Here is a 72089-nt window from a genome sequence, read left to right as displayed (position 1 = left end):
CTCTTCATGTATGTCCAAATATGTGCTTCTTCTGTGTCCAGTGGCGAGAGCTTGGCTATTTATAGATCTTGTCCTCAGCCACACTTTTATGGAACTAGTGACACACATGACTCTCTACAGCTGATCAGCATTTGTTAAACAAATAGTTCACACACAAATAAACTTTTACTGATAATGTGCTCACACATAGGCTCTTTCCAAAATGTAGATGAGTTTGTTTCTTCTTCAGGTTTGGAGAAATGTAACATTGCACCACTTGCTCACCAACAGATTATCTGCAGTGAATGGGTGCCGTCAGAATGAGAGTCCAAACAGCTGATAAAAACATCCCAACTAATCCACATCACTCCAGTCCAACATCTTGTGAAGACAAAAGTTGCATTTGTAAGAAACAAATCCATTAATAAGACTTTTAACTAAAACAAGTCCATAATCCATAATAGTGCTTTCTCCAGTGAAAGTGTTGTCATCCATTTACAAGCCAAAACAGCTCTGAACAAATATGTGGCTGGAGTTTGATGTGAGAGGAACGTCTTGATGGATTTGTTTCTTCCAAAAACAATTCATTTGTCTTCTCCAGATGTTAACTGATGGACTGGAGTGATGTGGATTATTGTGATGTTTTTATCATCTGTTTGGACTCTCACTCTGACGGCACCCATTCACTGCAGAGCATCCATTGTTGAGACACTGATGCAATGCTATATAAATGATGAGAGGATTTTAATTCTGGGTGAACTTTTCATTTAGTCAAGCCAAAAATATTGACTTGTTAATACAACGATACTGTAGCATCGAGATATATCCATCTGCAGACCCGCAGCACAGCCGTTTCAGAACCGCCGTTTCAGAACCGCTGTTTCAGAACCGGAAGCGAGGAGCGGAGCTTACGTACTTACCAGAGCAGCGCCACCCACGGTTTTGAAGTATAATTGGCTTTTATTCATAAGAAACGTTATACTTTATGTGCGCATGTTACAACGACACATTAAAAAAAATTGTTTAATATAATTGTATATACTTATTAAATATACTTTAATCACAACATAAAAAAATATACTTCAAAGCAAAGAACATGTGTATCATGCATTTCACTACAAAAAAATTAAAACATTGCTGTAAAAATCTTCAAACACACAAAATTTTAAAAGAAACAAATCAAAAACTAGATAATTAAAGTTTATGGAATAAACTTGCTAAACAATTTGCCATGACAATTTTGTATAAAATGAAAATGACAATTTACAAAACAAACAATTCACACATTGTCATGACTATATGGCATTAATTTAAATTAAAATGTATCAAATGAACAGTTCAGTTTTAGGCCCATTTTGTCATGACATTCTTGTATAACTAATTCCATGTCATCCCTGAACTGAAAAAGAAACGTAAAGGGCTCCCTCGAAGAGTCTGTGCTTTCACTGAGATCATTGAGGGCCTTTTCCTTTTCCTCCTCAGTCATGGTGAGGAAAAGAGGCTCTTCCACCGGCCCTCTGAGCAGATGGTTATTGGAATCAATCCATTTCACAGCTTCTGCCATGTCTCGGATTACTGGTAGCTCCTTGATTACAGAATATTAAAGAAAAAATTAATTTTTACATTTCTTACAGATGTTTATATATGTATGCATTTATGTATTTACATATGTATTTGTGTGTGATTAGTCAATATTTGAAGTGGATCAAAAGAGTTAATCAGTAAGTTGTCCTAAGACAAGAATGGTTATTGTTTTGATTTTAATACAACTTTGATGAAAGGTTTTGATCCACTTCAACTGTACATATGTGTGTATATATGGGCTTTATATCTGAGACATACCTCACTGCTGCTAAGCTCAGCTGGTTCTCTGTGTGGAAGAGCCTCTTGAAGGGTATCTGCACTGTAATATACATATTTTGGTTCATTTAAAAATGATCAGAAGGGGATGCAAATGTAATGGTGGGCTGGAGGAAATGTCCAGTATTTACCTTTCAGAGAAAACCCCAAAGTTCTCTAAAAGAATTAGAGTCCACCATCTCCGAATCTTTGGCATGTCACACTGGAAGAAAAAGGAAAAAAAATAACTGAAATATTAAAATATTAACAGCTACAACAACATCAGTTAAACACATTTACCTTTATAATTACTTACAGATGTAAAATCAAAGGGTGCTCCCAAGGCAAGATGTAGAGCATACTGGAATAAAAAAAAAGAAAACAAATTATACACACACACACACACACACACACACACACTCTCTCTGTAAATGCAAAACAATAATAAAAAAACCTGCCTTGTTCCTCATAAATAAACCAATTATGGTGTAATTATTTAGTTATAAATAAAACAATACCATCAACATGAAGACTCCACAGTCCACACCACCAATCTGTTGGGGGATATCCTAAAAAAAAATAATAATAAAATATAAAAAAAAAAAACCTTTTACAATGTTTGACACTTCCCACTATCCCAACTTTAGCATACTTCCTATAACCAACCTTGTTTTTTATTAGCATCCATGTTCCAGGTGCAATTTTGGCTGTCATCTTGCTGCAACAAAAATACACATAATAAACATATTTGCTAATATGCAAAATTACATACAGTTTGATGCTCTGAAACCATAGCAGTCAACAGTATTTGGGTCTTTGATGGTGTCCCTCTCACAGCTGGTGTGGTCAATGCTGCAATTGTGGCTGAAGTTGGAGGTGGGGTTTTTTTGCAAACCTGTACATGTTTTTCAAAATCACCTCTCTTTAAAATTGTTGTTTCACAGTATGGACAGTGGTGATGTAGAGCTGGTCTACATCCTAGTCCACATCTGTGTATAGTATAGCCTAAAATAAATTAATAAGTAAATTGGTAACCTATTACACAATAATATATTGTAAGTACATATTAAACAAATCAAGATACCTCCACAGACTACTGCCTTGTTAAAGTGGCTTTGAAGATGGGTTTTTAATTTGACCAGTTTGGCTGGCTTAAACACGCTGGCCGCGCAAAAAGGGCAGTGATAATTGCTGCAACACTTGTTGCACTGCTGCAGCTCAGGTAATGCGTCACCATTCTGAATAGTTATATGTCTCTATAAGAGATGAAAGCACGACAAATGGGATTAAAATAGCTAAACTATACGGTAACATTATTTCACAAACAATGCATACAACAGGTGAAACGAGAACAAAGTATTCATATGCAAGGCCCATTTACAACACGAGATTAATCAAAACATCCGCAGAAAACTTCTACACCTTAAAAACGACAACAAATTGAAGATTCAATAAGACAATGAAGCCAATCACAAATTAAATATAAACACCTAATAAAAACTTGTGAAAACTAATGAAAATTATTCACCATATGACAGCAAAAGTACTCACCGTGCTCTCCGCCATTTCTAGGTGTTAATAGCTCCGCCCCTCACTTCCGGTTCTGAAACAGCGGTTCTGAAACGGCGGTTCTAAAACGGCTGTGCTGCGGGTCTGCAGATGGATACTATTGGTAGCATCTGTCACAGTGTTACAGGAAGTAATGAAGGATCATTTCTTGTTAGCTCACATGCAAAGGTTTTATTTGAGTTTTTTCTTGGTTTTCAGAAGATGGGTCTCCCATCGGTTATGGTGCTGCCGCTGCTGATCGTGGTCTTCGCTGGAGTTTACTATGTTTACAATGAGGTCATGCGCTTCATGTCCAAGTCCATGGTGCGGAACAAAGTTGTGGTGATCACAGATGCTGTGTCCGGAATGGGAAGTGGTAATGCTGAATTAATGGTCTATTACTTACTACTTCACCACAAAATTTAAGAAAGCCAGTATAAATTGCCGTCAACTCATTTTTTAGTTCCAATACGACACTCTCAAAAATAAAAGTTCCAAAGGGAAAGTTTTTGCATGATGCCATTGCCATAGAAGAACCAGTTTTGGTTCCCAGAAGAACCTTTCTGTGGTCCATTTTTTTCTTAGTCGAAGAACATTTTAATAATCTTTAAGAACCTTTTGTTCCATGGGTACTGGAGGTTCTTCATGGAACCACATAAATTATTTTATGAGAATATTTTATAATCTGCCAAATCTTTTTTTTTTATTTTTTATTTTATTTTATTTTTTACAATAGTTTATTGTCATAATCATGCTGCCATGAGTAATTATTACCAAAAATGTAAATTATGGCTGTAATTCAAAAGACTTTAATAATTAAAAGCACTCGATACTAATATCAAAGATCAGATTTTCTCCATATTTGAATACCTTAAAAATTAAAACTGCTTAAAATATTATTGTTTTAAACACAAATCTATACAAATATTGTATTTTAAATACTTAAAATGATGATTATTATTATTATTATTATTATGAACAATTACAAATCTTAAGAAGTGAGATGTGATCTGTTAAACATTATATATAATGTAATAGTTTTTAATGGAAGCAGTACGTAGGCTTGTTATCAGAGCAGATTGTTTGGAGTGAGTATGTGTACAGTTCATGTGTGACAGGTCTGGGTTTGGTGAAAGGATCTGATCAATGCATCTGTACAGAGGACAAAGAGCAGTCAGTGTGAGTCTGAAAGAAAGCAGAGAGCAGAAAGACTGATAAAACGTGAGCTGTGTGCTTTCAGACTGATGGGATTGTGGGGGTTTCTGTGTTGTGATTGGGTCAGCAGACACTTTTGTCGCCTTTACAGATATTTGTCTCTGAAAGGAGCGAGCAGATAATACCTTTATCATGTTTTGGATTTCATCACACTGTTTGCAGATCCTATTGTACAACGCTAAAATGATTTTTTTTACTCAGTATTTTTGTCTTAAATTCTTTCTTAAATCAAGACACATTTACTAAATAATTCAAATATCATAAGATATTAAGCATTGCTTTCTGAAAAATGTATTAAAATAAAGTTAATTCAAGGTTAAAAAAATGAAAGTATTATCTTTCAATAAGGTCTTTTTTTGACTGGAACCCCATTTCCAGCACAGGTAAAAAAAAAAAATAAAAAAAAAAAAATATATATATGCAACTTTTTATCTCACAGCTTAGACTTTTTTTTTTTTGCAAGTATACATCTCTCACATCTACGTTTATATCTTGCAATTCTGAGTTTAATTATCTCAATTCTAATAACATCATGAAAAAATGTCCGTTTTGAAATAAAAAACGTCACAATACTTTTCAGTTTTTATCCTATGGCAGAAGCAACCTTTAATTTAAGTTTATTTTTCTGACCTCAGTGGCAGATATTTTTTGTGCTTTCTGTAAAAACTGAACAACGTAATTACTGTTTTCATTACACTGTATTAGTGTGTAATTTTGGCCAGACTTGATGTGCATCGCATGAATCCTCCACTGAGAAGGCATTATTTCTCCAGTGTTGTCATCCTCTGATCCCGTCTCTGTCTGTTTGTCAGAATGTGCCAGACTGTTTCATGAAGGCGGTGCGAGGCTGGTTTTGTGCGGGCCGAGCTGGGATAAGCTTGAATCTCTGTATGACTCTCTGTGCAGTGGATCAGACCCCAGTAAAGTGAGTGTTGAAGCACATTATTAGGACAGACACCATCAGTTCACTGTGATCACTCGCTCTCTTCACATTTGCAGTGTTCAGGTCGAGTCTGTGTGTCTCTGTCAGCGTTTCTTCCTCTGTCATGAACAAAGGCAGGATTTCCTCCTGAATGTCCATGGGTCTCTAGTCCTGTTTCAAACAACATGTTGACTTCATTTATTTTGTCTTTATCATACTGCCATGAGAAATGTTGCATTTTTAAATGCGATTAAAAAGCAAAAACCTATTAAATTATGGCTGCAGTGTATAAAGGTAAGTATTTAAAGCACTCGGTACTAATATGATCAAAGAACAATTTATTTTGCAACATAACATCATTTCCCCCCAATAAAAATATAGTTGAAACAAAATAAAGTTACTTTAGAGGCAAAACTGCATACAATATATGTTTTAAACTATTTTAGTCTCAACTTTACTTTTAAAGACTTGTATTAATTAGACTAATCTTAAAAAATGTAACTAATCTAAAGAAAGAATGGTATGGTACTGTATAAAAAATATATACTACAACACTCTTTGATGCTTAAAAAAATAGTGCACCAAAACTATGAAGATCATTTTTCTCTAGTAAACATATCTAAACACAATGAACTCTTCTGCTCAGCAGTGATATTGTATATTTTTTGTATATTGTATAGCCTAGTATATTGTATAGTTTACCATCTGAATATATTTTAAAATGCAATTTATAATACACACACACACGCATGCACGCACACACACACACACATTACTGACCTCCACAATAATTCCACAAGTATTTTCAAGCATTGATATGGCATCTGGTTTCCCACTGTCTGCACTTCCTGTTTCAGACTTTCACACCCAAGCTAGTGCTGCTGGACTTCAGCGATATGGAGAACATTTCGGATGTGGTCACAGAGATCGGAGAGTGTTACGGCTGTGTGGATGTGCTGATATGCAACAGCAGCATGAAGGTCAAAGCACCGGTGCAGAATCTCTCTCTGGAGATGGACAAAACCGTCATGGACGTCAACTACTTCGGGCCCATAACACTGGCCAAAGGTAGACGGCTGCAGAGACACAGCGAGGAACGTGCCGACGGTTTACTGTCAGACAGAATGTTAAAGCGCTGCTTGTTTTTGTTGCAGGCGTTCTTCCGTTAATGATCACGAGACGGATGGGTCAGTTTGTGCTGGTCAACAGCATCCAAGGGAAACTGGCTCTACCATTCCGTACATGCTGTAAGAGTCACTTCATCACTTGCTCACAAGCAGTGAATGGGTGCCGTCAGAATGAGAGTCCAAACAGCTGATTAAAACATCACAATAATCCACAAGTAATCCAGACTGCTCCAGTCCATCAGTTTATGTTGTGTAAAGCAAAAAAACTCTGTGTTTGTAAGAAATAGACATTTTTAACTAAAATATAAGTCTATAATAACCTTTCATCCAGTGGAAAGGTCATCTGGTCTGAATCTGCACAGATCAAGCACTGTTTACAGCAAAAACTGAACAAATATGTGGCTGTATTTTGATGTGAGAGACAAGAGGAGATACACTTTTTTCACTGGAGGAAACATTGTTATAGATTATGGGTTATATGAATACATCGTATTTAGAAGCAACAGTTTGAAGTGTGTTGTGTGTTTCTTACAAACACACAGCTTTTGTCTTCTCCAGATGTTAACTGATGGACTGGAGTGCTGTGGATTACTGTGATGTTTTTATCAGCTGTGTGGACTCTCATTCTGACGGCACCCATTCAAATTTAACAAAATATGCAAATAAGATTTTCATTAATTAAATATGCACTACTTTGCATCTGTTGTGTTTTCAGATGCCGCGTCCAAGCATGCAGTCCAGGCGTTCTTTGACTGTCTGAGAGCAGAGGTGGAGGAGTACGGGATCTCCGTCAGCACCATCAGCCACACCTTCATTAACGCTGTAGCAGAGAACGGCGCTCCCTCCCAAACGCCGCCCACCAACCCCCTCTGGGCCTGTGAGTAACCCGACTGCCCCTGAGTCACAGAGGCGCTCAATTATCCACAGTATCAGTGTAGCTGCTTGTTCATTTTGTACAGTAAAAGTGCTGACATACACCCTTAGATACATCTGGTTCCTGAAGTCTGTGCTTCACTAATTGCATCACACACCTTCTGTTTGCTCGACTCTGTCAGTGTCACACCTTTGCTCTGATCCAGAAACCTAGTGAGAAACCTGCCTGTGTAGACAGGACCATAAGACATCATAGGTGCACTATAGTGTTGCCAGATCGGGTAGGGCTTGGTTTTCACACAAGTATGAGTCATACATTTTTATTGAAATAAGCTAATATATTAGATTACATTATATATATATATATATATATATATATATATATATATATATATATATATATATATATATATATTTAAATGAAGAATTTAGCAATTAAAGTAGCACAGAAATTATGTTCAGATGACTATTCATGTTCAGATATATACATACAGACAATATAAACATACAAAAAAAAAAAAAATCTTTTTTTTTAATCATTCATAAAAAAAATTTCCCAGATGTTTAGGGTTTTGCCCTCTTTTCTACCTTTCTATTTTTTTTATTTTTTATTTTTTTTAATTTTTTTTAGCACATTTTGACCAATCAACAGCCAGGAAAACATTTGAATTAAACTTATCTATCAAAAGGATTTTGAGGATTTTTAATAATACATATATTGGATTCATTTCTCATTAAAACACAGTTCAGTAATTAAAAAGGAGCTGAACTAGGCTTATTATAGTATCATAGATTAGAATAGACTCTGTTCTATTAGTATGAAGCACAGACTGGGTGTCTATGTACATCGTTCCAAATCTGTCTCTAATAAGGTCCCTTAGAAGGCAGTTGACTATGTAGGCAATAAATAGCAATGGCTGCTCTTCAGGTTTTGAGTCTTTGAGTCTTGTTCCAGACATCTCTAGTAAGCTGAACACTCACGGCGTGACTCCCAGCAGTCTGGCCCATGAGATCGTGAGGACGGTGAACCGGCAGAATCGAGAGGTTCTCCTCGCCCATCCCGTGCCGTGGGTCGCCCTCTACATCCGCTCGCTGCTGCCCAGCTTCTTCTTCGCTGTGGTGGCCGCCGGCGTGAAGGACGGAGCCATGGACGAGCAGCTGAAATAAAGACAGACGCCAGGCTTTCAACAGCTTTGAACTGCTATAGGATCCAGTGTATTAAACAATATATATCACACTTCCCATGTTTTCTGGAATGGTATGTTTAAATATGCAAATGAGGCATTGTCTAATGAAATATGCACTCATTTGCATTCATTTCCAGAACAGAAATTAGAAATTTGTTGATGCATTATTATTGGTTTTCTCTTTTTATCACTCCATACATACTGTCAACAGACATTTTCACCAATGTTGTATAAATCAGTGTGAATAATAAATGAACAAGCCCCTCAGTAAAAGCCTACTTTCAATCTATAGGAATAAAGCTGTAAAGTTTGCTGAATGTAAAAGAAAAGAAAAACAACTCTTTGAAGAATTGAAATATACAGATGCAAATAGATGAAGTGCAATACAATAAACTCTTAAATGTGCATTTATGATGTTTTATTTCCACTAGTCTGAAAGAAGATATTGTATGGAAGCAAAAAAAGTCTAAAAACTTGAAAAGGATTATTCTTCATCCAGTTAACTTAAGTAAAAGATAAATTAAATAGCAGAATTTAAATCTTTTTGTTTTCTGTGTTTTTTTTCTTCAATGCATCAAGTAGAGATGACATATAAAGTGATGTGACTCACTATTAGTGGCATCTAGTGATGAAGAGCTGCACCTGAAGAGGGCAGTAAACACAAGCCAAACACACACTGATGACTCACACACAACAGGAAACAATAGAGACACAGAACAAACATGTGCTTGATGAAGCTTACTGATATTCACAGAGTCAGCCTTTCATAAAGCATATGAATAATACATTTAACACATGTCTGTTATAGAATTAAACTACTGTAGTGTTCATATGTTATAGTCACACACCAGAGATATCGTAAACACAAAAACATGTTATTTGTACTTGATGAACGTTTTATTTTGACGTACAGAAAAAAACTGTCATAGAATATAAAATATAAAGAACATTACATTTTTGGTGAAAAAGTCTGGCCAAAAAAGTTTTAGGATTCTTTAAATAATTCTCTAATGAAAACAAGAAAACTGGACATTTAGATGTTTTTGGAATATTACAAATAAACATTTAAATAACATTTTGTTTCGGGGGGGAAATAAAATGATTAAAACATTGCAAAAACATTTTTGTCACTTTTTTTTTCATGTTGACTTCTTGATATTAACAAACCATTTAACTATGAGTTTTGCCTCAATACACTCCTAATTTGCTAGAATATGGTCAGAATATGTACTTTACTGTAATAAACAGCCAACATATTACAGGCTTTTTCTTTGCTTACACACAAAATCTTTACTTGCCACACAAACATTAGACACAAAATCCTACACTAATTCTAAGCCCTTGACTCGGTTTTCAATTTCATACAACACTTTTTGCAAAACACAACACACAGTTCTCTGTGTAACACAAAAATCTAACAGGAAGTATCTTGAAATTATTCTTTCAAACTAAACCAGTAAAAATGCTAAACTAATTCATTATTGAATGCAGTGCTTCATTTTGCAAGAAATGTGAGCCATTTTGCATTTTGTGTGTGCAATTCTTGGATTTGTGTGTTAAGTTTTGAAAAAAAGAAAAAGAAAAAAGGTTTTGAGAAGATGTGTAAGCATTTAAAACACTCTGTAATAATTGACATGCTAATAAACATCTAGTTAATAGTGAGAACTGTTTCTCCTATACTAAAGTGTTACCGAAAGTTTTATAACTTATATATGTATGTGTAACTAAATAACACATTTATTTGATTATTCAAATTGCAAGTGAATTTTTTTTTCAATATTTATTTCAATTTAACAATTTTTTGTAATGCAAATTTTACTTTGTTCCCTAGATGTTCTGAAACAAGTAATAACATTGAAACAAATTTCACAAACATCTAGTTAGAAGAACCTCCAATAAAAATATTAATGAACAATGTTAATAATGTTTTTGTGCTAATGTGTGTGTTTAAATGTTTATTCTAATTTAGAGTCAGAGTCAGAGAGGCTTTATTATCATCTCAGCTTGTACACAGTGAAACGCAACAGAGTTTCTCCTGGACCATGGTGTTACACAAGACAACATTAACTACAAAACTCACATTGTACTGTGCAAAAGACTGGAAAACTGGAAAGAAGAAAGTAAAAAGTTGAACATAGAACAAAGTACAGACTACATAAAGTGTGTATGTGCATGCCTGAATGAAACAGTGCAACAGCCTGGGACATTACAATCTACACTCACCTAAAGGATTATTAGGATTAACACCTGTTCAATTTGTCATTAATGCAATTATCTCAACCAATCACAGGGCAGTTGCTTCAATGCATTTTTAGAGTGTGGTCCTGATCAAGACAATCTCCTGAACTCCAAACTGAATGTCAGAACGGGAAAGAAAGGTGTTTTAAGCAATTTTGAGCATGGCATGGTTGTAGGTGCCAGACGGTCTGTTGTCTGGTCTGATGAGTCTCGATTTCTGTTGAGACATTCAGATGGTAGTCAGAATTTGGTGTAAACAGAATGAGAACATGGATCCATCGTGCCTTGTTACCACTGTGCAGGCTGCTGCTGGTGGTGTAATGGTGTGGGGGATGTTTTCTTGGCACACTTTAGGGCCCTTAGTGCCAATTGGGCATCGTTTAAATGCCACGACCTACCTGAGCATTGTTTCTGACCATGTCCATCCCTTTATGACCACTATGTACCCATCCTCTGATGGCTACTTCCACCAGGATAATGCACCATGTCACAAAGCTTGAATCATTTCAGATTGGTTTCTTGAACATGACAATGAGTTCACTGTACTAAAATGCCCCCCACAGTAACCAGATCTCAACCCAATCTTTGGTATGTGGTGGAACGGGAGCTTCGTGCCCTGGATGTGCATCCCACAAATCTCCATCAACTGCAAGATGCTATCCTATCAATATGGGCCAACATCTCTAAAGCATGCTTTCAGCACCTTGTTGAATCAATGCCACGTAGAATTAAGGCAGGGGTCAAACACAGTATTAGTACGGTGTTCCTAATAATACTTTAGGTGAGTGTATATATATATATCCATACATAGAACAGGTGACAATATCAATGGACAAGCCACAATACTGAGGTAGATTTTATGCAAATGTACGGACGTGCAAAGTATGCGGTTGGGTTCCAAGTGTTTGTGATTCAGGTGTTTATAGTAGTGCTGTAAATGTGTGAGTGTAGCTGTCAGGTCAGTTCACATGGAGAAAAAAACTGTCCTGCAATCTGACCGTGATGGTCCCAATGCTTCTGCACCTTCTTCTGGATGGCAGAAGGGTGAAGAGCTGGTGTGAGGGGTGTGTGGGGTCGCCAGTAATCGTGATGGCTTTCCGAATGCAGCGAGTGGTGTAAACGTCTGTGACAGAGGGGAGAGAGACTCCAATGATCTGTTCAGCTGTCCTTACGATGATTATACTTTTTTGTGCACGTATTCAGCAATTCTTCTCTTCTCTGGAACGACATGAGGGTGAGCTATTAATGACAGAATTTCATTTCTGGGTGAACTATCCCTTTAGGAGAACCTTGCCTCTTATCTGGAGAAATATTCACTGGAGAAAGAGGCGTGACAACATGCCCCTATAGGCTTTATCCAGCTCCTGCAGTGAGAGAGTGGTTACAAATAATCATGTGTGTGTGTGTGTGTGTGTGTGTGTGTGTTTCTATGCACCAGTGCTGTGAGCAGACATTGTTAAAGATGAGTAATCTACAGCTGGGCTCATTCTGAACGGCCCAGGCTGTAATCCTGCAGGAACGCTGAAGGCAAGGATCTGTAGGAGAGGTGAGGAGACGCCTGACAGCACACACGTCACTCACACACACACGGATCCTAATGAATACAGTCTGTTATGTTGTTATGTTAATGCCAGCATGAGAAGGGTCCTTGACTCCGAGTTAAAGTCCAGCTGGCCTCCGCGAGGCTTTATCCGACGGGTCACTCGCCCCACGGGGATCTGACCCTGCTTTCTTCCTGACAGCTGAATGAATCATGCTAATTTAACAACACCGCAAATCTGAGCAACATTCGCCTCAGAAAGTGGCTGAAAAGTGACAAAAATCTATTTGTGGCACTTATCTTGAGCTGCAGTAGTCTGTAAAGCAGTGGTAGTTGTATGAAATTGATGAAAATGATGAAATTATCAAACATCTCTGATGTGTTCAAAGGCCTAGGATTCATAAGCATAATCCATGCATTTGAAGCATAATGTTGAATACCAACCGAATGCATTTGTCTCCCCTGTTAAAAAAAACAAAAAACAAAAAACTATTCATTAAATTAATGTAGTTTAAAATGAAACCTTATTATAATAGTGGGTTTTATTCAATATTTTATTCAAAAGCATTTTATTGAAAAACATTTTGGAAGCTGTAGCACTTTGCATTTTGTAAAAACATAAAAAAATATTATTTTTGGTCTATTATTGTTTAATTAAATTAAACAAATTAAGACTTTATAAAAAAATGTAATGCATTTGCTTTAAAATGAGTCATAGGATAAAACACCTGGTAAAAACCTTTTAAAAGCCTTTTAAAACAGAAGTAAAATTAAATACAAATACATTGTATGGTATATAATATCTTTAGCTTTATATATATTATACATTTTATTATATTAATATTTTTTATTAGCTTATATATATATATATATATATATATATATATATATATATATCATTTCATATAATTTTATAATACAATTTTAGCTATGCATTAAAAAAAATTATTATATATAATTTTTATTAGCATATATATAATTAAAAAAAATTATTAGCACATATATATATTTATATAAAATCTAAAATTTGAAATTCAAAAAAAGTGTTGCTTTTTTGTTGTTGTTGTTGTGGAAATCAACACTATCGAACAGATGCTGATAACTGAGCTTAATTTCTTTACTGAACCCAATATATATATATTTTTCAGTTGAAATTTCTGTTCTGTTCTTGGGAAGCCCCGCAGTGGCTTTACATTTTTTTTATTAAAGAGCCCCACACTGAAAAACATTTTGAGAGCATCATTTTGCATTTTGTTGCAACACATACCATCAATATTTTTGAGCGATACACGATATAAAGCATTTGACGCACACAACTCAATATAAACAGACAATGGTTTTTCATATTGCGTGTCATTCTGTCCTGGTGATTTGGTAAATGGCCTACTATAAAAACGCTGAGTGGATGGTCGTGAGGTTGAGATGACACGAGGAGGGGGATGCGTTCAGTGTGAAGAAAGGAGCCTCGCTTATTAATATTTAAAGGCTACATTTATTGACAGCGTGTTGATTTACGGGTGACGTGGCAGCGCTCTAATGAATCAAGCGTAGCCTCTGATTGCACACCTGCCCTGATTCTCTCACGAGTGCGCTGCGGCTGGATGGATGGATGGATGGATGGATGTCCTGGGGTTTTTCATTAATGTGCACACAGGACTGGAGTTCCTCGGCATCGTTCGTCTCTTGCTCGTCTGACTGATGGAAACAAACACATCCCACTGCAGGATGCTTTATCCCAGATTAGACTTTAATCTTGAGGATGGAGTTTGAATTAATCTTTTATTAAACTTTTACTTTAAAGGATACTTGGCTGGATTTACCACGTTTCATTTTTCATTTCCGAGGAAAGTCGCTGCAGTTAGATACTGAGAGACCTTAAGTCAGTCTTTGATTTTATTTAACACAAATGAAAGGCTTTACATGAATCCCTCCATCTGTAAGAAACATTGTTTAAGGTTTCATCTGTAGGCTACATGGTTTGGATTTCGAAGGATTCGTGTGACAGCAGATGCCATAAATGAAGTCTTTGTTGCTCATGCGGTTGTCATTAGACTTGTATTAATGATGGTCCGCTAATTAGTGGCATTAATTACACTAATGGGCAGACATTATGACACACATGGCATCCAAATGAAGGGAATCTGCTGCCTAGATTCAGTCTTTCATTTCAGCAATAAATACATTTTCAAAATGTCAATTTCATTTCAAAATAAAATTGAAATAAACTTTACGAATCTTACTGCCTTCGGACTGAAATCACAGATTGTTGAGACGTGGGACAAAACACATTTACCAAAATAGAAGAATGAAAGAAAGAAAGAAGTTTAACATAAATATATGTTAGATAAATAAAAAAATAAAAAAATATAAATTAAATACATATTAAAAATTTAATTATTTAAATTAAACACTTTAAAATAAATACATAAATAGTTTAAGATAAATTAAAGGCAAATAAATAAGTTTAAAAATATATAAATAAAAAATATAAATGAACAAATAAATATTAAAAATATAAATAAATAAATTCAATTAAATAGTTTAAGATAAATAAATGTTAAATTAATGAAAATATTAATTCAAATTAATAATTTAAATGAAAAAAATTAAATAAACTAACAAATGAAAAATGAATTAATCATTAAAGATATTTAAAAAATGTAAAGAAAATAAATTATTAAAAATATAAATTAACAAACAAATATTACAAATAAATAAATGTTACATAAAAATTATACTATATAACTATTTAACTATAAAAAAATCTAAAAATAAATAAATATGATTGAATGAATGAATGAATATTTATTTTAGGTATTGCTGAAAGCAGTCAGATCTCATGTTGTTTAACAGTGTTGCTAACAATTCAATAGAGCTGACGATCACATTTTAAAGCATCCTATCAGTTCATTTTTAAAAGGAAGCTACATTTATCTGTATTTACAAGCAATATCTGACATGACAGTCCTCATTGATTTAGTCTCTGATCGGTGTCGACACATATTGAGTGACAGCAAGAAAAACAAGCACACAATTTGTGACCAAATGAATGAAGCATGAGGCTCCAGCAAACTCAGGCAATAAATAACTCGGGAAATGCATCTGAAATGTTTCCTTGGCACAGCCCAGTTTTAGATGCATGTTCATGAGGCACGTGCACAAACAGGTCTGTAACAACCGAGTTCAAATGTTTGAGACGTCGACCTCAGGATTTCCTTTGTTAATCCCATGATAGTATGTTAAAAGAGATTTGCTTTTGTGTTTCGCTCCATTAATCCAACACGGCACTGAATCCGATTGTGATTATGACAGGTCAAGAGAGGATGCTGCAGAAATGGAGGGATTGTTGTTTCATGCTGTTTGTCAGCGGCTGCCAAGAGAATGATACCAGATTAAACACATACACCGTACACACAGCCTTCTCTATATAGAGCCAGGGTTTGACGTTTGACACATTCTGCTTTTTAAAGGGACGATTCGCCAAAAACGAGCATTCTGGCATCACTGACTCTCCCTCATGTTGTTCTAAACCTTTTGTTTCTTCTGAGGAACAGAAAAGATGATATTTGGAAAAAAACATCTGGGTTTTTTGTCCATACGATGCAAGCCAATGGTCAAGTGTTGATTTGGACCCAATTACTTTAATATAGAAAAACACTGGGGAAAAAAGGAATACATTTCATACAGAAATTGCTAGTAAATTAGAAAAATAAATACAATGAAACATAATAATAGGAATAGTATAATAAATAGTAATTTACTATGGAAAAAATAAAAAGTTAATTGCAACTTTTTATCTCAAAATTCTATGTGCAACTTTTTCTTGCAACTTTTTTTCAGAGTTGCATTAAATAACCTCATAATTCTGATGTTTTTCTCAGAGTTGCATGAAATAAACTCATAATTCTGATGTTTTTCTCAGAGTTGCATGAAATAAACTCAATTCTGATGTTTTTCTCAGAGTTGCAAGAAATAAACTCATAATTCTGATGTTTTTCTCAGAGTTGCATGAAATAAACTCATAATTCTAATGTTTTTCTCAGAGTTGCATGAAATAAACTCAATTCTGATGTTTTTCTCAGAGTCGCATGAAATAAACTCATAATTCTGATGTTTTTCTCAGAGTTGCATGAAATAAACTCATAATTCTGATGTTTTTCTCAGAGTTGCATGAAATAAACTCATAATTCTAATGTTTTTCTCAGAGTTGCATGAAATAAACTCAATTCTGATGTTTTTCTCAGAGTCGCATGAAATAAACTCAATTCTGGTGTTTTTCTCAGAGTTGCATGAAATAAACTTATAATTCTGATGTTTTTCTCAGAGTTGCATTTTTGTGGTTTACAGAAAAAAAATGGTTAACAATGACGTGATGGTGAGTAAATGATATCAGAATTTTCATTGCCATATCGCCATTTCCAGTTCCTCACGGATTTCCCTTAAACACCGTGATTTCTAATGAAGAAATCCCAAAAGACACGTTCAGCCATGGTTGTGTTAGATTCTGTCACATTCAGGCGACCGTCTGCCATTGTTTGTCAGATGATCCCGTTCATCGGCAGGATGTCACCGCAGATATTGATCTCATGTCTAATTGGAGACGTTAATAAAGTCACCGTCTCCTTCTATCGACTGCTTCACACATTATCAATCAGGCTGCTGTTCTCAAATGTCATTTTATGTTTGACTTTGGGATTAAATGCACCATTTTTATTATCCTCATATCATAACGCCATTTACTTAGATTCCAACAAACTTAAAAAGACGAAGCTTTGTAGAAATGGAAAGCCATTTGGTCCTGACATAACAAATAGACATTGGCTCGTTGATTATAGACATGAATTGTGGGCTGTGAGCGATTGCTCAGCTTCTTGTGATTGGAATAAGATTAGAATGCAACAATATTGACTCTCTGTAATTAGAAGGGGGTCATTAGTTCCACTGCTGTTTAGGGCCATAAAAACGGATTTGGCTCCTGAGATGTTGCGGCGCTGGCAGATCATTCCACCTGAGCTGAAATTAAATTGGTGTGGTAATGTGTAAAGAAGGGGAGCAGCTAATAAAAGAGAGCTGCTGCGGACATGTGCTGGAAAAGGGAGAGATATAGACGTTTATGGAATAATATTGGGCAAAGCAACAGTTATAATTCATATAATCCCATGCGCACACTTCTTGCTTTTACTGTGCTCTAGGCTTGCTTTTTTATTTGTGATTATTGCCACCAGGAGCGATGACAACCGGCGCCTTTCATCACGGCAGACTCGCTATTGCTTGGCAGAAATCGAATTTCCTTGATAGTTGTGTCACGGAATTCCTTATGTGATTTAAGGAATGATAGAGGTACTCATTTGAGTGCTTTATTTTGGAGCCCACCGGGACACACGGTATGTGTTGGAGGGTGTGATGGACTTCATAAAGAATGATTGTCTGAGTGACCTCAGCGTGACCCCTCTGCTACAGTCGCCCCTTCAAACCTGTGCTCTTATCGACCAGTGCTGAAGACTGGAAAACAGCTTTATGATGCACAGTTCAAAGGGCAGCGGGCTGCTCATCTTATGTCTTCTTTAGTGAGAAGAAATGAGTTGCTGCTTCTTGAAGTGATTATTAGACCTACACCTTTGAGTGAGGGTCACTAATTTGATTGTTTTCTAGATCCCAAATGAAAAATCATGGAGCGGTGTTGACCTAATACATAAAGATTTCACTCCAATATATGAATCTTCTATCAGAAATTGTATTTTGTTGCTTCCTCGCCTTGCTGAACATTAAAAAACCAAATATAAGACACGTCATCGAAAACCAGACCTGACCTGCAGCTGCAACAACATCATTGCAAGCACAAGAAGTGTTTCTTTTAATAAACAGTGAGTTACAATGTTGCCAATTACTTTGTAAATTTAGCTTAGGCCAAGAAGATAGCGGCTAAATGAATCCAGTAGAAAAAAAATCAACCAAGCAATATACAGAAGGGGAAATTACATATTTGAATACATTTGTGTTTTAAAACAAATCGGTTGAGTGAATAATTCAAAGACTCACTCATGAAGCTTTTTGGTTTCTAAACGAACGACTGTTGGTTCAGTGACTCGCTCACAATGTCCCAACAATTATGTTTCTCACTCCTGAATTGATAATAATTGGTTTAAGTGAATCGGTTGAGTGAATGGTTCAGTGACTAACTCATAGAGTCAGTTGCTTTTTTACTTCTGAATGAATGACTCTTTTAAATGATTCATTTAAATGAATGGTTCATTGACTCACACAAAGTCAGTCACTTTTTTACTTCTGAATGAATTACTGCTTTAAATGATTCAGCTCGGTGAATGGTTCAATGACTCACCTCATAATGTCAGAAACTTTTATTTTTTAGCTCCTTAACAAATAATCGGCTAAAAAGAATCGGTTGAGTGAATGGTTCAATGATTCACTCATAAAGTCAGTTACTTTTTTACTTCTGAATGAATGACTCTTTTAAATGATTTGGTTCGGTGAATGATTCAATGACTCACCTCATAATGTCAGACACTTTTTCATTCCTGAACGAATAATTAGTTTAAGCAAATCACTTGAGTATATGGTTTAATGAGTCACTCATTAAGTCAGTACATTTTTCGCTCCTGAATGAATAATTGGTTTAGTGAATCAGTTGAATAAATGGTTCAATGAATCTCTCATAGAGTCAGTTGCTCTTTCACTTCCAATTGAATGATTGTTTTAAACAAATTTGTTCAGTGAACGATTCAATGGCCCATTCATAAGGTCAGTCACTTACATATTGTTTTTTTAATCAATCGGTTGGTTCAATGACTCACTTATAAAGTCTTTCGTTGCAACCCACTGATGTAACTGTGTAACATGGGGAAAGAGTCACTGAAAAATAGCCTTCACTAATGGACAGACTGATGGACTGTGTATTAATGAGAAAAATCAGACAAGCGCTGTCATACAAACAGTGAAAATCCCAGTGCTAAATATCTACAATCACACTTAGCAAATCAAATTCAAGGACTGGAACCAATATACAATCATAAATATTTAAAGCCCCTTTTTTATTAACCCAAATAGGCCTTTTCTTTTTCTTTTTCTTATTCATAAACATCTGCTCAAGTTGTTTTACTCTCAATTACTTAACCTTGATATTTGATATTGCAGTCCTTCTAATACTTTTGATTCTAGATTGATAATTGTTTTTATTTATATGAGGTTTTACATGCTTTGGACAAAAGTGTCTGCTAATGACTGAATTTGAGTATAAAAGGTAAACTGCAATCATCACCATATACTGTACGTATGCCTTTCCCCTGAAGATTCATGCCCCATATGGAGAGAGTCGTTACACACAGAGTGAAATGATTCCCTTGGTAAAGATAAAAAGAGCCATTAACCGATGGACCAAAGCAGTCACACACCCGGTAATGAAGTCATCACATGTTTTCAAGCCCAAAAACATTACACTGTAGAAGTAGAACTAGACATAAATCCTTACAATGGTTCCCTCATGATGAGATTTGGGACAGTTTTCTTATCACCTGCTATATTGTTCCAGCAGTATAGACTATAGGGTGCATATATGACACCATAGGGATTTTAAATAAGAGCTAACCTTCATATGATGTCTAGGATAAAATAAGAACAGAAGTGTTTTAGCACATGATACAGACAGATTATGAGGACATTATATTTTCGAGAATCGCCCGTACAGAGCACATTCAGGGCTTTTCAGAGATATCATTGGATGTTTCACCATGACCTCTCCCTTGGTCTTCAAAAGTGTCTGAAATTAATTTAGTGACACTCTTATGGAAATATGCTATTTTGTAATTATCATTGACATCTGTCTAATTTAAATTAAATTGTGTGACATAAATCAACATCTCAGAAAAATATTATGGGGTTTAAAATTAAAATATGACTTTCTGTTATGAGGACACCAGGACTAAAATCATGTTTATTGTTAGTTTTGGAGACATAACAAATGAACAGGGAAATAAATTATATTTCAATATTCTCTAAAATATTATATATTATTATGAAAATCTTGTAAATTCTTACTCCCATTATTACACTGTTTTTCATGATGTATTGGTGATTTGAAAAAATCAATTGTTTTTGCTTATGGATGTTCATTCATTTCTTTTTATTATTTTTTTAAGAAATTGAGTCCGATGTCCTCTACCAAAGACATAGCATAACTTATAAATGAAATATCTTTTTATTTATTTTTATTATTTTTAATGGTCTAAACCATGTAAAGATATGGAAAAAAACGCACATTTTTTCCTAAAACTTTTTTCTCGGGTCTTTAGAGGTTAAAATATAAACATGTTTAGACAGATCTACTTGTTATTCATCACATTTCCCACATTTTTGGACGACGGTAAAGTCATCAAAATGACGTAATATTTTGAACAAAATATGTTGAACAGAAATTAAACAAAATATGTTGAACAAATCTTCAGTGAATTCAGTAATGTTTATAATGTTCTCAAAATGTTAACACAAAAACATCATTTACACATCATGGACTGTTTTTCTGAAATGCTTTTTAAATGGTTGGGTGAAGGCTTGTGTATTAGAAATCATACCAAAATAAAGTCTAAAAACTTGAACTCCAAGGCACTCGAATTGTATAGTCTATTTCTGTCGTGGGTTCACATCACATCGACTGGAAGAACATTTTTAATTCAGAATTCACACCGGCAACAGCTCCCATTGAGACTGGAGAACAAAACCGTCATTCAGATGTTAAAAATAAACTGTATAAGACAGCGTATCAAACAGCGCTCGCTCACAGTGCAAACATGGCAGTTGCTCCTGTCTTCTTTTCAGGATCACTGATCCGAGACCTGTTAGTGGTTCCTGCATACAGAGGGAGATTTGGGCATCAGGAGAGAGAACAAAAACCCCTGTTGAACCCTGGACCACCTCTTTCCCCAAGTCTTGAATACACAAGCTGTCATCGCTCAGTAACACTGGTGAAATGTATTCACACAGAAACCCAGACTGGTGTTGTGTTAAAGGTGTCGAAGGGGTCATATGATGTTGTTAAACATATTTTTTTTTTCTGTATTTGATGTAATGCAATGTGTTAATGCAAAAAAAAAAACATTATTTACTACATAATGTACATAATTGTGTTCTTCTCTAAGCCACGCCTTCTGAAACGTGAGGTGTGCTCTGATTGGCCAGCTATCAGTGCATTGTGATTGGAGGAATACCTCAAGCGTGGGACGGAAATGTTACCTTACCGTGAAGCCATGTCCCGAAGCGACAAAACAAAAACAATAAAACCCATTAGAGACAAGGCTTGTGCTGCATTCAGTGACATAAGTACTAATTATAATGATTATACTGTCTTTTTATACATTGTGTTGTGTATCTTGCTGCGTAAACATAAAACCATGTATGGAGAAACGACGAACAACAAGCCTACTCTACACTGCTCAAAACTCACGTCTGAATCATCATTGAAAAACTCTTTAAATATGAAAACGTTCTCACAAGCTGTGAGTTAGAAGCAACAGTCTGTCTTCGCAAAGTTGGAATTGTCCCACTTTATAGAAACAGATTATAGGCTACTTTCACAGGAAACAGTCCTTGTCCTTCGCAAAATGCGCTGCACACATCTGAATATTTGTGTTGAACTGTTCTGGAACAGTGTTTTAAATACAATGTAACCACTGAATTCTAGTCTTGTCCTCTTTTGGAAGGTCAAACAAAGTATTTTCACTTTCACAATGAAACACACAGCATCTCCACAATATAACGATGACGACAACAGCAAGAATAAAAGTTATACTTTCTTTCTTTGTGTGAACATTTGGGCGGCAGTATGAATTTCTTCCCACACAGTGATGTAGAGATGTGGGGACGTGTAAGAACGAGGCGTTTTAGGAGGGTGTGGACGAGTCTTAAATTTGTTAAAGAATATCTCGGTAACACTTTATAATAACTGCACACTATTAATCATTAATTAAGCATTAGTAAACAGATAATTCATAATTTATAAAGCATTAATAGACAGTAATAAGCAGTTTATAAATACAGATATAAATGCTTTATTCTTATTTAAAAGCTTATCTATAATGTGTTTAATAATTGTATTTTCATACTTTATTCATGATCAATTTATCATTTCTCAATGAAGTATAGCATTATTTACAAACCAGTTCTTTAGGAGTTGCCAGTGATTCATAAGATCACAAGAAATGTAGTAAATTCAGGTAGTTATAAAGCATTTAGTAGTGGTCAGTTAACTATTTATGTGAGCTCATCTAAAGTGAGTCTAGTTATGCCTTGTAAAGCATTTATAAAGGATATTTAAAGGCTCAGTTATCTTCTAAACAAAAAAACGGAAACAAACACCACACAGTGATACAGAACATAGAAATATTAACAGCCTTTAAATCTCATTTGTAAAAGCTTTACAAGGCATAAATAGTCCTCACTTTAGATGAGCTCACAAAAATAGCTAACTAACAACTACATATGTTTTATAACTACCTGAATTACAGTAGAAATACATGTTAATAAACCATTTATTAACACTATAAGTAACTATTACTATATGTCTGAATAAAAAGATGTATGAATGCACATGTAAATAGTTTATTAATCATTTACTTACAATTTCTAACTGATCTTATGAACCACTGACAACTCCTTAATAACTGGTGTGTAAATAATGCTATACTTAATTTAGAAATGATAAATTGATCATTAATAAAGTATGAAAAAACAATTATTAAATACATTATAGATATGCTTTTAAATCAGGTATAAAGCATTTATATCTGTATTTATAAACTGCTTATAAATGTATATTAATGCTTTATAAATTATGAATTAACTGTTTCCTAATGCTTAACTAATGATTAATAGCATGCAGTTATTATAAAGTGTTACCAATATCTCTCTGGATTTGAGACTTTAGTCTTTGCAACTTCACAGATCTTCTTCATGCACCAAGAGTTTGTTACCCTCCAAAGAGAAAGATAAAATTGAAATTGCTATGACTGAATAGTGTTCCTGTGGCACAGTGGTAGAGCAATAAGTCTAAATTGTGAGATAAAAAAGTCTTTTTTCTTATTCTGTAGTGGAAATGAGCTTTCTTAGTAATATAACGAGACTGCGAATGGTTTTAAATACTACCTGTGAACACAAACGCCACTAAAAAACTGGCTCTCTAAAATGACAAGTAACTTGCAGACTTGTTTTTTTTCCACATTAGCTGTTAAGACACAGCCCTTCTGCAAGGATCAGTCTGATTGTTTGAGGTGGAAAAATGCCACGAGTAAGTGCATGTGGAAAATTACATAACGTGTCATTTCCTGCCGAATCGATCGACCGCTCAAAATAAATAATTATAGTAGGTCAACAATGAACTGATTGCAACTGAATAATGACTGTTTACTATTGTATTTTTAGAGCTGCTTTATATAGCAGAGTTGAATTTTGTTTGCATCATTGCATTAAAAAGAAATATATTTAAAATACATTTATTTCATACTAAGTATAGTTTAAATCTTTTTTCAGATTTTCTGACATATCGCTCAAGACTTACTTTATTTGGAGTACTATTTGTGCACAACACACATTTCTTAATATTATACCTAAACTGTTTTAATGTCAATAATTGTAAATGTAGTAGCCTGAAATAAATGTATTTCAAATGCATTTTATAATATTTGCTTGTTTATCAGCTGCTTTGAAACAATCTGTTTTGTATAAAGCACTATAGAAATACAGGTATACCATAATAAATCAGGGTAAAGCAAAAACACAAATTCATCCTCTACTTGCCCAAAGTGCAGCTTTAAGTCTGTTCAAACATTCAAAAGCTTCATACAATATTTGAATGTTCCTCTCAGACGCTGAAACTAAACACATCATCCGAGCATTTCTGTGGCTGTACAGAGCTCATGAATATTTAATGAGGTAAGTCCTGAGGCACTTTATGATTGGTTCTGCTACCAAAGTTAGCACCCCTTGATCCGTGTTACTCAGAGGTTAATAGTGCATTGTGAAAACACTTTTTAACCCAGGGTTTAAGTGCCATAATTCTAGGATTCTGGGAAGGTTAACACTGAAGATACGCTTAAAATCTATTTTATGTGTTAAAATCTTTGCTTCCTGGCTGATCAAAACCGAACACACAGTGGGGGGATCAGATGAGCGCTCTGCGGTTTATCAATAGTGTTTGGCTAATGGGCAGTAATCTAATGTCCATTAGGGTCGTGGAGCATATGCCGGGCTGTGATCTCACATCTGCTCTCCGCAGGGACACACGAGCATGTGGAGGCACACCGAGAACAATTACCTTCTCGGATGCGTGTTGAAAAATGTTTTTAAAGAGGCTGAGGATTAAAGCCTTTCACATTCAGAAAACGCCAAAGGAGTAGGATTTGGGTGAAACCACACTTGCTGAGATTTGCAAAAGTTACGTATAATCTAAAAAGAGAGTAATGTTTTAAAATAACTGATTTAATTTAGTTAGAATTTCTTAAAAATTTTGCCTTGTGTCGTAAAGCTTTACACTGTTAACATCACTGCCAACAACAACAAAGAAGGAAACACAAGACTATTTTAAATAGTACATATGAAAAGTTACAGTACACTGTAAAAAATGACTGTGATTTTAATGGTAAAAAACGGTGAAAACGCTAAAGTACAAACCTGCTAAATCACTAACTGTAAAATTTACAGGAAAAATGTAAACTGACGTTGCCAGAATTCTCTGCGTTGCTTTTGGTGGTTATCAGTGTATTACAAATGTACAAAACAGATTTCAGTACTTCAGTAGGTTGGTATATTAACATTATATCAGTTAATGAAATTACAGTATTTAGCTGTAAATTTAATGTAAAACCGTAAAACCTAAAATGTTGTTACCGTATTTTTTACAGTAGAATTTGGCAATCACAGCTGCAGTTTTTTATCATAAATATTACATAATTTTTTTAACAGTGTAAATAAGCTTGTGTTTTCTCTAGCCTACACAGTTTGATGTGGACAGACGATGTGAGTGAGCTGTTGTCATGTGGTGCGAGTTTGAGTCTTTCTGACATACGGCACAATAGCGCTTCAGGCAACCTGTGCTTCAATGCTTGCTCAAGGCCCTTTCCTGATCTTGTTCCCTTCTCCCACTCCTTCCTTTCGGTTCTAGCAAAAAGGCCAAAAATATAACTTCAGAAATGGTGTGAGTTTAGGGCTGGACTATCTTGTTCTCATAAGTGAGGGTATGGTTAAGTGTTTGGAAAACTTGTTCGATTTTATTTATTTATTTATTTTTGTTTTGTGTCTCTAGTGATGCAGAAACAACACACTTCAAATTTTACAGATAAATAAAATAATTACAGTGAATGAAACTGAAAAAAAAGAAAAGAAAAAAAATACTTTTTAGATTTTTAAATGAAAAGTAGGTGAAGTTTTGATAATAAAGTTCACTTTTAAATGAAATACCTATAAACATATTGCCAAAAGTGGGATTTTTTTCAGAAACACTAGATGATAGTGACATTGATTTATTAATTTTTAAAATTTAAATTTTTATTCAATTTTTTTATTAATTTTGAAAGAAATACATATAGACATAATATTAAAAACACAACATATTATTTTTTTAAGAAACACTGGATGATATTGACAATCAATGTTTAAAATATAAATTTTCATTGAATTATTATTATTTTTATTAATTTTGAGTGAAAAATCTAAACACATATAATATTAAAACCAATCAACATATTCTTTATATTGTTATGTTTTCGAAGTCTCGTCTGCTAATGAAGGCTGAATTTATTGAATCAAAAATACAGTAAAACAGTAATATTGTGAAATATTATTATAATTTAACATTTCTCATTCTTTTAAGTGGATATATGTAAACATTTATTTATTTCTGTAATCAAAGATTCATTTTTAGCATCATTACTCTTATCTTCCGTGACATGATTTTTATAACTAAGTTATATGATTGAAAAAATAAAATAAAATAATAATAAAAAATAAAATTTCTGAATTTCTGAAATGCAAATCTGTAAATTCCCTTCCTCTCATTTCAGTTTGACTTCCTGTAGTGCTATTTCAAATTCACAAAGCTAAAGTTATGAATTATGCTGTATGTACTCACTTTGTAATTTAGTATGTAACACAATGCATGTTTGTACAGTCATAGAGCTGGAGGTGAGTGAGCTGGGTGTTGATCAGATCCTATCAAGAACAATGAGCGGGACGTCCCATGGGACGGGCCAAATGAAGAGGGTCATCAGTCCTCAGATAGTTACCGCTGTCAGGGGTCAGTGGGGGGGGGGGGGGCAGCAATTAAACAGCAGCTTTATGAGTGATGACCTACTTGTGCGAGAGGCGTGAGTTCTGCCAAACCTGTGTTTCTGAGACACTGACAGACCGATTCCTGGAACAAAACAACACAAAGCAGTGTGCAATAAAAGTACAAAAGAAACATCCAGAAAGAGGTTTCTCAACATGCACGAAAAATCTTCTATGAGTTCTACCATTGTTTCTATTAGGCGCACTCATTAAATGTAATAAAAGTAAATCAACTTTGACATTATTCATGGATCATTAAGCCACAATTACAACAGCATTAAAAATTAGTTGGCAATATTAATCTATACAGTCCTTAATGATAATTCATCTCAACATTAATGATGTCCATTGTGGTGTATAATGGCATAGAAATGTTTTGATGCCAGTGACACCCCACTGTGATGATCCCAAAGGAAACGCTTTCTTAAATATAAAGACATCTATATATTTTCATCAGTGAAAACCCATTTAAACTGTAAGGAAATGTTAAAGGGCTAGTTGACTAAAAAATGAAAATTCATAAATTTGAATGTATTATGTAACCTAAATAAATAAAATGCTCATAATGGCACGTCATTAACAACACCAAGATCATAGTTTAAATTCTCAAGAGAATGCATAGATATATCAATGTAAAAAGAAATGTATTATTAATACATACCCACAAAAATAAACATTTAATTTTTACTTGTTCTATAAAGATAAAAGTAAGATTCTAAGAGAACTGAATGTGCAGTCTTTGTCATTGAGATTATAATTGTTTTGTTGGTTATTTTATTTGAATCTTTTTACAATCAAAACCTAAACTTTCCTTTTTTTTTAAAAAAAAGTTGTTCTACTAGACTCCAGGAAGTTCCAGGGCTGACATTACTTTTAATAACCATAATAAAACCAACGTGACTGAATTTAGTCAGAACAGACATTTCTAATCTAACAAAGAAAGTGACACACTTAAACATTCATAATCCAGCGTAACGCCCACGATGTCCACAAATGGGACGGACAGGAAGCAGGAAAGGTGACGCCAACAACGGAGCGATTACTGGCTCACATCTCCATATTACTCATTAATCCGGAGGACTTTTCAGAACAAATACAGGCAGATTTATGAGGATAACAGCTCTGTTGTCATGATGTTTTCCCCCCACTCTAAAGTGATCTGTAATCCTCACTATTTACAACAGTCTTATTAAACAACCATACCAGATGTGTTCTGGCTCACAGGGAATCAGGTCAGACATTCAGCAGGTAGTAATCCCTCGCTCTCTCGCTCGCTCGCTCTCTGCGTTAAATGAGCTTGTTTTGAGTCGAGACCCATCTCAGAAACCCTTGTGTCCTAAAACACTGTCCTTACAAAGCAAAACACCTTTCCACCTATTTAAGACGTCACATAAATAATAATACGTCACATACTAATGGGCTCTTATTATATTCCGTTGTACGTCTAATGATGACTTGCCACTGAAATGCACTATTAGGAGAGCTAATGTGCTTAAATGTTTTATTTTAACATTATCTGTTAAATGCATGTTAAATAATCTATGTCTATGTCAGGGATTGTCAAATTGGAGGATTCAGTTTTAGGGAATCCTCAAAATATTTGAGAGTTGTTATTATGCAGTTTTTAGGGCTGTCAAAAAATTGTGTGGGATGACATTTATTGTGAAAAACAAAATGTATTGCTTTAGAAAAATAAAGTGCATGTAATAGTGTATAGAAAAAGCTCAAGTTAATATTTTGCAGATAATATTTTAATAATTTATTTTGGTTTAAGTGCAGTAATAAAATAAAAGACAAATATTTAATTTCACTTGCATGTTGTGCTTGCCAATTTCAGCATTAAAGTTGTTTCAATATAAATCTTAATAAAAAAAAAAAATATATATATATATTTTTTAGTGTATTTCCAAAAAAAAAGGGATGTCCACAATTAATCAATAAAATAAAAGTTTGTTTAGAGGAAAACACACAGAATTATTCAGTGCAAATGGCACTCTCAATATCACATTGACTAGATTTTTAGATCCATATAAAAACAACTTTTAAAGTTACATTTGTTTCAACACCAAATGTTTTTCAGAGAATGAACTTTTATGAGAAATTAGGTTTTATTAGCATTAGTGATGTATAATGCAATGTTCTTTTTAATAAAATGTCAGCGGACATGTATGGAGAATACAGTATTTATGCTTCAAGAGTCGTGACTCTGATAAAACACATACAACTGAATAGCAGAACTGCTCCAGTTAGGTTTGCAGGTCAATATAGTTATTTATCCAGCCTTAAATCGTCTGACAGCACAAACTAAGCATCTTCAGCGCTGAATTAAAATGCCTGTCTCCACTGCTAATCTGGCTTTCAACTTAAGAGGGTTTTGTGCTTCACAGGATGAGTAAAGTGATTAACTCAACTAGGAATACAGGTGCTGCACAGAAGAGCTTGTCTATCACCGGCATTGGGACGATTAACTGGGGTTAAACCATTAGCACACAGTCTGTCCCAAAACCTGCAGAGAGGACTTCAGATGAGCCCAGAAAAAACCATGCAGACTTATGCAACCTTTTTAGTGATAAATTAGACACACTGTGTTATTTTACAACCAGAATGCATGTAATACAGAAGCTTCTTGATTTCAGCACCAGCCAAAGCAGAAGCAGGAACAGAGACAGCAGTCTGCTCTAAAACTGAAACACAAAAGCACTTGATCCAATAATCTGCCTCACACCTCTCACTCCAGCTTACAGCAAACACATTCACAGTCTGTTGGTGCTCACACGCAGACTATATATATATACTCTATATAATATATACTCTATATATATATACTCTACTCTATGTATTGATATAGATAATATTTTTACACAGAAATTGCTAGTAAATATTAGAAATACAGGTGCTTCTCAATAAATTAGAATGTCGTAGAAAAGTTAATTTATTTCAGTAATTCAACTCAAATTGTGAAACTCGTGTATAAAATAAATTCAATGCACACAGACTGAAGTAGTTTAAGTGTTTGGTTCTTTTAATTGTGATGATTTTGGCTCACATTTAACAAAAAAATCTCAGGAAATTAGAATGCTTAAAAAAATGTAGTGACTTGTTGTCCTTATGTTCATTTCCTGTACATGCACTCAATACTTGGTAGGGGCTCCTTTTGCTTCAATCACTCCCTCAGTTTGGCATGGCATGGAGGTGATCAGTTTGTGGCACTGTTGAGGTGGTCTGGAAGCCCAGGTTTCTTTGATAGTGGTCTTCAGCTCATCTGCATTGTTTGGTCTCTTGTTTCTCATCTTCCTCTTGACAATAGCTCATAGATTCTCTCTGGGGTTCAGGTCTGGCCAGTCAAGCACACCAACACCATGGTCATTTAACCAATACAATACAAACCTTGCTCTCATCTGAAACGAGGACTTTGGACCACTGAGCAACAGTCCAGTTCTTCTTCTCCTTAGCCCAGGTAAAACGCCTCTGACGTTGTCTGTGGTTCAACAGATTTCTTGACACGTCTGTGGTTGTGCATCTTTTTCTTCCACACTTTTTCCTTCTACTCAACTTTCTGTTAACATGCTTGGATACAGCACTCTGTGAACAGCCAGCTTCTTTGGCAATGAATGTTTGTGTCTTACCCTCTTTGTGAAGAGTGTCAATGATTGTCTTCTGGACGACTGTCAGATCAGCAGTCTTCCTCATGATTGTGTAGCACAGTGAACCAAACTGAGAGACCAATTGCCATGTCACCATATTCAAATTTGTTACATTTTTGTTTGGTTTTTGTTAAATGTGCGCCAAAATCATCACAATTAAACAAACCAAAGACTTAAACTTCTTCAGTCTGTGTGCATTGAATTTATTTAATACACAAGTTTCACAATTTGAGTTGAATTACTGAAATACGTAAATGAACTTTTCCACAACATTCAATTTATTGAGATGCACCTGTAATTACCAAGAATTGATAAGAAACTTATTAAATAAAAAAAAAATGTTAAGTGGGAAGACTTGTACTGTGCTCTTTAAATATGAATACATATTAATATATTAATTATACCTTGATCATTCATGTCATTTAAGTGTTTATACTATTATCTTAGTTTATTAACAAATTTTAACAGATGCAACTTTTACATTTATAAATGTAGTAAATGTTGAAATTAACAATCTAACAATGGACAACTACTTCTACAGCATTTATTAAACTTATATGTTACAAAGTGTTACCATTTAATATAAATTCAAACGGTTGCTTCAATGGCTGTCTTTAGATTTCTACACAAAGGCCATAGAATTGCACATAGAGACTAGCTTACACATGGTATGCAAATGGTATTAAGACTCTCACATGTTATGTCTTTCTATCTTATGAGACCAGTTTTAAATATGCAAATTCGCTGGTTAACGAATGCCGAAAAGCGACCAGCTGGATACAAACTAATGCAAATATATGGTAACTATCATAAAGATTTGGGTCAGACTTGCATGAGATTTGGTCAAACCGTGTGATTGCTATTGTTCGTGTACTCACAGCTTTAACAGCATAAAGTGCTGTAGTAATACCTAATGTGACTTTTACTTATGGCTTATTAGGTGACTATTAAGTCATCCAGAATATGTTTTTTGCTAATAATAATTTTGTTTTCCACAGAAGAAGTTAATTAATACCAGTCTGGAATGACCTTAAAGTTTGTAAACAATGACATGATTTCCATTTTTGGGTGAACTATCGCTTTAAGGTCTTTCTTGCGGCAGTGCAGAAGGACTGCAGGGGACCACAGGATGTTTTCAGTAATGTATGACATGAGAGCTTTGATATCTGAAATATTAATACCCGAGCACAAGCCGGCGCTCATCATTAAGCACACGCGTCACCAAGCTGTCGGTTTGTTTTTAGCAGCTTTTCCATAGTGCATGTTGCCCAGTTAGAGCTGCCAATTCATTGGTTAATTCATGAAGCGCTTGTCTTTACTTCAGCCGCAGTGATTTCCCTAGAATGACTTTGAGAAGAAAGTTTGAAAGTAGAAAAAAAGCGAAGCCGTGATGTTTTAGATGCAAAGCTATTGTCATTATATTTTCATTTCGTTACACAAAGCTCATTGTGACATCATCAAACTGTGGATCGCCGTGCTTCGTTTTCCTCATCCGTGTCACATACAACATTAATCCTTGATGAATAATAGACTGTCAAGTGCCAAGCGAGCGTCTGAATGTGGAAAGGCGCTATTCTAATGGTATTTCAGGCTGCCCTCTGTGCAATTATGGCAGGCCGCTCCATCCTTCAAAAGATTGAAAGGTTTCGTCTGCAACTTTATCTTACTGCCTCTCGATGCAAACAACAGCATATATCTCTTGGAAAACAACCTGGGATACAGATTTTTGTTGGGCGTGCGTTGCCTGCACACAGCAGAAAATGAAAGCCAGCCAGCAAGCAAAGCAATTATTTCTTATTTGAACATTTCAAGAACGTCGCGAGCCAGGTATGGCTCAGCACGCTTAATAAAGCTCTGCTGCTCGTTATACTTTCATGAAAACAGTGTTTTCTAGCCTGAAGGAAATAAATCAGTCTTGCTGCTCACTGGCCCTGACCCAGGGGTCACATTTTTATAGATGGCTACTTCATCATCCAGCAATCCGTTCTTGGACTGCACATAGAAGACGTGCAATTGCTTGGACTGACTAGAGCGACCTTGTTCTCTGATCCTCGAAAACAAGTTAAATTGATAAAACAAACAGGTAAATCCTTCCAGATATACTACCATGCAACTTACCAATTCATTCAGGTGAAAAGCCATGATTTAAAGAGTGCTCCATTTTTTGGTTAATTTTAAAATGTCTTTTAGTTTTCTATATTTAATAATAAAAGTAATGCTCTAATAAAAAATGCCACTTTTTAAATGATAGCTTGACACCTGAATGCATTTAGAAAAATACGCTCACAGAAAAAATATTTTTTATCATGCAATCTCATTATTGTTTACTAGATATGATGATTATACAGACAAAAGAGGTGGAGAGACTAATGCGATTATTATATTTGTGTTGCATTGCATTATATTTACACTATGTCATGCATTATCATTTTGTATTATTATATTAGTATAGATTTGAAGAAAACACTACAGATTTTGGAGAATGGCTAAGTATGGCTCTTTTAAAGAGAGGGCACGTTTAACCTTTTGACCCTGGTCACATCTGCACTCGGAAGATGGGAGAGATAAATCACAACATAAACCAGACAAATCACCACAAAATGGCCATGTAATGCATTTACCCTGATGCTGTCATGATGCAAAAAGATCATTAAGCGTAATGCAATAAATATCAGAACTGTAAAGCTTTGAAACGTTTACTTGAAGTCTGCATTTGCAGGTAACAAAATCACAGTTACATCTCCCCTGTCCAGCATTTTGTCTGTCATCTGGTCCCTTTACATTAATGATAGTGTCTTTAATATAATAGCCATATGTAATGTATGTAACGTTTCTGCAGATGCTTTCTAACGGAGAGCGTAAACACTGTCCTCATGTGCCTGTGTGAAGTAATGTGATCCCCAGCTTTACTGTGCTGATCTGATCACTGGACTACATGCCAAACCAATTAAGAGATCAAGAACACCCGCCTGACATCTTGAAGCGGTTACAAAAGATGGTTGTATTGCTAGGAACTGGTCGAGGGTCACAGAGGGAGGACTTTGCTCTGCTGGAGGTCTGAGGAGGTTTTGATGTTTGATAGCCTTGCATGCAAATCCAAATCTAATCCAAATATTATCTTATGAAGCCATATGGTAACTAAATTTAAGTCATTATTCAAGATGGGTCAATGGAGCTTCCATATTGGACTGAACAGCACTTTAAGTCTTTAAAAAGAAAATTGCCAAAAATTGGATCAGTGCATGTATTATTTACCATATTTGGGGTATAGATGTGCAATTTGACCTTTCAGATTTAGAATAGAGCCAGATATGTGTTAAAGCCCAGAATTTGGGCTTAACTGAATAATGAATATAGGTCACCCCTGAAAAGTTAAACAAGTTTAACCCAAACATCCCAGATATATGTTTCACATTCCAATTACCATACAAAAACTAGTTTATCATTACCAGGTTATCAGACTAAACTGACTAACATTTGTCTAGTTATTGTAAGATGTAGTAGCAATCTACTGGAACAACATAGAAGGTCCATTCACTGACAATTGTTTGAAAGATCTGGCTAATTACATTGTTTTGGAAAGAAAAACTACTGTATAAAGGGCAAACTAGAGGACTGCCATAAACAATGGGATCTGTTTTGTTTCTGGAAAATAACCAAATTTTGGCCCAGGCAATAAATACCCCTCACTCTACTGATTGGTGTGTATATGTGTTGCAATTATGTATTTGAAAATATGTGGATATCTTGGCCTTGCCTTAAACTTTTTTTGGATGCTTTGGGAGGTGGGGAGTAAAAAAAAAAAAAATCATGTTATCTTCCATGTCTTTTTTCCCAATAAAAATATGTAAAATAAAAAATAAAATAATAAATAAAATAAAAAAATAAAGGGAAGACAAGAATGTAAAAAACCCCCCCAATATATCAATTGCTAACTATGTCTAATATAAATTTTCTGTACACAACTGGTCATATTTTTATTGTGAAGTTCTTTATTTTGCCACACTGTAAAAAAAAATACCGTAAAAAAACCCGTAAAATTCCGGCAGCTGGGTGCCTGAAAATTACCGTTAAATAACGTGCACAATAAGTAACAGTAATTTTCCGTAATTCAAAAATACAGTTTTTTGCTGTAATTTTACGTGAGATCTTCTGTATTTTCTTCAGCTTTTAATGTTTAATAAGATGTTTTACATAAATATTGTGGAAAGTTAAGAAGAAAAAACATTAAATTATCATAAAGTTTGAACACTGCTTTAATTCAAATAATCAGCCGTAAGTGCGAAAATGTGTTTTAATAATTTATTGACCAATCTGCAAGAATATACAAATAGTTCTCGTATTTCATTTGAATTTCCGCGTATCAAAACATGTTCACAGGACTCTGTCAGTTCGGGGCAAGTTGTCACATTTTAATGACAACAATATGTTATAAATGAATACTGCTAATAAAGTGTATTTATTGGGTAAATAATAAGAGTATTCCATATTTTTGTTTGTCACCTTGTTGTTTTGCTATTTAAAGCCTGTAATCAGGTTTCAATGTGAGAAATTACCCTGTTTAATATGGTGACAAGCGTTGTGTTCTGAACAATAATAAATCAATATGAAAACAAATCAACTAATTCAATAGTTTTACAATTGTCAATACCTTTTTGTATTCAAGAATAGATTAGAATATATATCCTGTACAGAAACTTTGTTTCAGAAATAAAATGTGTACTGGAGTAAAAAAGTGTGAAAACTGTACTGTTTTAAGATATATTGAAATATGCACATAACTGAGTGTGAGTTGGGAACTGCACCGAATGTGGGCTACATTTTATGCTTTTTTTTACGTTCTCTGTTTATACTTTTCTGGGGTAAATAACCCTACTATTATTATAAGGAGTGCAAATATTAATGCACATCACTGATAGAAAAATAATGCATGCCATATTTCACCCCATGTTCATCTGATGTATTAGCAGAGCAGCATTAAACCCGCCTTCAGCCCTCACCCTCCAATCACGCTCAGCACAAGCGCTGCGCGCACTTTCATGAATGAATGAGAGCGGCTTCAGGACAGCAATCCTCCAGAGACAGTCACATCCTCGCTCTCCTGCACGGATATTACAACCTCTGTTTCTGCAGTCCGCGCAAAGCATGGCAGTACGAGTCCCCTCGATCTCCCTCTGACATGATGACGCTCCACAAAGAGGATTTTGTTGAGGAATGCCGCTCCGCGAAGCGCTCGGAATGGGACGCGCTCGCTGTCATTCGCGCGTCTGGCTTCCAGCTGGTCAAAGTGAAGCGAATAAAGTCCTGAAGAGAATGGCCGTCTACAGAGCGTCCTCAAAGGGATGGCAACTTTTAGCAACTCGCCCCTGGATCTCCGGAGACTCTTGCAAAAACTAGTCATCATGTTTTCCTTCAGCATCATCTGCGTCTCGATCCTCTACGTTCTGCTGGGATGCTGCGAGCCGGACTTAGTGGACAGTTCGCAGAACTCCCCTCTGGGATGGTACAATAAGACCGTGCTGAGAGAGACATTGACGGCTCCTCGCTATGTAGCTGATGATATCGTGGATGGAAACAGCTCAGGGAAGGACTGGACCGCGAGCCGACGCCTCCCAGACGCGCTCATCATCGGAGTAAAGAAGGGAGGCACGCGCGCGCTCCTGGAGTTCCTGAGGCTTCATCCGGACGTCCGCGCGCTCGGCTCCGAGCCACACTTCTTTGACAGGCACTACATGCGCGGACTCGGCTGGTACAGGTAATAATGACACAGAAACGTGCATCGCATGCATAATGATCGGAAATGCAATATTATATTGCTTTAAAATACCTTTAAGTAAAATTAAACATTGCATTCGGACTTATAGCATATGCTATCTCATTGTGTGTACCCCAAAATGAAAATTAGCTGGTGTTATTTAAATAAGCAAAGTTTAGTGATTGACACTTAAAGGGCAAGTGCACCCAATATTAAAATTCTGTATTGAACTATGTTCATAAGTTGGTACCGATATCATCTCGGGTGTCCCGAGTTCGAGTCCCGGCTTTCGACATTTTCCTGATCACACCCCCTCTCCAACTATGCTTCCTGTCAACTAACTGTCCTATTAAAACAAAAGGAAAAAATAAATATTCAAAAAACTACTTATCCTAATGTCACTATGGAACACACCAATCTTGGGTTTCGAACAACATTTCCTTTAAAGGCCAAAAACTTTATTTTTTGTATATATTTTATTTTGTATACAGTAGAATTAAGTCACTAAGAAAGTTGTGAAATTACAGAATGTTGAAATATTTTTAAATCAATCAATCAATGAAAACATTACATACCACTAAGAAAGAAACAACATCATAATAACAATGGCTCCAAGAGTAAAATAAATCAGTGCCTAGTCAAAGTGAAATGCAACTGCATTATTCATGCACTGCATTTCCTTGGACAGTGGGCATCATAATATTGCAACCGCTACAGTAAAACTAACCAGCCAAGAATACAACACAAAGTTACACATTTTATTTACAGTGTACTTCGACTTTCCTAAACAGTTTCTTTAGGAAAGCTTGTGTTGTAGCACATTTCTTTATATTATTATGTAATATGTTAGCATGCACTCTTACATCTGCACAAGTTAATGCTATTGTCCAAATTGTGACCTCAATGCAATCTTCTCCCAAAAGTGTATTATTTGACGAGGCTTGGTATCAGTACAACACTAGGTCATATTATGATATTCGTAAAGGTTTGCGTGAGAAATATAATGCCATCTGGCAATTGCAATCCACTGAATTGGGGCTGGATAGTTGGCAGTGTTAATCATCTCTGGAGCTGTTGCCAGATGTTCCTGTATATTGAGAACACACTGCTGCATGTGAAATGTGTCTTGAAACATCTAAAAGTGTCTGACAAATTTGGCGGATAGGGAATTAAGTCTGCAGTTGTTGGAAATGAGGCCTTGCGCTCTTAGGCATCGTGTCAATCTGATATTTATTTGCTTGTCTAGAAAACAGAGTGGCAGGTTGATCAACAAGTCCAATGGATATTCTGTCTGTATCTTCAATAAAGTCTCGCTCTCAATTTTATGGTTTTCCACGCTGCCTTCGAGCTGTTCGGAGAGTTGACAAAACTCAATTACTTACCTCTTAAGCAGCTGATTGATTGCTTTGTCAATTCAAAATCGGCTCACATTAAACAGCCTGAAAATGCTTTTGAAACACTTCCACGGTTGTTGTTTGCCTGTAAGCATATTGCTTTGATATTCCTTTGTGTTCTGCACATAAATCCCCAGTGTTCTGCTCAGAGGAACGAGCCGAGAGCGAGCAGATTGTCATCTTCCCAGGACCAGATGGACCTCACAGCATGATCGGCCACTTGACATTATTGTGAGACCTGTCAATTGATCTTTAACCTGAGTCACATTTTCCACCAAACATAATGATCTGCGCCAGGGACTTCATATGGTCAGAGGAGCCACAGACAAGCGGCCAAACGCAGATCCTGGAATCCGTCCACGCTGACTTATTCAGGTCTAATGGAATGGACCGGTCATTAATCTTGTTATCAAGCGTAGATTAAATCTGTAGGTGTAGGTGGGGGTGGGATGCTGGTTTTGCAATCTCAATTCAGATCTTTTCCAAAAGAGAATAAATGCACGGATAAGATCTGGAACAAGGCAGAGGTGATAGATGGAGTTTTGTCCTTATAGTGTTTCTACGATTGATTGCCGCCAATGTTTGACCTTCACGCTAGAATTAAACCCGTTAGATTCAGTTACAATTAGCAAGAGGTTTTATTCTGCTGAGACTCCCGAGTTCAAGTTTCAAACGCCAATACTGTCACATTCCTTTAAAGAAATCTATTTGCTGTAAGTCACCCTCAATAGTGCACGAGAAGGAGGGCGAACGCCAACAATATGTGAGAGCTTCGAAACACACATCTCCAGTTTTTGAAGTCTGAAAAGCATCAATATATTGATTCAGAGGTACTAGAGGGACAGGCGAGACAAAACCGAAAATCTCAAGACTGATTTCCTGGAAGCATCCGGTAAAATAAACATTGTGTTTTCTTCCGTCCTTCTTGAATGCACGTTCACTGTGATAATAGTGCTGCGTCACGCGTTGTAATTTGGTTTGGCTGGTGTTGCATCTGATGTAATCACGTTATGGGAATTCATTTGCAATTCATGGAGCGGTTATTAAAATATCCATCTAAATTCATACCCTTGTATGCAAAGCCACACCTTGATTTTGGCATGAAGGTTTGATTTAGTTAACGTGCATATGTTTACACACCAAAAAACGTAATTAGTTTGAGTATCCTTGGTTTCGTAATGCAGAAATGAGACATGCCTTTATAGCAGTTCATAGGCTTGTCCCGAGACGAGCTTTTTTGAGGCCATTCATTATTAATGCACTGTCTATATGAGCAGTGCATCTACTTCACAAGGACATAGACTCATCAAAATACCAATGCTGAATAGGACGGTGATATTAATAGAGGAATACAAGAGCTTTTACAAATGAAAATTATGAGATTTCGCAACTTCCAGATGCTTTTCGCACAAACAGAACAACATCATGATTCGTAGAACAGGAGCCAGATCGGATTGATAGTTATTATATATAATACTACATGAAATAGATGCCTGATGGCATCATGTGGGAGTCTGGTGTGAAATGTTTGTGTATATGTGTTTATTTTGGCTAGTTGTCTGTATTGGCGTGAGTAAACTGTAGTTTATGGAATCAACATAAGGCTAGATGGTCAAATGGTAATTCAGCTCTCATTAGGTGTCTCAGGGGACTGGGAATGGGAATCTGGCGTCTGAGCCCCTTGATGATGGATGTTTCTGGGAAGTGGACAGGGCACAGTTACAACTGACTGGCTCTTTAATGGCCTCTATATGCAAAGAAACGGATGGTTGGGTTCAAACACACACACACACACACACACTTCCTAATCCCCATTGTCTTACTGCAAGTCCATATCCCATTTTGCTTTGCAGAATTTCATTTAAAAAAAAAATGTTTAATTAAATTGAAAAATTTTTTATGATTTACCTAATTTTAGCACTTCAATATGCTTAATTTTCACAAGTGTCAGCAGTGAAAATTGAGTTAAAGTAAATGCACAAAAAATGTACAGTTCTTGCATTTCAAATGTACAGTTCTTTTTTTTGGAGTTAGTTTTTTATTGGTAATGTACTGTATGAGTCAAATTCCAACTATTATACACTATGAACAAAGATTATAAAGGATATTACACAATAATCCAGTTTGTTTGGTTTACTTTGAAATGTCATGTTGAATTTACTGTTACTCGGCATTCCTTTGTTGAAATTTACTAGAAATGTCTGACCAATTTTCCTATGTATAAGCACATTTGACCATATTTCCCAATTATATATACATACACACACACACTACCATTTTTCAAATCTTCTGCACAAAAAGGTTACATTTATTTGATCAAAAATACAGTAAAACACTAATATTGTGTAAAATTTTTACAATTTAAAAAATAGTCCCTTTCTTCATCAATATACAGTATTTTCAAAAGTTCAGTCCATTTTATTAATTTTTTTTTAAATACTTCAGAATGATTTTGTAATGTTTTTAAAAGTCTCTTTTGCTCACCAAGGCTGAATTTATTTGATAAAAAATTGTGTAATATTATTACTCTACATAATAGCTGTTTTGTATGTGAATATGTTAAAATATAATTTATCGCTGTGATCAAATCTGAATTTTCAGCATCATTACTCCAGTCTTCATTGTCGCAACATCCTTCATAAATCATTCAAATATGCTGATATGCCTCTCTTTTTTTTTGTTTGTTGCTAAAATGTTAAAACAAAGACATTCAAGTCAATTCCATTCTTTAAATTGTAATAATGCACCTGTCCATGAGCGCCCAGGTGTGCCAGAGCTGTTTATTTTGTAAGTCAGCATTTCTAAAAATGAAAAACGAAGGCTTCATCATCCCATTAAACAGATTCATTGGAATGAAAAAAATTCCTATTACATCCATTGCTGTAGTTGATGCCTGGACAGAAGACGGGGTAATTGCCTCACATCTGTTTGTGCACAGCAAGCTGCTGATGAGGCCATAGAGTGGCCCATCTACAAACTCCACCTGCCACCCGCAGCAGCTGAGGCCCACATTACCATACCCCCATCATGATCAATACCCACGGCACCATTTGGTTTATTCAGGATACCTCAGAGAGGCCCAGCCAATGCAGCCTCAATTAGAGGAGACCTATCCACCGGCTCCTGTGGGCTGCTGGGATTGGACGACGCAGAGCGATGTGCCAAACAATGAAGCCGCACAATCCATACTGCTTAGATTGATCCTCGTGTCCTGTGAACATCTAACTAACAAAGACTTACCTGTTCTGAATCAGACCTGGCTTTGTGTTGGATTCTGTTAAATTGATTACATTCTTCAGAATATCATGCTAGCAAATTATAAAGCCAATTCAAGCATTAGCCCAGATTACAAAAAGGCAATATATATATATATTCTTTTACTAAAAGCAAATTCTCACAAGCAAGCATACATTCAGTATAAACTGAATCATTGAATTCATCTCACAGGCTAATCTGATTCTGATCAGGATCTTTGTTCTTGTCTCACTTAATTTAAAGCAAATAAGAATCTACTGAATTGTGTATACACTATATAGTGACCACAATAAAAAAGTAAAAATCTAGTAAAGCATCAGAAATATATCTATTTATTCCTATTCAAAAAGTCATAATAATAAATGTTTCTTTTGAAAGTAAAAATTTCAAACACTCACATGTCATTAAAGGTCAAATTATATTTTATTTTATGTGGCTTCAACACATCATATCCTGTTGATAAAATGTTTTTTTTTTTTTTTATATCTACTATGCAGTGAAGCAGCTTCTTCTTTTTTTTCTTTCAAAGAATAAATAATAAAATACATCCACTTAAAAAAAATTTCATTCAAAGAATATCATTTTTTAAAGAGCCTTTTTATTTAATTATGGTGTTATTTTTTCACTTTATGCTCCCAAAGATATCAAAATAATTATTTCAGAAATCAGGAACATGCATATTAGCAGAAGTGCATTTAAGTCACTGTATACATGAATAGCTTTTTTTAAAACTATATTTTATTTATACAATAAAATATTCTTGTATATTAAATTATAATATGGTTTTGTTGGATAAGTTAATAGAGTGAAAAATAAGCATTGACCCATATTCCAATACTGCGTTCATTCCTCTGTGTCCTGTAATGTTCAGTGGTCGGTGGACATCAGAAATCCTTGCATTAGCTGGAGGACAGACTCTCAGCAGCACATGCACATGCGGTCACAGCGCTTGAAGCAAGTGAATAATTAATGGCGGGATCTAATAGACTTGCTGGCCCCATAATAGGCATAGGTAAACAGGGAAGTCTTTAGGCTAAGTGCTTTCTCAGATGAAGTCATTGGTAATGCAGGGAGGTCTGGGGATTGGCATGGCTGATGTGTTGTTGTATTGATAGGAGCTTGCATTGCAGGGACGGATGGCACAGGGATGTGAGTCTGTCCCCTTGCTAGAGGACACGAGAGGCATCATATGGTCCATCCTCAGTGACCCATCTGAACACAGCATGACGGACAGTACGTCTTTGTCATCTCTTTGATCAAATGCAATCTGGGTCTGAACCGCTGAGCCTCATACATTTAAAAACTGTCCTTGATTGTGTAGTTTGAAAGAGTTTGGAATTCTGGCTTTTTTAAAGGTTTACATGTAATGCTAGTTAAAGCCTTGTTGTAAATATCATATTTTATGTATAAAACTATAACTATATAATACATCGTTTTTCATGACCATTTTCATTTTATGAATGGTGATGTCCATCAGTTTTAAGCCCAATAGTTAACCAAAAAATAAAAACTCACTCACCTTTTGGACAAATGTAGCAATGCATTAGTTGCTCACCAATGGATGCTCTGCAGTGAATGGGTGCCGTCAGAATGAGAGTCCAAACAGCTGATAAAAACATCACAATAATCCACACCACTCCAGTCCATCAGTTAACATCTTAAGAAGTGAAAAGCTGTGTGTTTATAAAAAAACAAAGCATTTTTAACTAAAACAAGTTCATAGTAACACTTCCTCCAGTGAAAAAATCATCTGGTCTGAATCAGGAGAGAAACATGCACAAATGAAACACTGTTTACAAGCCACAAAAAGTCCAAAACAGCTATGTGGGTGGATTTTGATGTGAGAGGACAACAGGAGATGGACTTTTATTATGTCATTATGGATTATAGACTTGTATTTTAGCAAAGGTTTAAAGTTAAACATTAATGATGGATTGCACGAGGATGAGTACATTTCCAGTGTGATCTGTCCCTTTAAGAAACAACCCCTGTGTACTGTATTTCATTGGCCGCACCCCACAGGAAGTTGAACTGGAATGACATGAAATTTACAATTCAGAAAACAAGTTATGCCTTCTGTTTATTAAATTCTAAAGAACTACAGATCATTTCTATAGATGACAGATTTGGCCTATTAACCTTAAAAACATTTTACATTTTTCTCAAAATTTATTTCAAGGCTTTGTCAAGCCTTCAAACAAAGTTTTTCTTGACAAAATTGCCATTACAGTTAAAGATGACCCTTATTAGAGTTATATTTCTTTTATTTCTGATCATAATAGACATCATTGACATGTAAATATGGATGGTTTTGCATGCATTTATCAACTTTGATGTCACCAAATCACAGAAGTTCAGAAAGAGTCTTTTTTTGTAGTTTAGTTTCAATAAATTGGCTTTGAGTTCTGAAAGCTCTGTGGTTCATCAATCGTTTTTATCTTCTGATAAGAACTTGATTCCTTGTAACATAATGGCTTTCATTACCACAGAAGTGATTTGTGTTATCGGAGCACATACTTCATTATTCACTTTGTCTTGTGTTTGACTGCTGCTCTGTTCTGGCATTTCTCACTCAGTTTTTGTTGTCTATTTGACTTCTCAGAGCTTGATAGATTTGGACTTGGACTCCCTTAAATAGACATTAGTTGTGGTCATGTTGCAAAGGCAGGTGGGGTGCAGGTGGACCATTAAAGCTTTCGCCTGTGAGCCACTTAAAACAAATGAGACCCATCTGCCAACGCTAAGAAAGACATGCACACATTCCATTTGTTTTCCGGTGTATGTTGGTAACCCGCTGTGATTGATGCACATCTGCATGATAAGCAGCATTACTGATGCACATTCAGAGCCGGCTGACTTCTCATTTACAGCCAATAAGAGGAACAGTGAAGCGTGTGTCCCGGGCTGATGTGCTCCAGGACAGAGCGCCGGGCCGCTGGGGGCGTGATGTGATTTAGATGATCAATACTGGGCTGGCAGTCGCGATCCAGCTCTTAAGTAAAACAGATGTGTGGAAACACAAGATTGATGGTGGTAGGGAAAGAAAGTACGTTTCTAAAGTAAGTCTATTTACTTGATGACTTTCCGAACTCTTCTTTATTGGTAACCAGATTAGAGGTCAAAAGTGCAAAAAGTATGTAGCAGTGTTCTTTTAGAATCAGTGATATAAAACAATATAGTTTTCGTTAATATTTAGAACAAAATGTTATTTTCATATGATATATTTTTATGTATAATTTGTTTAGTTTTTTTTGTAATTTTAATTGTTTGCTTCTGCTTACTAGACAAAAATACGAAATTTTGCCCTGGCAGCTATAGTTGAAATAAAGAAACATTTAATTTAATCTTTTTTTATTGATGTTTTTTTGTTTTGTTTGTAATTTTATTATTTTCTTAAACTTGCTAAACAGAAATAACCAATTTTGCCCTGTGAACTACAGCTGAAATAAAGAAATTATAATGTTTTATTTATTTATTTTTTATTTTCTTTTCCACTGTTTTCCCAAATTATGAATTTTCTCCTGGAATTTTTTCTTTTTCTTTCTGAAATTTTTACAATAATAAATTAGCATTTTACATTGTATACAATAATACACAATGTTCTACAAACAATATATTTTCCTACTCATTCTACAAAAATAATCCATGTACAATTCATAAAAAATAATTTTATACACCTTTTTAATTTTGAGCAGCAGATTTAATTTTGCATTGTCCTAAGCCAGATGCCTTTTCTTCTTACAGTTTGTTTGTTACATGTTTGTATTTTATGGTGAACTCTGTGTAGAAAATCCATATCAGAATAATTATCGTTTTCTTATAATGAGATTCTTTTAATATTCTGAATTAGTTTTAATATTTGTATTATTTTTCCATTTTCAAAATGTTCCATTTTAGTTAAAATAGTAATTTAGTTGTCATTTTGTCAATGTTAAAAAATTTGCATCTGTATAGCTTTCATTCATGTTTATTTACGTTTTAACTTTACTTATTTTCATAGCCTGCATAAAATTTTATAACAGTAAATGAAAATGATAAAACATACTTTGGCAAATAGCGTGAGTAAAAAAAATAAAAAATAAAAAATAAATAATAATAATAATAAATATATATATAAGTTTTGGTTTTAGTTCATTATAATAACCCTGTTTAAGACACCCTATTTTTGACAAATGACATTTTCTCAGTAAAAATGAATGAATCTTCAATATAAATGTACTTTTGACTCAAAACAAGTGCACATTTCTGTTGGAGAAGTAACCAGGTATCCTTGCCCGTCTCTTATCTTTTAGGAGCATGATGCCTAAAGCCCTGAACGGGCAAATTGTAATGGAGAAAACGCCCAGATACTTCATCTCCCCAGAGACGCCGGGCCGCATCCACGCCATGTCACGCCACATCAAGCTGATCGTGGTGGTGCGAGACCCCATCACCCGCGCCATTTCAGACTACACCCAGATCATCTCCAAGACGCCCCACATCCCCAGCTTCGAGAGCCTGACGTTCAAGAACCGGTCCACGGGACAGATCGACTCTCTCTGGAGCCCGCTGTACATCGGCCTGTACGCCAGACACCTGGAGCGATGGCTGGCCTACTTTCCGCTCTCGCAGATCCATTTTGTCCACGGTGAGAGGCTGATAAGCGACCCGGCGGGCGAGTTGGGTCGCGTACAGGACTTCCTCGGCCTGCAGAGGATCATCACAGATAAACACTTCTACTTCAACAAGACCAAGGGCTTCCCTTGCCTCAAAAAGCCAGAAGGCAGTAGCAAACCCCACTGTCTGGGCAAAACCAAAGGCAGAACGCATCCTAAAATCGACCCGGAGGTCATTCAGAAACTGAGGGGATTCTACCAGCCTCACAACCTCAAGTTCTACCAGATGGCAGGCATGGACTTCGGATGGCAATGACCTTTTCTGACCATTAACACTCAACGGCTCCATACCGAGGCTGAAGATTAAACAGAGTTGGTCTAACACGTGATCGAAGTGAAAAACGATATCATAAGATGGTCAATGTCTCCGTAGCTGTTCCAATCAATGCGTCTGCCAGATGAATAGAGGTCTGCGCACTTCAGGTTACAATAGTCTTTTCATACCGTCGCTGGAACTGATAGAAACGACCTTAAATCATGGGTTTAAGTAGCACTTTTCTGCTCTTGCCATTTTGATGTCTTTTTTAATGTTGCTTAGTCAAGCTTCAATCCTGTTTGTGCGATCCTTCATGTCAGAAAGAGTCTGGATTTGAAATAAACTGTGTAGCGTAGACGTATTTGTCATCGTTGCAGTATTTACACAGAACAGAACGAGACATTGTAGCGCATCAGTGTGGGCTGGTCTACAAACTCAAACTGGTTTTGATTGTCTGCTGTAATTGGTTCAAATGTAGACGATATGCAGATGAGGCCGGTCCTTTTGAATGATCTCTGTGCATGCATGGATTTGAACTAGTCTGAAATGCAGCCCACTAGAAAGCCAATCAGTTATTTTAAGTTCCTGTGTAGTTGTTTTTGCTCCGTTTAAATCCTCAAAATTGGTAAAATGTAATATGTTAATGCAAAACAATATATTTCTCTAATGTATCACATAATTCGGAAATAAAATGATTAATTGCATCACATCAACACATTCCCTCATGGTGCTAACGGCTAATAAAAGTGCAAAAGATTAACTACCATTCAAAATTTTGGAGAGTTTTCAAAAGGCGGCTCTTCTGCTCACCAAGAGAGAATTCATTTGAAGGATGCTTTGATGAATAGAAAGTTTAAAAGAACTTCTCTGTACTGTTTAAACAGCCTGTAGGTAAATTATTTTACATAACTATGATAGTTTCATCCAATGGTGAATCAATATGCACTATGTTACTACCAGTAAATTAAACACTACTCACCATCAGTGCGAGTTCTGGTGCAGAATGGCTTTGTACACCCAGTTTTTAAGCAACCCTTAGCAAAGACCTGTCTAGTTCATCTCTTCCTCATGACTTGTTATAGAATGAACATCAGAAGACGTCAATACACACCATTTTTCAACTTCGAGTCCAGCGACGTTAATCTACTATCGTCCTGTTTGTTTGTCTGCGCTATGATTGGTCAGATCAGCTGTCAATCAAACTCCTAGTGACCTCACTGTGTCACATGACCATAGGTAGTACATGAAAAATGGACATTATTGCATATTTGGGCTTTAATTGACACAACTTTTGTTATATCTGAAAAAAAAGATACAAATAAATTAATATTGTTTTCGCCTATCCATAGCCAATGAATGTAATGTGAACAGACAGTGTGGTCACAGTTATTAGACACTGAAAAACATTTCGCAAGTTATTTTAAAATAATCTAGATAAAAAAAATTTTTTTTTAAAGTGACTAGGTTAACAAGTAAACTGGTCAGATTATGTACCTAAAAATAAACTGGGATTTTCCGACATTCGAGTGATTTGTTTTATACACGTTGCCATATTTAATTACAATGCAAATGCATTTTGTTTTATTGACCACAATATTATGGTTTAAGATTGTTAAGAGTGGCACTAAGCACTAATTTTTCTTGAGAAAAAATAAAAATAAATCCAAAAAATGAGCCTCTCATTCCCCCTCTAGCAGTCAGTCGCTTCAGTAAATATTGTCTACAGCGACACCCTCTGGACAAAACAATCAAGTGTTTCTAAGCAAAAAAAATAAACGCATGATTCAGGTTATAAAGGTTCTCTTTATCATCATAACAATGCATTGATTTAATATAGTGATTGCTTTGTGTCTTGCTGCTTACATTTCATCAACATAAAGTCAAAGAAACCAATAAATAAAAACAACCTATCAAACCAAACATATAATCACAGCAATCAGCTCACTTATGAGAAATTAAACATGACCAGTCTGACATGCATTTTACACCTTTAGTCTAGAAGGAGTTGGTCAGTGTACATTACTGTAAAAAAGTATCATTCATATAATCTATATGTTTCATTCATTATTGCACATAAAATGTAAACAGTTCGTTCTGGCAGTACAAAGACTCTTTAGACGGTTCATAAATGAATGGATAAATTGATAAGTGATTTAATTGAATGAGATCAGATATACAGAATTGAAAGAGATGATAAGGAATTTAAGTAACTTGACCTCATGGATCATGTTCTTCCGTCCTGATCAGAACAACACAGCGTCCCACAGAAAAATCACTTCTTTTATCCCAAACATTTTGCATGCACTTAGCTGATCAAGAATTCAATTCTTGTTCTTTTCACAGACACATACAGATCTTTGCATTTGATTAACAATAAAAAAACTAAATAATTCTCTTGATTTTTCACTTATATTTTAGATCTGATGAGTTAATGAAACCGCAATCCTTCCATAATTTGATACGTGTTGTTGAGATTATTATGGATGATCAAATAGGCTATAAAATAAACGGTTCCAGGACTTTTGCATGCTACGGTTAAAGAACCAAGATCAACAGCAGAAACAAAGGCACTCAGCAATGCAACATGTGTCTCATCAGATCTCATCTAAAGAAAAACAGACCCTCAGAATCGATTTGGAAATGACTTCATAATACAGCAGAGAGGGAAAATCTAAAGCCTGCACAAAAAGACGCTTTCTACTGAATGAATGTGGTGGCGCTCAGAAAATGGGAATATTAATAATGCAATTTCAATGGTTAGATAAAAAAAAAAAAAATGCTTTGTCACATTTTATTCTCTAGGATTGGGGAAAGTGGTTCATTCATCGCAGGTCTGTATTTTACGCATACAATGTCAGCAGCACATTAATAACAAACTGAACTCACAGCACCACCTTCAGACCACAGCACAACATCAAACCAAACATTACGCAACAGTTACTGTATATAATCTCAACGCATCACCTTCAGTCGAAGCTTCCACTGCTGCTGATGACTCTAGACGAGCGGGACGTAGACGAGAGGGACTGGCTTCAGCAGTACTCCTCTCCTTGAGGAGACGGCAGGTCGTTGAGGTCCAGGAAGACTGAATTGGCGGAGAGCTTGCGTCCAGAACTGGACAAGTCCAGAAACTCCTCGGCCGTGCTGGGGACGGAGCTGATGTACATGTCCCACACCTGGTCTGGAGAGTCCAGGTCCAGCAGCTTCTGCTTGATCTTCAGGTTCTTCTCAATGTTCTTTCGCTTGTGTTTGAACTCCAGGATAGTCTTAGTGTATCTGTTGATGGTGGTGACGGAGGAGGCCATGCAGGCGGTGAACGAGCTCCAAGCCAAGCTGCAGGAAAAACGTCAAGAGGGTTTAAATCAACACCTGTCTTATAACTAGGTATTAACAAGGCCAGCATCAATAAGGACAGATCACGGACCTGCGAGACCCAAAAAAACATGCATTGTTGTATACATACTGTGCATATATTAACTGTGACTTATCGCATACAAAATAAAAAAAATTTGTTTACTCAATATACTGTATGTGTGTGCTTTGTATATGTATTATGTCTATATAAATACAAACATATGCATGTATATTTTTAAGAAAAATATGTTATGTTTATAGATTTTTATATATGAATATAAAAAATATATGCTGTATGTGAGTGTATCTATATAAATATAATAATAAATATACACAGTACACATGAATATATTATGTAAACAAAAGCATTTATTTTTGATGCAAAATTAATAGTTTGACAGCACTAATATTTATGTAAAGGGGTGTTCTGAAAAGAAATAATTAATATTTTTATCAAATATAAATTAATGTCTCAGTCACATTTTCTTGGTTAAACATGACTTAAAATATTCTATTTATTAAAGTAAAGAATGAATCTCATTAAGTTACATTTATCCCAATATAATATCTCAAGGCAATAACCATTTAATAGTTTAAAACTATTTTAAATAGTTTACAGGTAACACAAACGTTTTATGTCTGAATTTATGTTCAGCTATTCTTATTAATAGTTAAATATTTTTTTTATTTTTCGAATCATCAGTCATCAAAGCTCAGTAAATACTGAACACTTGAAATTTGCACCAAGCTGATTACTTACTAAATAGATTTTAAAGATATTATTTCAACATAACAAAGTGATTACATATCTATGTGTGTGACTTGTTCACTTACTTTTTTTCTACTTATTGATTGTCTTATTCTTCTTAAACCATTTTAATTATTTATATTGTTCCATGATGTAGTTGATTCACCAATGTGGAACATGCACAAACACAATAGCTGCGATTTATCGCATGAACCAATCACAGGGGACTTATTTAATCTACCAATTAAATTACCTGTGTTAATCTGTATATTATATTAGAATGTTTAGCTCACATTCCAGCATTGTTTAATATTGGTTTTGTATTTGCAGTGCATTGTTTCCAGAGCAGTTAAATCCCTGGGATTCGTTCTAATGCTTATTACACCTAGACACGAGTGAGCGTACATGTAAGACCAGCTGTAGTCCCAGTTCTGGGGCTTCCAGTCCTCCGGGCCCAGACTGACGGTCAGCTGGAACGCTGTAGTGAACATCATGTGTGCCACCATACCCAGAAGACCTGTGAACCAGAGCAGAGACAAACACTGTCACAGACGGATCCCTCTGTGACCAGCAGGAGGCAGTGATGAACCACAGCAGCATCTCAAACACTAGCCTTGTCCAAATCCCACATTGCACTTGACTACTTGACTACTACTATGATCTATTTCCTGTATTTGGCCCAAGTGTTCAAGTGAGGATGAAGACCTATTACCTGATAGGACACACTTATAGAATTGTAAAAATGCAAGGGTGTATAGCTTTATTTTAATTTTAAATACTTTGTATTTTAAAATCAACTTCTAAATGTCTGTTTGGTAGTCCCTATAACATGGGACTATAACAATTTTAATTTGTGGTGCTTCAAATTAAGTGATTAAAAGCAGTTCCAAATGTTGTACAAAATAAATATAAATTAAAAAACTTAATTAAATTAAAATTTAATTTTTTTTTTTTTATTTAAAATAAATATACTATTCTATGCAACAATAAAATGTGTAGCACATTGTTTTACTACCAAACTATATGCAATAACTAATTATTATTAATATTTAACTTATATTGGAAAGGTTTCCATGACCTCTCGCGATCTTGGCAAAAATTCACATGATTTATTTCCACAACATGATGCATGATGGGAAACACAAGCCTTAAACACCGCTCTGGAGTGGAATTCGAGATGTGGATTTAGTGTGCGTTCAGGGCGTTTTTAAGATCTGGACAGTCTTGCACACTTCATTTCACTTGATTCACTTGAGCAGCAGCACTGTGTAAAGCTTGCTTTCAGAGAATGAGGTTTGAAAATCAATGTCTGGTTGGTCTAAGTGGATTTCATAGCTTTATACTACATTTTTTTGCATCTGTTAGTATCGTGTGTTGCTGAAAAAGCCAAATCCCTTCATTAAAAAGAGGGTGTTTCCACACTGATTAGAGTGCTTCCATGGTTCCCCATGTGTGTGTGTATAAGATGGAGAAAGATCAATGTTAGCAATCTGCATTTAAATTTAAAGTGTATCATATTTAGGTGTTTATCATGTGCCCAGACAGCAAGCAATTTCGGCCCTGAACCGGCCCACATCTGGCCCGCGTGAAATCCATGCCGACCAAATGTGGGCCAGATCTGGGCCGAAACTGCTTGCTCTCTGGGTGCAGGATGATGATGCATCAGCCAAGGTGTTATTAGGAAACACATAGAAACATCTCCTAATTTAGTTGTTAAAGCACAACATGGAAAATTTCAATTTATTCAATGACTTATGAATATTTACATCTTTAATTGTCCATGATGTAGTTGAGGACATGTCATAATAGCCACACTATATATGCAAAGTGTAATGATTTCATATAAATACAAAATAAAATTAAATATTTTCATATTTTATATATAAATATATTATATATATAAATATATTTTTGTTATAAAAATTAAAAAATAATAACACCAGTAACAACATGCCACTCTGGGCCTTCAGTGCCAATTATTACAAAACAAAAACTAAAACTTTTACTCCACAAGTCCAAAAACATTAATGTGTCCACAAATTTGTCATTAACATTTGATGTCCAGCATAACACAGTGTCAAAGATCACTCATTTCCAGAGACTGACTGACTAAATCTATATATATATATATATATATTTGTGTGTGTGTGTGTGTGTGCTATTTATGTATTATATATGTATTTCATCTCAATGCATTGACTGTGTTGTCCAATAATTAGAAGAGTCTCATCTTGTAAGCAAGTTTACAGTTGAATAATCAGAGATCAATCAGAGGACATGCTAAGAAATCTCTGTGAATGAATGAATGAGTGTGTGTGTGTGTGTGTTTGTGTGTGTGTGTTAGCAGCAGTGCAGGTCAGGCTTTCCTGCTTAATGGTGTCATTATGTGGAAGTGAAAGCAGTCTAAATGCTCTGGCCAGATGGCAAACTGGACATAATCAACAGCGTCAGACCTGCAGTCCGGACGATCAAAGTCACCTCACCAGAAATAGCAAGGACAGAAGTAAATTACACATTATTTCCAGCTAAGTCTGCATACTGAGCTGCTGCAAATCCACTCACAGAATTAAGAGGAAAAACAAGATGGTCTGAGCTTTCAGACTTCCTATAAAAAGCGGTTTGTGTCTCTTATGTTATCATGTCCATCTAAATCCTCACACACGTCTGACCGATAACCCTCACGTCTCCATGACAACCGCAGCCATCCGTCCGTGTGCAGACATCTCCACAAACACACACTTCTGAATAATAACAGTAAAAAGTGCTTGCTAACTGCATTTATTCATGAATCAGCAGAATCCCCGGACAGTTCAACCCACGTTCACTACAATAACCCATCAGAATTATGATTCGTTATTTCTATTGCCTCATTTTCCAGCAAACTGCCAGCACAAATGGGCCGATGGATGTGACTGATTCCTTCAGGCCAGCTATATAATGGTTTAATACTGTAAAAACACAAAATAGATTCTCAAGAGACTCTTTAATGAACCTTTGCTGTCAAATATTCAAAGCTGCCACATCACATTTGTGTACGAGGCACTTAGGAACCAATGAGCTTAAAGTCTTTTCCATATTAATCTACTGGCTATAGAAAACTTACAGTATATAGCTCAAATTACATTTTATGATACTTTTATCTTTTTTTCTTCCCCTGAATGAAACAGGTATATGATACCAGATGATATATGATATGATATGTGATATGATATGTGATATGATATATGATATGATGTGATATATGATATGTGATATGATATGATGTGATATATGATATGATATGATATACGATATGTGATATGATATATGATATGATGTGATATATGATATGATATGTGATATGATATACGATATGTGATATGATATATGATATGATGTGATATATGATATGATATGTGATATGATATGTGATATGATATATGATATGATATGTGATATGATATACGATATGTGATATGATATATGATATGATGTGATATATGATATGATATGATATGATATGTGATATGATATACGATATGTGATATGATATATGATATGATGTGATATATGATATGATATGTGATATGATATATGATATGATGTGATATATGATATGATATGATATACGATATGTGATATGATATATGATATGATGTGATATATGATATGATATGTGATATGATATACGATATGTGATATGATATATGATATGATGTGATATATGATATGATATGTGATATGATATGTGATATGATATATGATATGATATGTGATATGATATACGATATGTGATATGATATATGATATGATGTGATATATGATATGATATGATATGATATATGATATACGATATGTGATATGATATATGTTATGATGTGATATATGATATGATATGATATACGATATGTGATATGATATATGATATGATGTGATATATGATATGATATACGATATGTGATATGATATAATATATGATATGACATATGATATGATATATGATATAATACATTGTAATATATATTTTTGAAATCAACACTTTAATGTAGGTAGGTTTCATTTACAGAAAAAGCAACATTTTGAGCAAAAAGCTGAGAAAATCTCATTTTTATCAAATATTATTTCTGGATCATATTCAGTGATCAAAGCAAAGCTGCAGTAGATCACTTCCATGAGCACTCTGAAAGCACAGTGCATTAACACTTCCTGGATCAACAGTTCACTCTGTTACATTAGGCAGTTTTCATTTATATGCTGTTTATTGTTGATTTTTTTTAAATTATTATTATGCATATGCATACATACAAGATATTTTGTTTCTGCATCTTCTTCACCTGTACTTTTGATCTGCACATTCTAGACTCATTCAGGAGATGTGTAATAGTGCCCCTGAGAATATAACAGTGAGAATGTGAAAACCAGAAAAATGCCATGTTTGGCAGTGAAGGATTGTGTCACAAATAATGGAAAATTCAGTGTTTAAAGTAATAAAAAGTAATAGTAATAGCAGCCGAATAACCCAGCTCCTGTGATCTCTGTTAATCAAAGAACAAAAAAAAAGGGGGAGCTCAATAACTTTTGTAGCTTTAAGGATTCAAATGTGTTTAATTATGAACAAAGGTCGGAGTTTGTCTGAGTCTGGAGAGCTCAGCGCTGGAGATCATTTCAGAAAGATAACAGCTTTAACACCAGCATTAAAACTTTTTAAAATAAGTTGAGCTCAAAACTCACTTTCAGTCAACAGCGAGTGTTTGAAATAACTTGATCCGATGTGGATTACAATCACCATACAAGGTCAGAAATATTTATAAGCGAAGCAAAAGACTGTGCACGCTAGCCATTAACGTTACCATAGTAAACATGGTAAATGCTACCACTTTAATAAATCAGACATCAGCTCCTTATTCTCCATCACATCTCTATCTCTATCTTTTATCTTTCATAATTCTCCTCTTGAGTTTAGCTCTGCGTAGCTTATGTCATAAATATAATAATGTTTTTTGTTCGGGAGCTTTTATAAAAAATATAGAAATCATATTTCTTTCTAAATGTGATGTATGTGACTACAAATAAACAGAAACCGACTCGACTAAATAAGCAGGCTATGTTCATAACGCTTTATTTCTGTGACTAATTTTATGTTGAATGTCTAAAGTTAAAGGATAAAAATTTGGAAAAAAACTATAATTTCCTAGAGACATCAGAAGTACTCGCCTTCAGTCATAAAAAATACACAATTAAACAAATATTAAAAATACACTGTCTTTATGCTGATTCTACATTCATATTTAAAAACGTAAATTTTAGCTGGGATTAATCGTGATTAATTTCATAATATAATATAATGTTATTAATTATTATTATTATAAAAAAAAATGCAGGTCTGGAACAACACAAAGATACGCAAATAATGACAAAATTCTTAAAGTTTCGCTTAGCATATCCCTTTACTTTAGGAACATACAAAATGTTTATTGCTATTGTGTAATAAAGTAAGGTTATGGTGTTTTCTACTGTCTAAACACTTGAATCTAGAACTGCTCTAAAATACAAGTTCAATCAAGCAAAAATAATGGGTTATTAAAGTCACAAAACATAATTATATTTGTGTCACTGCTAAAACTTACTTAATGCTTCACTGCATTTAAACGTCTGGTGTGTTAAGAATGCAGTCGACTGCTCTCTTCTGTTGATTGTGTCAAATGAGGAAAGAAGATAATTGAGGTTGTAGCCCCCTTCCCATGATGCACAGCGTTCATGATCCCACTCTCTCATGAAGCTCAAGAAAGAGATGACAGAGGGCCGTAAGATCATCCCTCAAACTTTATGCAGTAATAAAGCAAAAGGTCTCTGCAATCTTACTCTACAATTAGGCCTCATTTAAATACAGAAGTGCATGTTTTATGATACGGAAGGTATTAATTTGAATAACAATAAATGTGACGTGCAAACATTTAATAGTAATTCTGAAGTGTGTAAGGAAATATATTAATTACTAGGATTTTTTTTTTTTTACAAAGGAAGATATTATTCATTTGTTATTATTACATTCTCACATAATATAATATAATATAAATAGTCACAATGACAATATATGAGCACTATTTTATTAGTATAATAATAATAATAATAATAATAATAATAATAATAATAATAATATGCAGGTAAGATACCTAAGCTTGACAATTCATATTATAGACTTGATAATAATATAATATAATATAATCAAATATAATATCATATAATCAAACCAAATTCCTTGAAAGATTACCGTCCAATCGCCTTGACCTCCTTAGTTATGAAGATTTTTGAAAAATTGATCAAGAGGTATATAATGACAGTTGCTGGACCACTTTTAGATCCGCTGCAGTTTGCATTTCGCGCTGGAAGAGGCGTAGATGATGCAAAACTGCATCATCTGGAAAACAGCGGAGCATTTGCGCGGCTTTTGTTTGTAGATTTTTCATCTGCATTTAATCTTTTGCAACCTGTAATGTTGGGGCAAAAACTTATCAGTCAGTTTAATTTTAATCATGGATTAGTTTTATGGATTATGAACTTTTTATCAGACAGACAACAAAGGGTTAGGATTAATGAGGTGTTATCAGATGTTGTAAATATCTCCACAGGTATCCCACAAGGGTGTGCGCTCTCTCCTATTTTGTTTATATTATATACAAATGACTGTCAGAGTTTGCAAGATAATAGTTACTTGGTAAAATATGCAGATGATACTGTGTTGCTCTCCTTGCTTTCACATTCATATCAGGAATATGGTTCTGTTTTGTACAATTTTATCTCTTGGTGCAGTAATATGAAACTAGATCTGAATGTCTCAAAAACTAAAGATATGATTATTAATTTTAGCAGGAGGACATTAGCACTTCAACCGATAGTCATTAATGGCACACATGTAGAAGAAGTAGAACAATATAATTACCTGGGTACGGTTTTTGACAACAAGTTAAAGTTTGATCATAATTCTGAGGGAATCATCAAAAAGTCACATCAAAGATGGTTTGTGCTGAGAAAACTCAATTCTTTTAATGTACAGAGAGTTGTCCTTAAGTCTTTTTATAATTCATTTGTTGAAAGTACTTAAATCGGTTGCAAGGTATTGTTAGCACGTGCTCTAAAATCATGGGTGTCCCCTTAAGAAGCCTTACTTCCTATTATGAACAGCGGGTGATGAGGATGGCAAACAAAATATTAGGAGATAGTACTCATCCGCTGCACTAGGACTTTGAGTGGATGCCCCTGGGGCGACGTTTAAGAGCAATTAAATGCTCTACTAATCGTTATAAATTTACTTTTGTGCCTGAAGCAATACGGTTATGTAACACACATAGGTGACTTTATTTATTTATTTTTTTATGTGTTGTAATTGTATATGTCAAGTGTTTTATGTGAGGCACCATGTAAGCTTAAATTAATTACCCCATGGGGATCAAAAAAGCTCTAAACTTAATATAATATAATATAATATAATATAATATAATATAATATAATATAATATAATATAATATAATATAATATAATATAATATAATATAACATTCACAATGATAATATCTTTATATTAATATAATTACTTTTTGCAATTAATTATTATTAGTAGTAGCAATTGTAATAGTAGTAGTAGTAGTATGTTATGTATTATGAAAAATATTATAAAACAGTATATAGATATTATAATAATAATAGCATAACTGTAGGATATTGGCTGTACAGTGAAACCCCCCTCCATACAATGGACTTGCAAAGTAAATGCTACACTGAAATATATAAATAAATAAGTAGGGCAGGATTTAAGCAGATTGAATTTTGACGCATATGTCGCCATAAACCCTTAAATTGTGAAATTGTCAAAAATAGCCTGGATGACATTCAAGAGTACTGCTAACCAATACTGTGAGGCTTATATGGGATTTTGAGCTGGATGTTTTTAAATGTATCTGGGGAACAGAAAGGGCTCTGATACCACATTAATGCAAAGAGATTCACCACAAAAACCCAGGCAGAGGACAGCCTGCAGGTAGACAGACATCGACCAGTAATGCATCTCCGTGAGGACAGATGTTAGTGGCCTTTAAAGCAGTGCAATAGATAGTATAGAAGAGGGACATTTGCTGGACCTGTTTTTCATTTTTTAATAGGTCATACAAAAACAATATGGCTTGAATGGGACAGTGGGCAGTGTGCTGACCTTTGAAGGGTAGAGCCTGACAAAAGATGATCACTCAATATTCAGCATCATATTCAGAGACAGCGACATCAAGCACATGTATGGAATTACATTTGGTTCAATAATAATGAACGATACTTTATAAAACTGAATGTAACATTTTCAGAAACTATCAAAAATATACCATTACAAAAGAAGAAAATGAAAAAATGAGCTTTCAATATGCGCGCCACTGAGTGGCGTCTGTACTTCCTGGTCAGAAAGCACCTGTCCATCAAAAGCTCACTATCCAATCAGAGTAGATCACTGTTAACTCCGCCCCCACGAGAGGTTTGTGTCAAAACACCAAATGAAAAATTAAAACGTAAGCGAAATCTGTGGCAATGAATTCAGAAACCACGATTAGCGAAAACAAATCTTTGAAAAACATTAACAAAGAATGAAGCATATTTGAAGAGCATGTTAAATTTGTGCGACTGAGTTCATTTTTTCATTTTCATTGTGTTTTTCTTCGTTTGTAATGGCATATTTTTGATAGTTTCTGAAAAAGTTACGTTCATGTTCTATAAAGTTTCGTTCATTGTTATTGAAACCAATGTAATTCCATACACATTCTGATCATATACAACTAGTGTGTCCATTCATCTGGATGCGCTTCTGAAATGCCATGTTTGCCTACATGTGCAGGCTTTTAAGATTGCTATTTTATACTTTCTGCAATGCAATGTAATAGATAAATATTTGCTAATGTTATGTTCAAGTCATTATGTAGTGATGTACAATTTAGACACAATATTTTCTTGACTAGCCAAGCCCTTCATTTCTGAAAAATATCTAAATTAGTAAATCAATAATCCTCTTGTTAAGATTTGTCACCACCTATTTGTGGTTTTAGTTTCATATTTAAAGTAGTTTCACAGCTCTGTATTCAGTATATTTTATATTTAATGCATTAATCTCCAAAAAATATGCATGCAACTTTAAATGCAGTGTAAATGTATTCATTGCATCTCTGAGCTGCAGTAAACAAAGTAAATACATCTAAATGCCACTTCTGAATGGCAAAGATAGCTTTTATCAATATCAACTTCATTTAACTGGTAATCATTCATAATTGTAACTGACGAAATAGATGACACATCTTTTTTTCCTTATAATGGTAAAAATGTCCTTGTGACTCAACATATAATCCTTTAATGCTCAGTTTTTTGGTTTTATGGAAATGCCACCCTACATGCAACATGTTACCTGACAGGACTGTGAATATGGCAGCAAAGGCATTCAGTTTCAGTCCATCGATGAGGTTTCCAAAATGGCAGACCTCGATGGACATGAGTATTCCTCCGGTGGCCAGCAGTAAGATGTAGAGACATTCGGCTACGATGCAGAGCCACAAAACACCTGTGAGGATGTGAGAGAGAGAAGCGATGTGTATCGAGGGAATTTCTGACAGGCCCTGAGGAAGTTATGGATGGAAGAGTCCAGTTCTATCAAGATGAGGAGAGAAAGCGGATGGAGCCGCTGATTAAGATGATGTGGAGCCACAGACACTCACAGAGAAGGACAAACTGAACCGCTGGGGCTCATTTAGATGGGCCACCCGTCGAGGAGCGGCTGAAATATTTATATACCAGAAACTTGACACTAGATTTAAAAGGAGATTTCATCTGTGAAAGCATGCAGATGCATCTACATATTTCACAGAAATCTTCATGCTGTCACATGCACTTTAAGTGGGAGGATGATGAAAATATTCACACAAATGCGGGGAAGATGTAGCCTCATTTTCTATGTGAATATCTGTTAAAATGTCATTTATTCCTGTGATCAGAGCTGAATTTTCAGCATCATTACTCCAGTCTTCAGAAATCATTCTAATGTGCTGATTTTGCTGCTTACGAAACATTTCTGATTATTATCAGTGTTGAAAACAGTTTTGCTGCTTCATATATATATATATATATATATATATATATATATATATATTTTTTTTTTTTTTTTTTTTGTGGAAACCATGATACAATTTATTTTTCAGAATTCTTTAATCAACATAAGTTCAAAAGAAAAGCATTTATTTAAAATAACACTGCTACATGATTAGTTTAATGTGTTATAACGTAATATGTAATATTACTTTATATAATAAAACACTTTATTCATACACACACACACACACACACATATATGCATACATAAGAATATTTATGCACATAAAACATGAAAATATATAATTATGACTGCCATATAAAAGGCATAAAGTTTTAAATTCCATATAGGGACTTGGAACAAATTATGATTATTATTTTTTTCTTTATTTTGTGCATTCGTATTTGTCGTTGAGCCACATATGAACACATTGTACATGTATCACCCACAGACAAACACAGACTGACTTCATCATAATGCATAGATTACTCATCAATAAAACTCTGTGGCTATAATCTACAATAATATCATTATACTGATACATGCATTTCATCTACTGGGATATAAAACCTAAGGATGATTACTTTCACTCTTGATTTAGACCTCAGCTCTGTCACGGTCAGAGCAGAATGAGCTGAATGACAGTGAGGAGTCACCCTGAGTCATCATCATCATCATCATCATCATCATCATCACGCTTAACTATCATTATATCTGAGGGATCTTTAGTCAGGATCATGCATCTATCAATTACACTCAGAAACAACTGTGCTAAAGATGCTGGCGCTACTTCTGCTGAGAGAATGAAATATATCTACATGAATGAGAATGAGGCAGGTCTACGGCTGGTAGAAAGATTAAAAAAAGTACGCTTGATTAAAAGTGACTGGACTTCTAGACAGCAGGTGCAAAATAAAGGAGTGGACATCAGGAAAATGGACCTGAGCGACACCCCACTTTAAAACATCATGCAAAATCAGAATATTCCCCAGAGTTCATAATGAAGAGTGGCAGACGTACCTCTCTCATGAGGAGGAGCCACATTTATGAAGCTTCTGCATTTCTCACCTGCAAGAGGAAAAGACATTCAATGCATCGGTGTGAGACTCGGTTCATGATTATTAATGTGTGAAAAAACTTTAGCAATTTTAAGAGAGAATTTAAAAATCCTGTTCATTGATTAGATGCAAGTTCTGGTAAAAAAAAAATATCATACTGTAGTATAAAAAACATATGCATTGTTTTATCTGTAAACTGTAAGCTAATTTATACTCTCTCTCTTTTTAAATTATTATTATTAATTTTAATTATATAAAAACAAGCCTTTTTGTAAAATATTCTTAAACATTTGCATTTGTAATTTATGGAATTTATGGCAAAGGAGCATTTTCTGAATAAATATGCATTGGAGTGATTAATATATGTTTTATGTCGTTTTTTATGTTTATTGCATAAATCCTTATAAATAATAGAAATATCAAAAACTGTTTTTCAAACAAAACATAAATTATATTAATATTATATACAGTAACTGGTAAAAAGCAGTTTGATTGTTACAGTATTTATTCATCTTTTGTTAATGTTAGTAAATAAAAAAAAACTAACTATTAGTTCATATCAGTTTCATTAAATATTGAACAGATATGGCATTTGATTTTAATAAAGTTTTAGTAGATGTTTTCATTGTTAATTAATATTAATAAATTGATGCCAAAAAAGAAGGAAAACATTATTCAAACAACTGCAGCTAGTCCTAGAAGAAAACCGCTGTTTGGCTGAATGGGTAATGGACACGGGTCAGTAGGTTTAGAGGTGCGTCCAATAACTGATAGACAGAACACCCTAATTAAATGAAATCACCTGTCAAAAAGTTTATCCCAATACATATATGATGAAAACGTGAGGTTTATGAGCTGCTATTCAGGTTACAGCATCACCTGCCATTAATGAATCTTAAAAAGGAAACACTTGTTTGATATTCATCATCATTATTTACTTAGTGATGTTAGGAAGGACAATATTCACACTGGGATGGATTTTGGATGAAGCCAACCCAACTAACAGGGAATGCTGACTTTCACTAATACCTTAGAAGGGTTATAAGATAAAAAATTCTTAAAGTAATATTCTCATAACATTTTCATAGCAATATAATGCAATGTTCCTCTAATGTCTGCATAACCAAGGAAATGTTCTTTAAATGTTAACAAATGGGCGTTTTAAACATTGAGAGAACATTCAAACGTAACATTCTCATAACCTTTTCAAAATGATAGAAAGGAATGTCCCTCTAACATTGGCATAACCAAGAAGAAACGGTCTTATTTGATTTTTATTTATTTATTTATTTATTTTATGGCCATTTCGAACATTTAACAAACAACCATAAATAACATTTATAACAGTTTGAAAATTACAGAATAAAATGTTCCTCCAACACTCGGATAACTTAGAAAAACATTCTTTAAATGTTAACAAATGGGTGTTTTAAACGTTGAGAGAACATTCAAATGTAACATTTTCAGAACGTTTTCAAAATGATAGAATGGAATGTTCCTCAACAATGCATAAACAAGAAGAAACGTTCTTTTTAGATTTTTATTTTATTTTATTATTTTTTTAATTTGATTTTTAATGGACGTTAAAAACATTCAGAAATAACACAGTTTCAAAATGACAGAATGAAACGCTCCTCCAACGTTCGGACAGAAAAAACGTTCTTTAAATGTGAAAATTAGGTATTTTAAACGTTAAGAGAACATTCAAATGTAACATTCTCATATCGTTTTGAAATGTTCCTATAACGGTCATGAAAATAAACATTCTTTCTACATTAAAAACGGACGTTCAAACGTTTAAAAAATATTTAGAAATAACGTTTTTGAATCTTAATGGGAACGTTAACGAAATGTGTGTGTTTTTTGTTGTTGTTGTTGTTTTGCCCTTTGCTGGTGTGATTGGAAGAAAATCCGCATTCTTACCGACAAGGTCGACGTTCTGCTCGCAGGAGAACCAGATGCCGGTGTGGAACTTCCTCAGAACAAACTTATCCTCGCCGGTCTCCCAGATATACTGAACCAGCCGGCTGTCGGTGATGTTCGAGCTGTTGTATCTAATGCAGTGCGTCTGTTTGACGGTCACCGGTCCGGTACAGAAGGGCTTGACAACTTTCCGGTTCCCCTCGCACCAGTAGCTGGTGGTCAGCGCGGAGATGGCGAGGATCAGCGCGAGGAAGTTCAAGGTGAGCGCGAGCGAGGCTCTCCGCCGCCGGTCCATCCCCGGGATGAGGAACACGGGTCCCGCTGCAGTTTAACCCCGGTGGTGTGTCATGTATTATCGTGCAGTGCTGCTCGCGCTGCTCAGAGTTCTGCACGCGGAGCTCCTGCGCGACTCATTCTCATGTGATGTCAGACTCACAATGAAAGCACGAGGCCACGGCGCCCAGTCAGATACTCCCCCTCAAATATGTAAATCAGCATGGATCCAGTGCTCACAAATAACCCTGGCAACATCTGGATCTCCTTCCTTGTGAGCTGACACAGTGGACTACAACAAGTGTTTGCTATTAGGCTATCTCTAGCGTTTAGGGTATCAGTTTTAGGTTAGGCTATAAAAACGTGTTTTGAGATGTTTTTAAAACGTTAAAAGTTTATGACGATTATTGGTAGCAGAAACGTACTGCTAACTATTTTCACCCAAAACGTAAAGTTATTTGCATTCTGATTTATAATAAGAACATTAAAAATGCTTTTTTCATTGTCGTGATGTGAAGATTATGGGAAGGTTACAAAAACGTTTCTATACTACCTTCTTATCACTGTATTTTCAGTCAAAATATAATCTTATTTAAAGTTTTATTTGTAATATTCTACGTTTTCTCTCAAGATTATGAGAACGTTTGAGTAGCTACAAATAGCATTTGAGAATGTTGATCTCTTTTCAACATAATGATCTAATGAGAACATAAAGGCTATCAAACATTATTAAAGTTATGAGAATGCTGCATAAACATTAGCATACTTTAGGAATGTTTCGTCTTAAAGGGGTCATATGATGTTGCTAAAAAGAACAATAGTTTGTGTGTCTGGTGTAATGCAATGTGTTTATGCATTTTAAGGTTAATATACTGTACATACTGTACATTATTGCTGCTTCTCTATGCCTTGAATTTTTGAAACGGTTGATATTTTACAAAGCTTATCGTTCTGAAAAGCGAGGTGTACGCTGATTGGCCAGCTATCCAGTGCATTGTGATTGGCCGAATACTTCCAGCATGTGAAGGAAATGTTACACCCCTTATCTTACTGTGATGCCGTCCGCGAAGAGATAAAACCAATAAAACCCATTATAAACATAGCGACATAGACATGTGGGGGCGTGTTTAAACAAGGCGTTTAAGGGGTGTGTGGACGAGTCTTAACTTTTAAAAGAATATCTCTTTGGGTTTGAAACTATGCACTAACAGTTTGTAACACTCCAAAGAGAAAGGAAGAATTTTAATTACATCATACGACCACTTTAACATCATGTATATAAGAATTCCCTGTTAGCTGGGAAGGCACTCCATTATTTTACAGTGAGTACACAATGTAAGTGAGAGAAAAACAAAATAGGCTACAGAAGTGACAAATAGAAATGATTTTGTATCAGTCTGATATATAAAGTAGCATTTCCCCCTAGCAATCTCTCAATATGGGAGACACAAAACGCTGTCAGACACAAAAGCAGTGTGTCCGATGTCAAATTATTGACAAATCACATCCGTTCACATTGACGGACGTATCATTTGAGATTTCAGGATTTCATCTTCATCTTTTGAGATGTCACCTCAGTCTGACAGGGATGACAAAATAACCGTAATTTACACATGACACATATTAAATGCAGTAACCATTTTATTTTGCTGGTACAGCAAGCTACTAGTAGGACCTAAACAAAAATAGATCGATTTTCCACAGAATCCCAAGCGACTGAAATGAAAACTGAAATTGTATTTTCTTGTGAAACATAGTCCAATAATCTTTATTTACAGCTTAAAAAACACTTCTGACAGTGTACAGTTATGAACTCCTAAAAATAAAGGTGCTTCAGAAGGTTCTTCAAGTGATGCCATAGAAGAACCATTTTTTGGTTCCACAAAGAACCATTCAGTCAAAGTTTCTTAAAATAACCATCTCTTTCTTTTTATAATCTTAAGAACCTTCTTTTGCCACAAAGAACATTTTGTGAAACAGAGAGGTTCTTCAGAGGTTCTTTATGGAACCATTTTAGACAAAAAGCTTCTTCTATAGCATCGGGAAGCACCTTTATTTTTAAGAGTGTACAGAGCTAGTAGCTAGATAAGACTGAAAGCATACATTTTCATTAGGAGTATTCTAGCTTCCACACCTGACTCATTTTAAAGTGGAAACACTGCCATTTTCCATAAATATTCCCCCCAAAGGGCTCATTTTGTGTCTGTTGAATGCTTCTGGAGATGTTGTTGAACTTACTCTAGGTGAATTGTGGAAGGAGAAGCATCAGGATGAATCTACTGACAGAGGATTTAAAAATGCAGAATAAAAACCTATTTCAATGGAATCAATCGAAAATGACACTGAAATTTGCATTTCTACTATATCTGATTGATTTCACAGCAGAAATGCAGCTGGTTTGTGTGACTGTGTTTGATCTCAGGTTCTCTTGAAGGACACTGTGGAAAACAAAATGCTTGATTTGCCACCTAATTCATTTCTCTGTGTTGGATAAGAGGCCGGCTGATCAATATTAGTGACAGAGCGCTGAAGGATCTGAAACACCCTCGTGTCCACTGGACGTCTCTGGAGAATGAAGTCAGTGTCACGTCGGTGGAGCTCACAAGTCCTTGTCCTGACAAGCTGAAACCCAAGGGCAGAAACCTTACGACGATGTGTAACAGATGCGTCCCGCTTTGTGAACACTCTCTAGTGAAAGTCCAGGTAACCCAAACTTAGGAGATTCAAAAAGGCTCATAAAAGTGTTACAATCGTCATGAATTGAATGTTTTAATTCAAGTCTCGTATAAAAGAGAAATGAATGGTTTACATAATGAACAGATTCATGCTGCGTTCTGTTCATTTTTACCCAGGGAGGGTTTTCATTTCCTCCAAAAGTCTAGTTAATGTTATCACGTCAATATAAAACTTACTGATTTTGCACAACTTCACAAAATGTAATAATTGTACTTTTTATAATTGTGTGCATTTCCCATTGAAAAATTACCATTAAAGTATTATCCATATATCAGCAAATACTGGTAATATAAAACCTAATTGGTTATTGTTCTGAGCTTATGCTCTTCAGTTTTTGAGTGAGATTTTTTGTCTTTTTATTCGTGAACTTTCAGATTTTTTTTTTAAAGCTGCCACTTGGCTGGTACCTTTTAAAAAGGTACACTTGTATACCACTTTATGCACTAATATGCACCTTTACTGAACCAATATGGACTATTTAGGTACAAAGATGTGCCTTTTGAAAAGGTGCCTCCCCGGTGACAACTTTTGTACCTTTTTTTCTGAGAGTGTGGATAATTTTGGCAATATTCAATGTTCAAAAACTGAGGTGCATGAGCTCATATCAATGAGGGATACGATCAAGCAGTTTCAAAAAGAAATACAAAACCTATGCTGACTGAAAGAAAACAAGTTGATAAAAAGATGTGGTTATAATATAGCAAGGGATTCACAAGCCATTTTTATAATACCAGTCATTTTAGGTGACACGCACCGAATTGTCAGCACAAGTGTTCATTTTTTGGCTGAACGATCCTTTAAGTTGAGTCGAATTAGCTGGAAATGAGCTTGTTTCCCAGTGCAGCGGCACTGTCTCCAGCATTTGTGTGCTGTGTGTGTGTATTCATAGCAATAAACATCTCTGAGGAATGAGAACGTTGGATGACAGATTTCTGGGAGATAACACAAACTGTTTTTCCATAAATCTTCAAAAACAGAAGCAACACTATCTTATTCCCCCCCAAAAGGCCTGTTTGTGTTGTCTTGAATGCTTGTGGGAATGCACACAGAGCCGAACAACATTTGCACACTGAGTTGCAGCAACTTTCTTTAATTATCTGCCAAAGTTTGGTCTCAGATTCGTTAGGAGCACAGCAGGTGCATCTGCTGCCAGCACACACACATTATTCTGTCCGGAGAGAGGAGGTGGAGGTCAGAGCGTCTTTGTGTCCTCTATTCTAGCAGTATATCTCATGTCCAGCGCTCTTCTGATGAGCTGCAGTCGCTGGAGATGATGCTACACACCTGCGCTCAAATAAGACTGAGCATATATACGGATTCTCGGATCACTGCTTGGGAAAAAAGACCTGCTTCCATATTGAATTTTTTCATCAGAAAAACAAAACACAAAAAACTTTATTGCGTAATTGTTTCTGCCGCAATATATGTGCTAAAGCTCTGATTAACTGTGTCCCCTAAAGGCAAAAGAGCATTATTTACTCGTTAACTTTGACAATAATGGAGACATTTCGTGCTCCTAGTTGTGCCTCCTTCACAGCAAGCCACGGAGCTCATTATTATGTCCTGCTATCATAGAAGCTCATTACAATAAGTATGCCATTTATCAATCTTCTGAAGTGAGTTACAATTACAAGATGGCCTCGGAGAATACAATGAAACTGAATTGAGGCTGGATGGGACTGTTATTGTATACCGTCACGCAGTCGAAATGGCTTAAGGTTACTAATCTGAATATGATTTATGAGTCAGAGCAGCGAAGCATGAGGACGTTTGTTTGTTTTTAAAGCATGGGCCTGTAAGGACTGAATGGATGAACCTCTGCTCAGAGAGGATGGAAAAGATTTCTTCTATTACGGAGGGCGCAGGTGGCTGAATAGACTTCCCAATCAGTTCACGGATATTATTCCAGTGGGAATGAAAGGACTCTGTTATATCAAGGTACATTGAAGTTCTGAGTGTGATCAAAATCACAGGGAAATGCATGTGTGCAATGATGCATCAGAACACCGGTGAGCATGCACGAACACTACTGTTCAAAAGCTTTTTGGAAAGAAATGCATACATTTATTCAGGAAGGATGCATTCAATTGATCAAAAGTGACAATTTTTTTCGATTTCAAATAAATTAAATTATTTGGAACTTTCTATTCATCAAAGAATCCTGAAAAATAAAATGTATCACTTTCCATGAATAGCAGCACAACTGTTTTTAACATGGATAATAATCAGAAATGTTTCTTGAGCATCAAATCATATTATTATTTTTGATCAAATAAATGCAGCCTTGGGGAGTAGAGGAGACTTACTTACTTTTTTGCATGATTGTTGGACAATATTTGTTTAAAAAATATATAAAAATAAATATAAATAAAGAAACATCTTTTATCCAAAGCAAGTATATTTGAGCATCACATTTTGCAAGGACGTGTCGTATCTGAACATCAGGCTCCTTCAGAAACGTCTCAGTTCAGTCGTGTCAGAAACTCTTTTTCAAAAGAAACCTTTGCTACTAAAGGCAGCATGTCAGACTGATATATAAAGTTTGGTTTAGTAAATATGGTGAGAAATAGCCAGTGCTGTGAAGATCATGAAGCCAATGAGTGACTGTACTTGAATATTATTGCATGTTCTCACATTTCCTCCTGTTTTTCTTATTTTTTTTTTATTTTTTTAGTGTTGATCCTGTTTAATAGCTAATTTCATCCTGAAATTGGCAATATAGATGACAATAAGGCATGTTTTTAAGTAAATTGGAATTGCAAAGGTATCTTCCCCATGAGAGCTATTTTCTTAGAAGTGCTCCGAGTCTGATTAAAACGAATAAAATCTCAATTCATTTCAAACGCCATAAAAATGAGACAATATAGGCTTAATTAAACATCGATAAATGTTATGCTGAACATTGAGAGTCCTTCATCTTGTCTGCAGTGCCTCTGTTTCTTGACTGAATGTTAATATACACAATGAAATGATCATTCAGAGCATCAGCCACACTCATGAATAATAGGGTTAAAAAGCTCGCGGTTAGCCCTTGGCAAACGTATACTAAGTCATGCTGGATTTAGGACTGGGCAGAGAAAGTAAATAATGAATGTTAGCGGTGATGGAGAGCAGTCACAGCTGAGGAGCGGCAGAGACACCTGAAGACAGATCGCAGAAGAGCCAATGATAAAGACGCCTGCAGCAGAAAACCATCACAGCAGACTGTCGAAACTCTTCGATTAGGCAAGGTTTCAAACCTGGAGTGAGCCACTGTTTGTTTTATATTCGCCATGAGCTAGATGTCATATTATTAAAGGTAATATGGCATGATATTTGTGGGAGAATAGATACATGTCATGTTGCAGGATGTTTAAAACACACACACACACACACACATATGGATGACTGGATGGTTTGAAAGCTATTTGCAGCTTCATCCCTCGGTAAATGAACAACATTTAAAACAAAGCCAGATTAATAACAAATAGTGATAATTTTGGGAGCTTACAAATTTATATCAAGCTTTTTTTTATGTCATGATTGATTTTTTTTAAAATGTGTTTTATATCAATGTTTTGTCACCACAGGAACAACTTTAGAGATGTACTGTAGGCACTAAAAGTTTGGGGTTGGTTAGATTCAGTGTTTTTAGTTTCTTCTCTTTATTTGATAAAAAAATACAGTTAAAAATTATAAATGTTACTACAATTAAAAATTTTAAGTAGCAATTTTAAATGTTGCATCCTTCAGAAATCATTCTAATATGCTGATTTGCTGCTCAAGAAACCTTGAGATTGCCTATGATTATTATCAATGTTGAAAACAGTTCAGAATAAATATATTTTTTATGAGAAATGGTGATACATTTTATGTTTCAGGCTTCTTTAGGGAATAGAAAGTTCGATAACACTAGAATAATGGTCCATTAATGTTAGTTAACTTAAGTTAACATGATCTAAGCGAAAACAATCCTACAGCATTTATTAATCTTAGTTAATGTTAATTTCTATATTTACTAATGCATTATTCAAGTCCATTGTTGTGCTGGTTAATATTAGTTAATGCACTTTTAATTAGCACGAACTAACAATGAATAACTGTATTTTCTTTAACTAACATGAACAAAGATGAATAAATACAGTAATACATGTATTGTTCATTGTTTGTTCAAGTTAATGAATAAATTAACTAACATTAACTAATGGACCATTATTCTAAAGTGTTACCGAAAGTTCAAAAGAACAGCATTTACTTGAAATAACATTAACAAATAACTTTTGATCAATTTAATGCAAACCTTCTAACTTCTTGTAGGAACATAAATAGCTTGAATATGATTTGGTTGCTGCACTTACATTTGCATAACTATTGCTTTTTAAATAAATCTCTCTATATACCGTACCTGTCCTCAACTCAAACACAAGCTCCATTCATCACTACTTTATGATAAAAACCCTGAAAAACATATAAGAAACTTCTAAATCCAAAAACACAGAACAATAAACACTCAGCTTATTTTTAAACAAACAAGTAACAAAAATAATGAATGCACTCCCAACACAAATGGATAAAGTGAATGTCTATTACGCAAACTTAAATGCGTGGAAAGAAATAAAGTTGACCAAATGTGGCAGAACTGCTGCATTTTAAACAGCTAAATTGAACAAGCTGCAAAAATCTTTTGAGACCCTTCAGAAGAGCCCAGAATGCTAATGAGATGACTGTCTAAATCCCACTGTGACTGGAGATGAATATATATATAAAAGTGGCTGATGTGTGTAATGTACATAAAACTTTCCTTCATTTCTGAGGTTCAATTCGCACTTTAAATTGGCTGGTGACAAAGCCGCTCATCTGAAACTTGACAAAAGAGACTTTATGTGGGTCAAGATCAAGAGCGAATCCTGGAGGGTTTAGACAAAGAAAACTCAGACAGAAACAAAGACACACCAGAGACGTCGCAGCCATTGATCTCACAGGAACTAGCCACTGACAGACGTCAGAAACCGTCGCGAGTCATGATATATTAAAACCAGGAGTCAAACCAGTCAAACCCGTCACAACAAAAGAGCTCGAACCTTCACCTCGGGGCGAGAGCAGTCACAGTCTTCCTGGAGAAACCCGCTTCATCAGACTCAACTATCTGCTGGTGGCCGCGCTCCATCACTGGAATGAAATGGATTCCTGAAGCGGCTGCCGTGTGGAGAACGGCTGATTGCCTGAGACCTTTAATTTGCCGCTCTCCAGCCTCCATCCACGCCGCAGGGATTCAGCTTCTCCGCCGACACACGTCACACACCTCGCCTCACCTCACCGCCGTCATGCATTTAATGATGATTTATAATCCAAAGCGGTAATTACTGCTAAACTCAGGGTTCTACATCAAAGACTAGTCATTTAATGAGTTTAGCACCAGACTTCATTAAACATTACCTGAGGTCAAGAGACGTGACCCAGATACCCGAGTCTTGGGACGCAACAAAATACATCAACTTTTCATAGATGCTCCATCTCAACTTCATCGGAGAGATTTTCTGCTGGAAGAAGCTGATACTCGCTGTTGGTGAACTCATTATTTCTAAGTCAAGGACTAACTCCAGGGCTTTTGTATTGTCTTCTGAAACTCGGAAGAGAAAGTACAGATTTGAGAAAGAATTATGGGAAGTCATCAAATTCGTATCACGTTTACGTTAAGTGCCCTACAGGAACATGCTCACTTATTTGTCATTTCTTTTGTCACTTGGTAGGAGTTCTTCTCACCGTTAATAAATCTTAACCCTATAAAGCCCACTGCACAGAAGGCCTCTAAACTCAAACTACTACATTATTGTTTCTTATTGACAATTTTTATAAGCAAAAGCTCTTTTAGTGTAATTGCACAAACATCTATATTGCTTCACATATATCTTTGTTGTCAGATCTTTACAGATTTCTATGAAGCAAACATAAGAATATTTCCAGATGAACACCATCAATGGACTGAAGCAGCTTGTTTTTACTTGATATACTGACTTCGGTGAAAAATCAGTGAGTATGAAACATGATTATCAGGCTTTTGAGCAATATTAGTTTCCAGAAGCTTCACTTTCACTGTTCCTCGGCGGAGGAATGATCTTCCCAAGCCTCCAAAACATCTCACATCTTCTGAGGAACGTTTATTTGGTCATCTCT

The 72089-nt window shown here is 35.2% G+C and overlaps 3 protein-coding genes across 4 annotated transcripts in view; 2 read left to right on the top strand and 1 right to left on the bottom strand.

Moving 5' to 3' along the window:
• dhrs7cb (dehydrogenase/reductase (SDR family) member 7Cb) overlaps positions 1-9229 on the top strand; it is a 9621-nt gene extending 392 nt beyond the window's left edge. The window contains exons 2-7 of one of the 2 annotated variants that reach the window (XM_052570074.1): positions 3586-3742; positions 5394-5506; positions 6361-6571; positions 6658-6750; positions 7346-7507; positions 8459-9229. In XM_052570074.1, the coding sequence (XP_052426034.1) occupies positions 3589-3742; positions 5394-5506; positions 6361-6571; positions 6658-6750; positions 7346-7507; positions 8459-8670 (945 nt within the window). In that variant the 5' untranslated portion in view covers positions 3586-3588 and the 3' untranslated portion in view covers positions 8671-9229. The remainder of the gene's footprint in view (positions 1-3585; positions 3743-5393; positions 5507-6360; positions 6572-6657; positions 6751-7345; positions 7508-8458) is intronic. The other variant, XM_052570075.1, reaches the window with a different exon arrangement.
• Positions 9230-35496: 26267 nt separating this feature from the next.
• Positions 35497-46876, top strand: hs3st3l (heparan sulfate (glucosamine) 3-O-sulfotransferase 3-like). The gene is made up of 2 exons (XM_052570132.1): positions 35497-36195; positions 45137-46876. Exons 1-2 carry the CDS (start codon positions 35783-35785, stop codon positions 45753-45755), a joined length of 1032 nt encoding a protein of 343 aa, XP_052426092.1. The 5' UTR covers positions 35497-35782; the 3' UTR covers positions 45756-46876.
• Positions 46877-47604: 728 nt separating this feature from the next.
• gsg1l2b (gsg1-like 2b) lies at positions 47605-63421 on the bottom strand. Its single transcript, XM_052570133.1, has 5 exons — positions 62928-63421; positions 60967-61014; positions 59269-59421; positions 50263-50374; positions 47605-49088 (listed from the first exon to the last, which is right to left on the bottom strand). The coding sequence occupies exons 1-5, from the start codon at positions 63220-63222 to the stop codon at positions 48788-48790; spliced, it is 909 nt and encodes a 302-aa protein (XP_052426093.1). The 5' UTR covers positions 63223-63421; the 3' UTR covers positions 47605-48787.
• Positions 63422-72089: the final 8668 nt, after the last annotated feature.

Source organism: Carassius gibelio, chromosome B12 (assembly GCF_023724105.1).
Source record: "Carassius gibelio isolate Cgi1373 ecotype wild population from Czech Republic chromosome B12, carGib1.2-hapl.c, whole genome shotgun sequence".
Taxonomy (NCBI): Eukaryota; Metazoa; Chordata; class Actinopteri; order Cypriniformes; family Cyprinidae; genus Carassius; species Carassius gibelio.
The sequence above is the reverse complement of the archived record's forward strand: the minus strand, read 5'-3'. Positions and strand labels throughout refer to the sequence as shown.

What these genes read in the sequence shown, in the direction of transcription:
- hs3st3l (XM_052570132.1), top strand. Translation starts at nt 35,783, where the DNA reads ATGGCAACTTTTAGCAACTCGCCCCTGGATCTCCGGAGACTCTTGCAA. An exon ending in CGCGGACTCGGCTGGTACAG is followed by an intron (nt 36,196 to 45,136) that starts GTAATAATGACA and finishes CTTATCTTTTAG; the next exon opens with GAGCATGATGCCTAAAGCCC.
- gsg1l2b (XM_052570133.1), bottom strand. Translation starts at nt 63,222, where the DNA reads ATGGACCGGCGGCGGAGAGCCTCGCTCGCGCTCACCTTGAACTTCCTC. An exon ending in GGCTCCTCCTCATGAGAGAG is followed by an intron (nt 59,422 to 60,966) that starts GTACGTCTGCCA and finishes ACATCCTCACAG; the next exon opens with GTGTTTTGTGGCTCTGCATC. An exon ending in CATATTCACAGTCCTGTCAG is followed by an intron (nt 50,375 to 59,268) that starts GTAACATGTTGC and finishes TCTGGTTCACAG; the next exon opens with GTCTTCTGGGTATGGTGGCA.